Genomic DNA, 72,089 nt, shown 5'->3' with positions numbered 1-72,089 from the left:
CTTATGGATTTTAGATTGAATTCATTCTGCAGATAATACTTTTTTAAATGTTCTGGATATTTTATTTTTTAATGGTTTATCTTTTATCAGAGGTAGATTTGGATTAACTCTATACCAAAGTTTTTGCAAGTCACTATTGACTTTTGTCACGATTGATACAGAGTCAATTTTCTGTCCATTAATTAATTCTTTCTCAATCTTGTAACCGTATTGAATGAGCTGTTTGTAAGTTGGTATCTTCGATTACAGTTAATATATTTTAAAATATTTGTTTAAAAACAATTAGTTTCCGTTTTAGTTTGGTACATAGTTTTTTTATAGAACGCAAATCTCCGCATTTGCTGTATATTTCCAATGTATCTACGTTTAAAAAATTAAAAACGCATGGAATTTTGTTTTATTTACGGACCTTAAGTGACGACATGTTGATTTCCAAGTTTTTCTATTGTATTTCCCAAAAAGATTTAAAGTTTTTTGACTTTTTTTTTGGCATACGAATAATATATCCATAATACATAAATCCCACACTGAGCCAAGTGTTATCATATACATGACAGTGGCCTAATATAGATATATACATATATATATATATATATATTTATATATATATATATATATATATATATATATATATATATATATATATATATATAAATATATATATATATATATATATATATTTATATTTATATATATATATATATATATATATATATATATATATATATATATATATATATATATATATATATATATATATATAACTATTAATATAATTTTAACCAATACAATGAAAAATGTATGTCAAACAAAATTTCAACTTCAAAAAAAAATTTTTATATATTTCTTCAAAGGTTTATAAGAAATTAGTACAAAATATATTTAACACTAGAGGCCTTTCAATGTTTCATCAGTAGTGTTAGTTTAAGTGCTTTTATGTACAAATTTATTTATTTTTTGTTACAAAAGTATTTTTTAATCAATTAATGTATTAGCATTTTAAAGAAGAAATCAAATTATAATGTTAAATCAACTCTTCCAGAACTTAATGAAATAATTTCGAAAATCGAACAAGTTGATCCCATTAAAAATCTATCAGTTGATAATATTTCATCACAAGAAAGAACAGCTCTTAAAGAGCTGAGAGAAATGTAAGACATTGTTATTAAAATAGCTGATAAAGGTAGCAGTTTAATTGTGATGGACTCTACATATTAGAGCGATAAGCTTGTTTATCAAGATCATCTATCATCTTCAATCACGTATGAAAAAACAAACTTAAACTCTGATAAACTAGTTTTCAAAAATCTTTTAAAAATGATTGATAAACATAAATGCTTAACACAAAACGAGATAGACTACATTACAAAATTTGAATGGAAATCAAGCAATTTTTATGTAATTCCCAAAATTCACAAATGTAAAGAAATAATCAAAAAAGTTCAAGAGTCTAATTCTCTAGTTATTGAAATGCAACCACCAATCGATTTAAAGGGTCGACCTATTATTGCAGGAATTGACTCACCTACGTCACATTTAAGCCAATTTCTACACGTAATTCTATCTCCTATTGTACGGAAGCAAAAAACTTATATAAAAGATGATTGGGACTTCTTAAGAAAAATTCCTAGAAAAGTAGAGCTAGATAGTATTATACTAACATGTGACATTGTTAAGCTTTACACTACCTTTACACTACCTAACATGTGACATTGTTAACCTTTACACTACCCCACAACCTTGGTTTAGAAGCATTAAAATTTTGGGTTAAAAAACATAAAAATCTAATACCTGAACGAATTACTACCAATTTCATAATAGAATCAGCATCATTTATTTTAAAAAACAATAATTTTCTCTTTGATAATCAATTATTTCACCAAATCACAGGTACAGCCATGGGTACAGACTTTGCACCAGACTATACATGTCTTTCGATAGGTTTCTTAGAAGAAACAATACTTTTTCCAAAAATTCTACCAAGATTTTTTTCGAATGACGAGGTTCATTCTATTGAACAGTTCTACTTTAGATATGTTGATGATGGTTTTAACATATGGCCTAAACACTTAGATATAAACAAATTTAAATTGTCACTCGCCGAATTAAACAATTCAATTACCTTCACAATTGACTATGGCATTGAATTAGTTGAAAAAGAAAATATTTATAAAATAATTAATTTTTTAGACATTTCTGTTATTCTTCAAAATAACAAATATATCAAAACTGACATATTTTATAAAGAAACAAACACACACGATTATCTTAATTTTAACAGTCATCATCCTTACCACACCAAAAAGAACATCCCTTATAGTCTTGCAAAAAGAATAATTGTATTTACATCAGATTATATCACCGAAAACCTGCGTTTAGCAGAGCTTAAAATATGGTTGAAAGAATGTAATTATCCAGACATTGTTATTGAAAAAGCATTTCATAATGCAAAACTACAAGGACCAGCTCAACAAAAGAAACCTAATGAACTCGTTCCTTTAGTCACTACATTTTACAGCAACCTAAATTGCCAACCTACATTAACTAAAACCAAACTTCTACTCAGTTTATCCGCCAGTGAAAGATTACAAAAAATATTTTCTAACATAAATCCTGTAATAGCTTACAAACAACCACCAAATTTACTGAGACAACTTACTTCCGCTAAATTTAATTCCACAACATCTAATAACAAAAAGATAGGAATTTTCAAATGTAATGATAGTCGTTGCAAAATTTGTTTATTTTACCTATAAGAGGTAAATAATTTTGTAACATCCAACGGTACTATTTGGAACATTAAAAGTCACATTACTTGTAGCAGCAAGAATGTCATTTATTATCTAAAATGTTTGTCTTGTAATGGTCAATCAACGTATACTGGAAAAACAAACAATTTGAGAAATCGCACTAATGGTCATATTTCAAGTTGCAGAACTGGCCATTCAACAGACAGGTTTGACAATCATGTATATGATTGCCAACGTATAAATAAAAAAATAATGGAACCATTTTTCCAGCTTTTTGTATTTCTGGAACTTAAAAGAGATAAAAATTTATTATCTTATGAAAGTCATTTACATAAACAAAAGCATGATACTTTTAACTAACACTTCCTGTTTTAAAAAATATTAGACAATGGTAACTAATAGCAACAATACATTAATTGATTAAAATACTTTTGTAACAAAAAATAAATAAATTTGTACATAACAGCACTTAAACTAACACTAATGATGAAACATTGAAAGGCCTCTAGTGTTAAATATATTTTGTACTAATTTCTTACAAACCTTTAAAGAAATATATAAAAAAAATTTTTTGAAATTGAGGTTTTGTTTGACATACATTTTTTATTGTATATATATATATATATATATATATATATATATATATATATATATATACATATATATATATAAATATTTATATATAAATATGTATATATATATATATATATATATATATATATATATATATATATATAGATATATATATTCTTTGAAAGTCATTTTCTTGTTATACGTTAAAATATGGGTAGAATTCAATAAATACGGCTGCATATAAACGTTTTTTAAATAAACATATATTTTTTAATAAAATATAATTATTTCGATATTTCGCTGATCTATCGTAATCAGCGTCATCAGGTATTGAGAACCACATCACCATTTCTCAACTCCTGTCGAACCCTAGCTTTGCTTATTTCGAGTGACTCTGATTTTCCGAGTTCGATATTGGAGTTGAGAAATGGTGATGTGATTCTCAATCGGGATGACGGTGATAACGTGACAACTAAAACCTGGTGGCCATTTTTTAATAAAATCTGCTGACGTCAGTTATTTGAGAAAATTTTTTGTATTATATTTTGGCTTTTTAGTGTTATCTTTTTAACGGTGTGTTTTTACTATAACGATTTCTTTGTAACTATTTTATTTATTATACCTGATGACGCTGATCACGATAGATCAGCGAAATATAGAAATAATTATATATTATTTAAATATATATATATATATTTAAAAAAAGTTTATACGCAGCCGTATATATTAAATTCTACCCATATTTTAACGTATAACAAGAAAATGACTTTCAAAGACTATAATACTACTTTTCACGGCAAAAAGATTTACGATGATACCAAAAAGCTACAAGATTTAAGGATACGAAATGCGAACTCAAAAAATCAACTCGTTTTTCTTCAAAAATGCTTATCCAATAACATAACTCTAAAATCGTTTAAAATAAAAACTCCAATCCATACTAAAAAAGCAAAAAACATAATGAAGGAATACAGTAAAAAACTACTAATTCATGCTCGTAACGAAGCCAAACACAGATTATATTCAAGTAAGAAATTAATTAATAAATTAAATATATTTTTTCAGACAAAAGTAAGATTACGCGATAATGAGTTAATTAATAGTATAACCAACAAATCAAAAACTTACCATTATATTAGGAAAAAAATGGAAATAAAAGAAAATTATTATAAATTACAAATTACACCGATTATAAAAAATACTTTTGATCCTCCCAATCAAGTTATTAAACCTGCTATACTCAATTTAACTAATGTTACTCTGGATAAATCAACAACTGAGCTACTCAATTTAGGTCCAAATTTTGTACCCCTGCAGAAAAAAATTCCTTATATGGATATTATAACTAATATCGAAACTTGCGCTTTACAACTTGAAAAACTTAAAAAACCAACACAGGCAGAAATCTACGATAAAACTGTTCACAAATTTTAACAAATTCGCTAAAATTAAAATTAAAAGATAATATAACTAAGCAACAACGTCTTTCCATAAACAAATTAAAAAACAATTCTAATATTAAGATATACCCTTTCGATAAAGGCACAGGTTTCGCATTATTTAACCAAAATGATGCATCTCTCAAATTAGAAGAACAAATAAAAAATAGCAAAATTATTGATTATGATCCAACATCCACATTGACTACTAAATTTCAAAGACAATTGTGCAAATTAAGAAAAGAAGGTAAGCACAAGAAAACAAAAGAAGGTAAGACACAAATACATACTTTAAAATGTATCCATCAGATTGTAACCCGCCAAAGATTTACGGAATGATTAAAGCTCACAAACCAGAAAAAGATTACCCAATGCGCCCCATTGTATCAACAATTAACACACCACCTTATGGAACATCTGATTATCTTGTTAAAATTATTCAACCGACTCTGAACAAAAATAAAAGTAGACCTATGAATTCTAATAGTTTTGTAAATGAAGCTAAGCAATGGATAATAGATCCTAACAAAGTTCAAGTTTCATTTGATATAGTCAATTTATATCCATCCATACCCATTGACGAAGCGATTCTGGTTATTATTGATGTATTGAACGCTGACATTGACTTAAAAACTCGAACTAAACTTACTCTTGCAGACATTCACCAATTAATTGAACTTTCATTAAGTATATGCTATTTTATATATGAAAACAATATCCGAGTAATACCTAATTTCTGTCTTATAGGTTTATCTTTAATGGTTGTTATGGCGGAAGCGTTTTTACAAAATATAGACAGAAAGGCCCTTAACATAGCAATTGTTTATTCATCCGAACCAAAAACTTACAAGAGATATGTAGATGATTGTCACGCTCGCTTCGCTTCAATAAAACAACAACAAATGTTCCTGAACATCCTTAATGAACAACCTCCTACCATAAAATACACAGTGGAACTTGAAAACGACCTCAAACAACTCAATTTCCTAAATATTAATATTACAAACACAGGCTCTGGGCCTTATGAATTTCAAATACATCGAAAAGAAGCTATTACAAATGTTCAACTTAAAACTAACTCGAACATTAATCCTAACATTATTATTAGCGTTTTCAAAGGATTTTTATGTCGTGCAAAAAGAATTTGCTCTCAAAAACACCTTCAAAACGAAATTGATTTTCTAATAGACATATTTGTTGAAAATGGCCACGATAAGAACATTCTAAATTATATTACTACAGACTACTTAAAAAACAGTTCAAAAAACAACACATGTCAACCATTTGATACCCAATCCCTTATAAAACTACCTTGGATACCAATTATTGATCTAAAACTTCGTAAAGAATTTCGAAAACAAAACATAAAGGTTATTTTCACATCAACTTCCAATTTAAAAAATATTTTTTGCAACAATAAAACTAAACTACCACTAAACACAAACCCTGGCGTATACCAGCTAAAATGTTCATGAGGTTCGATATACATTGGTGAAACTAAAAAGAAGGTGATATCGAGATCTATTGAACACCAGAAAAACAGCTTAAAAGAAAAATGGTCCAGTTCGGGTGCAACTGAACATTTCAAAACATGCCATGGTAAGTTTGATTGGTTGCACCCCAAAATATCGAACTCGGAAAATCAGAGAGTCACTCGAAATAAGCAAAGCTAGGGTTCAACAGGAGTTGAGAAATGGTGATGTGGTTCTCAGTCGGGATGACGGTGATAACGTGACAACTAAAACCTGGGGGCCATTTTTTAATAAAATCTGCTAACGTCAGTTATTTGAGAAAATTTTTTGTATTATATTTTGGCATTTTAGTGTTATCTTTTTAACGGTTCGTTTTTACTATAACGATTTCTTTGTAACTATTTTATTTATTATACCTGATGACGCTGATCACGATAGATCAGCGAAATATCGAAATAATTATATATTAATAAAAAATATTTATATATTTTAAAAAAGTTTATACGCAGCCGTATTTATTGAATTCTACCCATATACACACAAATATATATATATATATATATATATATATATATATATATATATAAATAGATAGATAGATATAGATGTATAGATATATATAGATATATAGTTAGATAGATATATGTGTGTGTGTATATATATATATATATATATATATATATATATATATATATATATATATATATATATATATATATATATATATTTATATATCTACCAAAGATATATATATATAACTGTAAATATGACTTTTAATTTCATTAAGTACACCAGGTTGACAAAGAAAAACCTCAAGACTGCTTTAGTTAAATATAGTGTCCTGTTGCAATTACAATTCGACAATTACAATTATTCCTTTAGCTGTTTTTTAAAGGCTCATAAAAATGTTTTTTAAAAGCTTATATAATGACCTATTGGGTATGATTTTGGTTATATATAATACCCTTTTTTTTTCAAAGTAATTTGTCTATTTATGCAAACTTTTAATCCTTGAAGAGGTTTTTTAAGGCGCGAGATGTTGTTGCAGTAATTATTACATTCTTCATTTTGGACCATGCTTGTCAAAAATTACTTGGGCCTCATTCTAATTTCTGCTACAATTGATGTAATTAAGTCTGAACATGCATGTGCTTAGTGAACATGTAGTGCTTAGTGGCAGATAACTTTTCAGTTTTGAAGAAAAATAGGCAGAGTCTTCAAAAATACCATTGCTATTGTCAAGTTTAATACCAAGATTTCTCATATTCACTGTGCTAACAGATTCAGTGCCGTGAATACCTGAGAACAAATCACTATAATAAAAGCAGCACGGCGTAATATCTTGGCATTCTAAAGTCGGTTCTAAAAGAACTTCTTTATGTGATTTTTCAAAATGTTTTATAAGACTTGGGAAATAATTATTAATCTCTTATCATAGCTATGTTTATTGTGAAAAACTTTTAAATGACATTTATAAGTATTGCTAGAACCTGAAGTATATTCACAATAAGCACAGTTTATCAAAGTTGAAGTGATATTAAAAACTTCTATAAAACTTCTATGTTAGCCCCTGTTATTTCAGAGGAAATCTCAGAGTTCTTTAATGCTCTTCTCGAAGTATTTCAACCATTGCTATTAACAAAGCCTTCTTTGGGGTGGTCATCAATGAAGATCAATTTTTCTCTGAACTTTGATTTAATAAAATTCTTCTTTAAATTTACAGTAGGCTTCTCTGTCTTAGTTCTGGCTTGAAACTTCTGGATCTCCATTTTATAACCTAAATGTAAGATGAAATCAAAAGATCTTTTTCAACAGTGCAACTTTGAAATACCTAGTTTAAGTGCTTTCTGAACAACAGGCTTTTTTTAAACTAAATCTATATCATTTATCTCTTTGGGTTTAGAACCAAACATATTACAAGACTGAGTTGACTTTGTGTCATTCAATAAATATATTACTTTCCCATCAAACATGGTCATATCAATTGTAAAAATAACATTATTAGTTATTAATGTACCAGCAATATTCAAATCTATTGAGAAGGGTTTTAGCTGTCTCATTTAAGTTTGAAGATCAGTTTTTTCTTCTTTGCACAACTCTGATGTCTCCTTCCATTTATATTCCAGGTGAATAGGTCTACAAAAGTGGTAGATAGAACATTTAAAATTTTTCCAAAAGTCAATGGTTTCAACTTTAAACAGAGGAGGTACAATTGCTGTGCTAAACAAGCTATCTTCTTGCTTTTATTCTTCAGAAAAGTTAAAGCCATCAAATTTTTTTTTATTTTCGCTTGTTTCCCTTAAATCAATCATATATTCTAGTAACTGTATGATTTGGGCATACTTTGTAATGAGCATTTTGCTGACATTTCAGTAAATTGAACACCTTTAGGATATAACATTTCAGCTTCTCTTCTTCAAGGTTATTAAGATTACGATATATTTTTATATTGTGAGAAAGGGCTGAATTTCTCAACATTTGGTATTGTAAATCATTTAAATCAGTTCGCGTTTTAAGAGCAAAAGCCTCCCCTAATTTCATAATTGTTTGTGTAAAGGAATCAACACTTATCACCTGAGCTAAAACAATACATTTAGAAGTTCTTTTCAAAACATGAGCTGAATCTTTTTCTTCTGCTGCTTTAGCACTCTTTGATGCAACAATGGATTGAGTTACATGGTGTTCATTAGCTAAATCTGCAACCTTTGCTCTTTTATTTCTTTCTCAAAGATCTCCTAATATAATATTTATCTTATCTCCCCATGATAAACTCGACAAGTATTTCCGGGAGTACGTCTGAAGTTTTTCCTTTGTCTTCTCTTAAAAAGAGCTTTTTTAAATCTAAAGATAAAAAAACAAATAAATATCTAAACACTCATGACTTTTAAAAAAATAATAACGAACTTTTGTATGGAGGTGGAACATAAGGTTGCTTACAAAATAACCGTATCTTGAATTTTCGTAGTTTTATGGTGATAAATTCAACTTTTTAGACATATATCTCTATAAAATTACACATGAATACGAATGAAATTATTCAAAGCTGATTTTAGATCTAAAAGTAGTTTACTTTAACATTTTAGTCTTTCAAAAACAATAATACTCGATCCAAAGTTTTTGGGAGTAAATCAACTCTAGAGATCACCACTTATGATCCACTTATATATATTATACTTAAGATCCACTTAGATTTTTGGGCAATTGCAAGTTTTTCTTAACACACAGGTTTTAAAAAAGTCGCAAAAGTGCTCCTGTTACCCAAACCTCTCGGTAAAATTTCATCATTCGAATAAAAAAAATAGTAATTTGACACTCAGAACTAGTTAGTGAAATATAACGATTGTCTATTAATCAAACTTTTCAAAAAATTTTATTGAAAATAAAATTATTGAAAAGATTTTTAAAATTATTTTATTAAACCAATACCACTTTGCTTGTAAAAATTCCGTTGTTTATATAATTTTATCAACTTTTAAACTTAAAAAATATCAAACTTTAAAAAAAAAATCAAAATTTTACGTGTAATGTCACGAATAGTGATTTTGGCGATTACCGATAATTCAGAAAGGCGCTTAGCCGAAGCACTAAATATTTGGCTGCCGAATATTTGACGACATCAAGTTATTTTGAGGGTTCCGACCTGTTTTATTGAAGTGCGTATATTAACTAAGCTGTGAGCTTTTTCTAACTTTTGTGACTAGGCTGTACCGCAGCACGCATTATTTGTTGAGTTTTACATCCAATTTTTTTAACTATAGTAACGTATAAAAATCATACTCTTCAAGCCATTCAGAAAAAATATAAAAATAACTGGCTCAGATATATCTTGCATTTTAGAGGTAAAAGAATTAATCTATAGATAGATATATCACAAAGATCTCCAAACTTATTTAAAATGATATCTTCACTAGAACCTTAACTTAAAGCATAGTTTAACTTTAATGGGAATGTCAGTTATCTTGACATGCTCAAAATAGGTGCTCAAATTACCTTAATCTACCCTATTTGAGCATCATCTCAAAAAAAAAGTGAGTTCTTGAAATGTGCGCCTAAATTTTTAAGTGAAAGAAGAAACAACGGAGGTTAATCAAAAAAATAATTTCAACGGCTTAGCAGATGTAGCAGCACCCATGGCCTACTATATTCACGGTCGTATATCTTTGAGGGGGAAATTAAGAGGCCGATTTTTACAAAAGATATGGCTGCGCAGAATATTATATTTTTAAAAAGCAACTCAAATCTTAATTTTTTAACTTAAAGTTCTTCAATGTAAAAGTGGCAGTTAGTTTTTAATTAATATACTTTTTAAGATAAATCGGATATGAAAGATTTAAAGACATTTGTGTAATGTTTGTTGAAGAATTGTCACAGAAATTATTTAAATCAGTATACATTTATATCTATGTATATTATAATTATGTTCTGTATATCTTAAAGCTTTGAAAAAAATGTCAAGAAGTAGTTCAAAGAAATTAAATAATACGTAAACTGTATTAAACTATATAAACAAATCTCTGCAACTGACATATTAGCAATTTTGATTTCATTTTTTTATTTTTGCCTCTTTTTAAATGTTTTCAAGTTATTATTGGAAACCAAATCCTTAGATAATTTTTGTTTGTTATTAAAAAATACATTAACAAGAATTTGTTAAAAACGTGATTCCCCAACTTTCATGATTTTCATAAACAAATTTGTTCTTTAGTGGATATTTATGTAACAGATATGTTGATGATTTAATGACTGGAATTGATAGAGATAAAATTTTGATTTTGAATTGATAGATTTTGAATTGATAGAGATAAAATTGATAGAAATTAAATCCAAAATAGCAAATACACTACAAACAAATTCTGCAAGCTGTTTGGATGGAACAAATAGTCCACCACGTGATAAGAGATAAATAAGAATTATTTTCAAGATCATTGTCTCCAGCTTTCAAACATGCTTTGCAGTTTTTGCAATTTTTTTGCAAAATAGCTTGCTATAGTTATTGCCACTTCTTGACTATTATAATTAAGGGAACTCTCCATAATTTCTTCACTTTGGTTTTCAAACAGTTCATCAAGTATTGTCAAGGAAGGATGAACATCTGGTAATACATTTTCTTCCCAAAAGTTTAATTGCTCCTAAATTAAAGAACGGCATGACAAAATTTTTTCTGAATTTAAATCTTCTTTAAAACTTACCAGAAATCTTCCCCATCTCATTTGCCTGTATTGTGAGAAATTTTTTTAATTGGATTACTTTGTAAACAAGCTGTTATCACGTACTCATATCCATTATTCAGGAACTCCTCAAGATATTTACAAATGATGATGCAGTTTGAGTTTTGAGGGTAAATCCAGGTGAGAGAGACCAATGATTGATCCAATCAGCCAGAGCTTGATATAATATTATTTCATTGTCTCCTAATACAATAGAATTGCCAATAATATTTGGTAAAAGCCGTTGTTTAGAATTAGAAATTGTCCACCAAGTGTTAAAAATAGTTAAAAAATTTGAAACATTTTCGATTTGGATAATATCTTTTTAAACCTGCAATTGTAGTTTCATGTATAATTGCTAATGCAAGAGGCACACTCTGTTTATTATTTCCAGGACATAATGCCTCATATGTAAGCTTCGGAGCTTTTCTAAATTCACCTTTCAGGCCATTTAATAAATAAATTTAAGGTTTTTGACTAAATCACACTATCATAAAACAACTATGTTTTCTTTCCATGATTCTGTGGGTGACTAATAAAATTTTTTGATTCAGATTTGAAGATTGTAACTAATGATGAGAATGCATTAACAATAGTGGAATGATTGTCTGTCACTATACCACGCACAATGAACCAACTATTAGATTTTTAAGGTTGTTGGCTATTTTTTGTGATAGCAAATTTCCAGAGAATGTGACTTCTGTAATTGCTTGAACAATAAAAAGGTATAGATTTTTTAGTCCTAGTATTATAAATGCAATAATTCCTTTGAACCAGTTACCTTCTTTGCCAGCACCAAACACACTCTCCTCCTTGATATTGTGCTCCTTTTTTTTGTAAATACATTTCATCTATTATCATAATGCAATCAGGAGATATTTTTCCTTTTTCACGTAGAAGTTTTAAAGCCTTTAGAGAATCAATACCTTCTTGTTGAACTTTATTTAATAAAGATATTGATGGTTAAGGAAACTTTTTAAGTAGTAGTTTGTATGCCTGTAAAGATGTATATCGTAAAAGTAATGCATATCTAATCATCTCTGCTGGTATGGTGGCCTGCCTTTTGGCTGATAAAGCTCTCTATCTTTAATTTCATGTAAAATAGTGTCATGATTTTCTAATGTGTAGCGTCTCATATCAGAAGGAAAATTTTATAGCATAGTAATTTTATTAAGTTTTGCATAATGCCCTTTAACAAACCAACTTGGTAATGAAAGTGGTGTTCCTTTGTATTGCAAACGTACATTTAGGTAACTGTTATTGATTCAAATATAGTTGGAAAATATGTCTGTTCATTAAATACTATATTATAAAATACAACATCTTTTTTAAATCGTTTAAATTGAAACCCTGGTGGTGCTACTGCTTCATTCAAATTATGTACATTTTTAATTGTATCATTTTTCTTAAATATTTCTAAGTTTTTAAAACTGGTAAAGATGATTTTTTTGCAAAAGTTCACAAGAATGCTTAGAAGGAACAGGTTTTAAGATCCAATTTAGGGTGCATTATCACCTCTAATTATATATTTATTTTCAAAATGAAATTCACATAAAACAGAATGTTTTTTTGCAGTCCAATCGCAACGATTAGCAAATCGTAGGCCGGTTTTGAAAGTTTTAGACATTTTGTGTCTAAAACTTTCAAAACCGACCTCTTAATTTCCCCTCAAAAATGTAAGATATACGGCAGTTAATATAGTAGGCCGTGCAGTACCCTATGCATGTTCTATGCAAGTGTGTATCTAATGCTGCATTCTAAAATGTATATGTATATATATATACATATATCGACTGTATAGAGCACAAACGTAGTATGTCCAAAAACCAAAATATGGAGAAAAATGGATTTCAATTTTCAAAACCATTAGTAAAATATAGCAAAGTATTATGTGTTTTGTGTTATATCTAATGATGGATATCACTTGTGGACATATTACAAATGTCCTCCTCAAGCTTATGTTACTGCCAATAAGAATATAGTAAAACATTGATTTCATAAAAATGTGGACATACTACGTTTGTGCTCTATACAGTCGATATGAATCTATATATTCATGTGTATCAGGTCGGATTCAGCATTTTTTGGTATTTGAGATACCTAATTTCCGGACATGGAACAACCTCCAAATATTTATATGTTTATAATTACGTTAAGTAAGGATGCTTTGCAAAAAACAGCGATGATTTTTTTTAACAAACATCATTATAAAGTTCAATAAAAAGTGTTTATAATCTCAGATATTTGTATGTATACTAAATCGCTCAAAAAAGTTAATACATCATTCATATTTACATAAAGTAAAAGTTAAAAATTCTGTTACCATGTCCTTGCTAGACAGTGGGTTAAAATAATAAATAATGGTTTATAAAATAAAAAGCTGGCAATTAACCCATGCATTTAAAAATACATCAAGTCCGTTGCACCACAGAAATACTAGGGATATGCTCGTGGTTGTCGTTAAAATAAAATATATATTACAAATTTAGTAAGATTATGTAGTTGCAGGAGAACTCGCAGAAGACTAGGAGAAGTCTTATGATCGACCTTTAAAATATAGTGAAAACTAAATATTTAAAAAGTGGATTTTATAAAACACACATAATTATTTTGAGGTCTACTACTTTTTTAGTTGGTAAGAATTTAATTTTCAGTCTGTTAGAAAAACTCTGAGTATTTCTTTTAATTCAGGATCAGATTTTTTAACTTCATATTCAAGGAGTTTTGATAATCTAGCTTACAAGTTGATTTATTTTTTGCTATTAGTTTGTTGAATAAATAGGGGCCACGATATGAAATAGAGAATTGAAAGAGTTTAGTTTTTTTGAAAAAAATTATTTAAAAAAGATATGGTACCTGACCTAATTTAAATTTTAGCATGAATAATAAATTTTGTTGTACGTTAATTTGATAAAAGTTAAGCACCTTCATTTCTTTATAAAAGGATTCAGTGCATGTAAATTTGTCTTTGTAAACGTGTTTTTGACGTTGGTATGATAATTTTTATATGGTTATATGCGTACTCGCCCAAGCTATATTAGCGTATGTTAGGTAAGTTATGTGTATAAAAAAAAAGTATATAAGTTTCAAACTACTTTGCAACAGCATGGGCCTTGCTTTATAAAGTAGACCTATACTTTTTGATATTTTAGTATTTAATGCATTTATCTGAGCTTTGCAAGATATATTTTCATCAATTGCAACTCCTAAAAATTTAGTTCCTGAGTTCTTTCAATGTTATATTTTCTATTTTATAGGGTTATAGTTGTTAATAATGTATTTCTTAGTTGTTTTGAGTGAAATAAGCTGTATTTTGTTTTTTCAGTGTTTTGTGACAACTTATTACCTCTTATCCAATTTTTTAAGTTCTTTGTTTACATTTTTATACAGTTTATGGATGCTTTTTGAAGACTGAAACAAATTTGTATCGTCTGCAAACATAAATTCAAGTTTATTTGAATTTGCCTAAAATAAAATAATTCTCCTGATTTTCTTTCAACTTTTTTAAATAGATTTTTATATTGCTTAAACTTAGATAAGTTATCTTCGCATCAATGTTTTAGGTATTTTATGTATAGTTTTTGTTTTTGTTTTGATCATATTATCATTCCTCTGGTAATCCATGGTCAAGTATTTTGCTTTTATTTCTTTAATATTTTTTAGAAAATGCTTTTTATAGAGTGTTAGGAAATTCTCTATGAATTTATTGTAAGCAGAGTTTGTGTGACCGAGGTGACATTCATTATATACTTTTGACCAATTTACAACAGCTAGCCAGTCTTTAAATTTTAGGATACAAACATTATAAATGCTTCCTTTGAATTTTTTTATTTTTTAGTTGTTGTTGTTTTTTGCGTGTTGGGATAATGAGAAAATAGTTTAGTGCTCAAATATATCAATTTTAATTATTCCTTCTTTTAAAGATGTGACTTGAATTGAGTTTGACAATGTATTGTCAATAGCTGTAACTGAGGTAGAAGTTACCCGGGTGGGCTTGTTTATAATTAGAAACATGTAATGTTGAATCATATCTTCAAAAAATATTATGTTTTGTTATACACATTTAAGTAACTAATTTTCAAAAAAAAAATTTTAAGAGTTAAACAAGCTATTTACAAAAAAAAGTTCCCAGATTTTTATGGTCCCAATAACCGGATAATTGAGGTCAAAGTTTTGCTGTACGAAGAAACCATCCTATATTTTTAAGCAACACGGTTTTTATTAAAAAATTAAAAATGACTTTCTTTTTCTTAATTACGCCCAAATAATTATTAATTTTAATTTCAAATTTAGTTAGTGTATTATTTAGTAAACTACAAATAATACCTTAAAATTTGGATGCTTTTTGATGTAGGTAACCTAGGTTTTAGAACTTTTTATTTTTGATCTGTTTCCTTAGGAGACTTGTCATTTCTCATTTTTATGCAATGTTTTAAAGGAGGACTGTAATTAAAATAGAAATATTATTATTAACCAAATTTCCTATATATATATATATATATATATATATATATATATATATATATATATATATATATATATATATATATATACATATATATATATATATATATATATATATATATATATATATATATATATATATATATATATATATATATATATATATATATATATATATATATATATATATATATATATATATATATATATATATATATATACTCCTCAAGGCTCCTTGGTGCTTTCTAGGCAATCTCTTTATCAAGCCAACTCCAAAGATTTTCAATGCAATTTAGATCTGGGCTATTTGGTGGCCAAGTTAGACGCTCAATATTTTTACTTTTGAACCATTCAGAGACAATTTTAGCCCTGTGACATGGTGCATTGCTAAAAAATGAACGGAATGCTTTGCTCAAGTGCATCAATTGACGGTAACAAGTTGTTATTAAAAATATCGACATAATAAGTAGAGTTGAGTCGACCATTAAATAATTTGAACATACCGAGACCATAATATGTCATGCAGCACCATATTCCAACCGACCCGCTACCTTGTTTTGTTCTTTGAACGATACAATCGTGATTATATTTTTCTGAAGGCTGCCTACGAATCATAATTCGGTTTTTTCGGTTGTCAACCTCGATATTCATCTCATCACTGAACATTACTGTCCTCCATTTTTGTTTAGACCATTCTTTGACGCTTTGGCAAAATTCTTTTCGCTTTTTTATATGTCGTTTGGTAAGTCGCGGTTTTAGAACAGCTTTTTTCCAAAAGACTATTTTATTATCTATAGAATAAAAATTAATTAAATTTATTTGGAAAATAATTTTTTTTTTATTTAGTGGTTCTTAACTTTTTCACAATACTGTGTTATTTACTTGAGGGGACATTTTTTTGAAGAGCAATATATGTTCAAACAACTATATAAACAACATTAATCAAAGAATTTCAAGTTTCATCATGGTAACTTTCTTTTATAATGGAAAAAGCATGCAAAATTGATCAATTCACATTAGAAGAAGCTACCACGTGGTTAAAAAAATCTGCAACTGCCTACTTCAGGCACAGAGGATGTACTTCTAAATCGAATTAAAAGTTTTAATAGATATCCGAATTTGCCGAAGAAAAATAAGAGAAGTGCTGATAGAAATTTCAAATTTGTGTGCAGTTTAGGTTCTTCGATAAATCCACCGAATTCTGCGAAGTGGGAAATACAATACTCTAAAATGCCATTTGTTGACCAAAAGGTATTTAAAAAATATTTGTTGCATAAAAACGAGGGAAGCATTGGCCAACAAGAAAAAGCTGCGCGTATGCTTCAAAGCAGAAAAATAGTAAACATTAAAGGTTTTCAAGCTGACTTAAGTAATACTTTTGTAAAAGCGATGGTAAAAAAATTCTATGAACAAAATGCCAGACCTGTAGTTATTTTGTTCGTTAATGGTGTGCCATTTAAATCACATTGTCCTTGTCCAGTTGGTTCAAGTGGTTTATGTTGCCACGTATTATGTTTACTTTTATTTTTACAACAGTACACGTCCACAAAAGAAAAAATACTCGAGCTTACTTGTACACAAACATTTCAAAAATGGCACAAAAGAATTGCAAAAGGTTCTATTCCTATGATGCCTCTTAAAGATATTAAAGTAAAATCAGCAGAAAAACATGATAAAAAAAACATGGCATAATTGCATGCTTTGCTATTGACCCAGACACTTCTTATTTTAAACGTGATGTTTCTAACATATCTAATATACTAAAGGAAAAGCTTGAAAAAGAGAAACCTGTTACTGAACATTTTTATTTAGTTCTTACTAAATATGATAGTGGTAGAAAATCTTGTTTAGAAGAGCATTTAACTTTTATCGTTGAAAAAAAAAATTAACACAATAATAACAAATTTCAACCATTCTTCTACTTTTAATACACAAATTAGTATTGCAAGCTCTAAGGAAACTCTGGCACAAGATATTTTACCTATTGAAGTAATAAAGTTCACTTATGCTGAAAAAGATAATAATAAACAGTATATTAGGAATACTAGAAAGAAAAAATTAAAAATAAACCCAAAAGCAAAGGTTTATATAGATATAAGATTTTAAAAATCACCAAAACCACAGGGAGCCCATTATATAGATGTTGCACAAAATACTAAAGAATGGGATCAATTACGTAGATTTAAAATAACTGAAACTCGATTACCTTCTTTACTTGGACTTCAGGGGAAAAACAAATTTATCGAATGCTTGAGTACTGTAAAAACTGGTAAAAGCAAAGATAACAAACTTTTGGCCATTAAAAATATAAAAAGTGGAGTAGAGTTTGAAAAAACTGCTATATCTTATTTTGAAAAAGTTTCCCAACCAAAAACAATTAAATTTGGTTTCTTTGCACACCCTACAAAAATATGCTATGGAGTAATTCCAGATGCTCTTGCTGCTGGTGGCTTGCTTTTAAAGGTTAAAACAAGGGCAGAAAACTGTGATGGACCCCTTCAATCATTAGATCGATTCCCACATTACTATATACAATGCCAATTGCAAATGCTTTGTGCTAATGCTGAGTTTTCTATTTTATTAACTTATCATCCAGAGTCTGAGAGTGGAATTTTTTTTAATTGAAATAAATAATCTTTTAATTAATATATTATTAGACATTTGTGACACTATTTTATTTGATTCAAAAATGTTTAAATGGAACTATCATGAAAACAAAGAAGTTTATTTGCTCGGAGAAACATTGCTCACCAAAGAACTAAACTTTGAAAACCGAAAGCCAGTTCGAAATTTTGTCATGATACAAAATCAGTTGTTTTATTAAATTTTGAGAACAATGCTGACTTTACAAATTAAACATATTGTATATTTACATGTAACTATGTATCTTTTTGAAATATTTTTTTATTAATTATATAAGTTATTTTTTGGTCCAATAGGAGGTAATGTCATATTTGTAATATGGCACAACATTTACCTAGTTGAATCCAGAAAATCCATTTGATTTAAAGGCCAGACATTGTTTAAAATTTTTCTCTCCCGATATAACGCTCAACCTAGATTTAGAAGAGCATAGTTCTGTTATCACAAATCCTTTGTCTGACATCACTTCGTGATCTCGTATAAGTGATAGTATATCTGATTTTTCTGTAATTTCAGTCTGAAATAGACCCTGCATAAAAGTCACTGAAAAAAAAGGCCTATTCCATTAGGAGCTATTCCAATAAGGACTTTCCTTGTAGGAGTGTTTTTGTAGTGAGAAAACATTAAACTTCTCAAATCAAGATTAGAAGCATGCTGAAATTTGAATTCAGTGGCATCTATAACAATGTCAGTTAATCCATTGCCAGTTTTTACAAATACATCTGGCATTTTCTTTAGAAGAAAACTACCATCAACTAAATCTATTTCGCTAAAAAGTGTAGCCCAAAATATTACCCAACCAGTGAAAATTCTATGAACAGTATAAGACTTTTCAGGCAAAAATGACAAATTTTAAATCTAATCCATGACGACATACAGTCAGAACTCTAAAGAACTGTGTTTCATTATTAACAGCTTTTTCACCTGTATTTGGACAGTTTGGGTATGGTATAAGATGTAAATACGGTTGGACACATTCAAAAAGCATATCAAAATTTTCTTTCGATACCCCACTTAAGTATTGAAATGTTTGTTTTCTTGATTTAATATTCTCATAGGTAAATTGTTTTGCTCTCCGATTACCTATGCTACCATAGAGATGCATAATTTCAATTTTTAACTCTTGAATTTTTACACTTTGCTTAAGTATATTATTTGAAAATTTGGTTAAGCAAATATCTTTTTCTTTTATAACAGTTTGCAATTATTCAATTTTTGCAATAATTCAATTTTTTATTGTTTGTTTAGAATAAACGACGAAAGTTCGTCTTTTTTTAAAACTATTTATATTTTGAGCTATTGATAAAACAGATTTAAATCTTTTTGAAGCATTTTTAAATATTAACAATTTCTTTGCTTTGTGTGTTGTCGAAATTGCGTTAGTATAGCTTTTTTTCGAAATTAAATCTTTTTTTAAGCTTTTCCAACTGATCTGGAGGAACATAATGTCCGGTAAATGCTCTATGTTATTTCTAATGTTCCTACCTAATGGACAGAACATATATGTCCTTTTTTCCAATTTATTCCAGAATTTTTAAAAAGCTTCATGTAAAGTTTCTGAATATTTTCATCTCTCAGCAATCGATATGCTTTTATAGGATTTTCCTCATTATCTTTAGATCTAAAGTTGTTAAAACAAAAAAACGAGCTGCAATACGAGCTGCAATACCACTTCATAATTCAAATCATGAACAAATATTGCGCTTTAAAAAAAATGTCCCCTAAAGTTAATATTAGTTATCAGGTCTGACGCGGTTTGAAAAAGGTTAATAAAGAATTGGATAAACCTATTTTTAAAGAAGCAGTGTCAACGCGTCCGGCGACTGAACGAATATCTTCTGCACTATTTGTCCGGCAATGTATCACGTTACTAAACGGAGATATAGCGACGGATATATTCGTCCGGCGAGCGTACCACGTGACCAACCGGACAAACTGTGATAGGGATATACGTCCAGTGAGTATTTACGTTAGGTTACTTGACAGCTATTCTTCTGGCAGGTATAACACTGTCGGGCAGATGCTGATATTAACCTAAATAAAAAACCTTTATTAAAAAAAAAAAAACACCTCAAATCTGAAATTGATTTGCCTTTTTTTCTTATTTATTGATTGCGTATAGATTCATTACACAACATAGCTTAAAGTTTAATTGAATAATTTCAGGGAAATTTTGTCTTTGTCACAAAGTTATTTAATCTATTAAAATGTATTAATCATACATTACAATAGACGCTGTCTACAAATTTAATAACGATATGTCCTTTAGTAAACTACATTTAATTTAAAATAGCTCTGGAACAATGTCTCATACAAAAGGTAAGTCTTGCCTATAAAATTGTATGTAACTAAAGTCCTTGGACTATGATCAAACATTAGTGTTGGCCTTACCTTTACAGCCTCAGGCGAAATTTTAAAACAAGTACCATATATAGATAAAAATGATAGCCGATAAAGACTTAATTTGGTTCAGTTACTTAAATTTTCAGTACTTGGCTACGGAAAATTTATAACAAAATGCAAACAGACTACCAATAACAGGGTGGCCAGCGGTCCTTGAAATCCTTGAAATCCTGGAAAAGTCCTGGAATTTTATAGGTCCTGGAAAAGTCCTGGAAAAACACCTCTTTTAACAAAAAATCCTGGAAATCCTAGAATTTTTTTTTATAGAGTTATATATTCCGTTTATTATGAAAACAAGAAAATGGAATATTATATATTCCGTTTGCTTGTTTTCATCTTTTACAAAATTTTTAGTTAGATTATGTATTTCCTGGAATGATCAAAATATTTTATTTAATTTTACTATATGTATTATTAATTCTACTAATTATTTAGAAAGTAAAATATACAAATAATATATATATAAAAGGTAATATAAAATATAACTAACATAATGCCTAAGTCAAAGAACTACAAATAGTATATATATATATATATATATATATATATATATATATATATATATATATATATATATATATATATATATATATATATATATATATATATAGTGGCGGCCGGTGACAATAAACTTTGGTGGGGCCAGCAAATATTAACCAAAAAATATCCCAACAATTCGCTGTCGGCTTAACTGATACTTAGGTGTTTGTTAGGAATTTTTTGGTCGCTAGCGTTTTTTGATTGGTTGAGAGAGTTAAGCGCTAGCATACTCCCAAAATAAAGCATAAGTATTTAATGGCATTGAATCTTTTAAACCTACGTAAAAAGCAGCAAAAACTGACTGAAAACTGCCCTGATAGTGGTGCGTTATGATTTGAACAGATTTTGATATTTCTTCTTGAGATTTTTTTTTTATTTTAACTTTATGGTAAAAACTTTTAGTTAGTTTGAAGTAAGTCATAAATATAAAAAATTACGAATAACACTATAATTTTCATAAAGGTATAATATATTTTGAAATAAAGAATGATGTAAAAAACAACGACTTAAGCGTATTATTTATACAAGTATTCTGCTCTTCTCTGTTTCATAAAAGAAAACAATTCGATTACTTTTTGGTTAAACTGATCAATATCCTGTAATTAACCTTTATGTATTGATAGTAAAGCTAATGCACTCAACCGATCTTGACCTGTGGAATTTCTCAAAAGTGTCTTAACTCTTTTTAAAGTACTAAAACACCGTTCAGCATCGGCTGTAGACAAAGGTGTGACTATGACAATCTCTATCAACTTTGATACTTTAGAAAATGTTTCAATCAGGTTATTTTCATGCATAAATTAATGGTGCCGATATCACTAAAAACAGCAATTTCATATAAAACGGTTCGGACATCAACTTAACTTCACTCAGCATTGGATAGTTTGTTAGAAGCATCTTTAGCATCTTCTATTAGTAGTTCGATTGATGTGTTTCGTTTCAATCGGTTTTCATACATTTCTTCGCAATCGTTAAGAATCGATCCAGAAACATTATCAGTGATGCTATTTCGCACAAAATTTATAGATAACTCAAATTTTTCAAAAGCCTCCTTGATTGTAATAGTGTTGCTGTTACTTGATTGCAATATACTGTAAAGTACATCAACATGTTTTAAAATTGAATAAAAAAACGTTGAACTCTAAATCTTCCAAACATTTTTTGAACCCAACAGATTGCCACACGCTTGTATCATCTCATCCTTCATCGTTTATAATTTTATTAAACATTCCCCAATCTTTGTTTTGTTTTCTTTTATGCAAGTAACTATTTTTGAACGAAAATTCCATCGTGTTTCGCAAACTCTTGGTATCTGTTTAAAAGTAATTTCGCGAATTAAATCATTTCGTTTTGGCGAGGATGTAAAGAACACGCCAAATCCACTTAAAGTAGAAAAAAATGTTCTTACTCGCTTATTCGACGAACAAACTTTTTTCAAAACTAAATTCAATTGGTGTGCATAGCAGTGAACATAATGGGCATATGGGTAAACTTCTTTTATTAGACTTTGGACTCCATTCCTTGATCCGCTCATAACTGCTGCACCATCATAAGCCTGTGCAATTAATTTTTCCTTCAGACCAAAACAATTTAATTCTTCCTTTAATACATTTGTAAGACCCATAGCAGTTCTATCCTGAACATCAATAAATGCTATAAATCTTTCAACTGGTTGATAACCTTTTAAATAACGCAAAATAATGACGAACTGAGAACGACAAGATACATCAGTTGTTTCATCTGCTTGCAAGGAAACAAATCTTGCTTTATCTATCTCACGTTTGATTTCTTCTATGTATACTTTATACATACATTCTAGAATGCCATTTTGGTTTGTTTTCGAAGTATTTTTTGTTATTTTTGAATCTTTAAGATGATTGCTAAACACACTATCCAATGTAGCTGTGTATGAAACCATATCTAAAAATACCCCTCGATTATTTGAGTCAATAGTTTCGTCATGTCCTCTTAAGGGCAATTCGTGTACACCACAAAATTTTATACAATCTATAACCCTCGATAATGTAAGTCTGTTTTTGTTAACTAATTCATTTTGTTTTTTTATGCTAAGACTGTATCCAGCATCAATTGTCGATAAAATGTTTGTCTTTCCGAGTATTTGAAACTGCAACGAATTACTTATATGCGTTTTACTGGATTGGTGTTTTTGTATTCGCTCAGAAAGATGTTTCATATCTTTACAGTCATTTTCTGCCCACAAGCTCTCGCCACCAAACAACACACAATAAAAACAAAACAACGAATTTTTTTCATCACTAACACTTAACGATGATTTTTTTTCAAACCATGATACACAAAATGTTCGAGTTTTTTTACCATCAACTTGAGTTATACGAACACCTTTTGGTTGGTATGCCCCAAGATTTTTGATTTCTAGATTTTCTTGAAAGCCCAATGACGAGAGACGTTTTGCCAATAAACTATCAATTTTGTTCATGTTAAATTATCTTATTAATGAACCTAAATTATTGTAATAAGATAACTTTAAACTATATTGTAACTAGAATATGACTTTGGCATGATTCAAAATTTTATCAACAGTAGTTTAGTCAAGAAGGACTCTTAATCTTAATTAATAATCGATAAAATAATAAAGAATGTGACATTACATATACATTTGACTCTCTGATGACGAAGGGTCAACAAAAACAATAAAGATACTTTTACAACATAAAAATTTTTTAAAGAATCTTATCATATTACAACACATATTTTAGTTAATTAAATCCATAATTCTTAAATACAACATTTAGAATGTCAGTCATAAATAATAGTAAACTTCTTAAGATTATTTACATTGTCTTTACATGCTTTAACAATTTTATGTAATTAAAGATAAAAACTTAATATCTGTTTGTAAGCATACATAAATATTTATATAGTTTTTGTTCTTTGGCTTTAGCTTTATTCCCCCCCCCCCCCCCAAAAAAAAAAAAAAACATTTCAATAATATACTCTGATTTTTTTATTTCGATGACAATGGTAAATATCCAATATTTTTAAATAATCTAATCTTTGTATATTTTTTTAATTAGTGCCTTTTTGGAAGTAGCAATTATTGAAGCTGTATTATGAAATGTAACAGTACCACCAGTGGCAGAGTTTTTGTGATTGAAAAAAATTGTTCTTTATATCTTCTGTTGTTTGTACCTTTGTCATATCGAACTAATAATAATATTAACTAATTTTAATCTTTACTTGAAAATCCAGTCTTTAAAACTTGTGTTTAATGCTTATTATCATGGTTGATATGGCTCTGGTTCAGCGTAAATCCAATTGACAACTTAAAAGATAGAATGACTAAACTGCCACCAAACAATGTAAACAATTTTCAATGGCTGATTCATTATGCCACAGAATATGATACATAAGCTATTTGGAAAAAGTACACTTTAGCAATCCCTCATTGAGAAAAGAAGAATAATTTCAAAGGTGCAGTAGCTCTTATTATATTTGTAGAATTGACTAAACTTTCTTGTGTTACAACATATAAACTTGCCAAACAATACACAAATTAAGATCATCATTAATATGGCTGAGCCACAATTTTTTTCTCTGTAAGAAAAAAAAAAAGCTTTAAAATTTTTAAAAATAAGTAAAACAACATATGTCTAAAAAATGTTGTTTACTAACAAGTATTATTAAATGTACAAGATTGTTGATTATAAAAGAAATGCAGGAATTTTCTATGATATTTTAAAATCAATTTTCTATACTATAAAATTTCCAAACTAATAACTTTTATTTTTCCTGTTTATAATTATAGAATAAAATGACTTATCCTAGAAAATCTAGTTTCTGAAAAATATTGAAAACTAATTTCTTTTACCTAGCTGTATCTCTTTAAATGTTTATGTCAGACCAACATTTATACCAGTAATTTCTGTTACATTGTTTTAAATACCATATTTTTGCCATGTTCTTATTCCTGTTAATTTATACTCCTAATAACTACTTAGTAAATTTTATATTTACATATCCAGTTTAAGAAACTAATACTAACACTGTTAATATTGCAATATAAACACTGTTAATATTCATAGTGAAATTCCAATATTAATAAATGTATAGTGTTTACATTATTTTTACAAACAAATGTTTACATTTAATGTTATAAAGTTTCCTAATATTACTGTACCTTATTGAGTCAACAAAACTTCTAAACTAAATTCTTCACTCTTAAAATCGAGAATTAAAAATGGTGTATAAAGTTTTTAAAATTCGTGATGTTTTTTATGGTTCTTTTTTTTTCGGGCCAGTTCAATGAGGCCCTGCGGAGCGTTTTTTCGTCCCATCTGAAAGCACAATAAATTCTGCGCGCGCATTAAAAATAATATTACTACAAACAAAATAAATAGGGCCAGTAAAAATCGGCCCATCCGTTATTGGCAATGAATTAAAACAACGCTACAATACTTTGAATTAATTGCAAATAAACGTATTACTTTAAAAATTAAAATAGTTTAAAATTAGAACTAACTTAGAAATATTTATTATTGTAAAACTTGTCTGCAAATAGTTTAGGCTGATAATTGCATATTTGCATATATAAAAATACATATTAACATTATCAAATATTTTATCTTAAATAAGTATAGGTGGGGCCGGGCCCCTATGGCCCCAATTGACGAGCCGCCACTGTATATATATATATATATATATATATATATATATATATATATATATATATATATATATATATATATATATATATATATATATATATATATATAAACTAACATATAATATAACTAACATAATGCCTAATGCCTATAACATAATAACATAAAGTCAAAGAACTGTCGTTTCCAAACAGAATGGCTATACAATAAAAAGTATTCTTCTTGGGTAAAATTTTGTTCTTCAAATTCAAAGAAAGCAAGATGTAATTGGTGTCGAACAGATATTAATATTTCTAACATGGGAGTATCTGCCTTGGATTCTCATGCAATTGTTAAGAGGCATAAAGAGCATGCAAGGACACATAATGCAGCTGATATATTCTTTACAGGTAGTTTTTATTTATTTGATTTGATTTTATACTTTTTATTTTTAAAAATGTTTTTGAACTTTGGAATGCTTGGAGCAAATTGATTAGCTCTGCACTTTAGCGGATATTAATTTTTTTTTTATTTACACATTTTATTCCTAGATTTTACTACAGAAATATCTGGCTATAAAGTAGCTTTTGTTAACTTACAAGAACATTTTCCCAATTCAAACAAGGTTTTAAATGACAAAATGCCACAACCTACTATAGAGGATCTTCAATCTCCAGCTCTGGTTACCAAGGCAGAAATAATATGGACCTTAAATGTTATAATGTCACATTTTTCTTTAAGATCATGCTTAAATTTAAATGAAATATTCAAATCTATGTTCTCTGGTAGTACAATAGCATCAAAGTTTGCATTAAGCAAAACAAAATGTGGCTACCTCATAAATTTTGGTTTAGCACCATACTATCGAGTGCAACTTATATCTGAAGTCAAAGCATCACCCATCTTTGTTTTGTCATATGATAAGAGTATGAATGTAATCTTTAAAAATGAACAAATGGACTGTGGAGTTAGATACTGGGATTCAAATTCTGGTGTTGTAAAAGCTAGATATAGTGATTCTAAATTCCTCAGACATCCTAATTCACAGAATTTATTTGACAAATTTATTGAAGCAACAGAGATGTTTGATCTTGGAAAACTAATTCAAGTATCAATGGATGGTCCTAATATTAATTGGGAGGTTCTAAAAATATTAGATGAACATAGACAGGAAAAACGATATTCTGATATAGTTAATATAAGCAGTTGCAGTTTGCACATTGTTTATGGTGTCCTACAGACAGCAATAAATTCCCAAAAGTGGGAGTTAGAAAAAATTTATATTTTCTAACTATTTATTTATTTTCTAAATATTTCGTGCAATGTATAATCTTTTCAAAGAGTCACCAGCTAAAATAGACGAATATATTAGAGTTTGCGAAACTGATCTGCTTGCTTTGCTGTAAGTATTCATATTTGAACACAAAAAAATATTATAATAAATTATCTTTTATATTTATATATAAGTTAAGAGCATTTCACCATTTATATTTTTGGATATTATTGTTTCTCAGTTTCTGTGCAATTTGCTGGGTAGAAGATAAAGGTGTGGCTTCTAGAGGCATTATTGTATGGCCAAACATGGTTAAAGTTATAAAGTATTGGGAATCACTATGCAAAAGCAGACGTCCTAAAAATAAGAGCTATGAATTTCCAGTAGATCATCATCTTCACAATTTTGTACCTATGCGAATGCAGTTTTTCAAAGATCTTGCTAAAAAATTTAAAGGATTTCTAGTTCTATTTCAAACAGACAGACCTATGGTTGCATTTTTATCTAACAGTTTAGAAAGCATGTTGCGAAGTTTGATGAAAATGATTCTCAAACCAAACATTTTAAATGAAGCTGCAACTGCATATAGTTTAATTAAGATTGAAGTAGGTAAATCAAACAACCACCTAAATGTAAACAAAATTGAATTCGGAACACCACTAAAACAGATGCTAAGTTCTCTTTGTTGTAAGCCAGAAGAGAAAATAGAGTTTATAATGGAATGTAAGCAGATTATCATAATGTTATTTCAAAAATTACAAGAAAGATGCCCATTGAAATATTCTTTAGTGAGGAATGCTTCATCTTTGTCTCCAAATGAAATGGTTCAAAACAAGGAAATATCCGCTGTTAAATTCAAGGCTCTAGCTGAGAGATTAAGTGCATTAAAATGGCTTTCAACCGATGATGCAAAACAACAATATGATGAATTTGTTAGTGCAGAAAGTGTTCAATTTAATGAAAAGTTTGAGTCTTTTAACAAGTTAACTGATTCTGTTGATAAATTTCTTGCTGTCTATTTACACAAAACTCTGAAGTATTCAGCATTGTGGAAAGTCTGTGCAATCATTTTTGTGTTATCTCATGGCCAATCTGGGATAAAACGAGGTGTCAACAAACAGTTGTTGGTCAAAAATCTGCAAGAGAGATCTCTTATTTCTCAAAAATAGTTTATGATCACATCAGTTCTCATGACATTGTTATTCATCAGTATGAGTTCCCCAGCAATCTTTTAAAAAGTTCTAAGCTAGCATACAATCGCTACAAAGCAGTATTGAAAAAAAAAAATTTCAGTTAAAGTTAGATGAAGTAAGCAGGAAAATGCCAATTGATTGATGGAGATATTTTAGTTATTAAAAAACAGAAAGAAAGTGTTAAAAAGTGCATTGAAGTTCTCAAATCTGATGCTGACAAGTTAAGCATTGACGCAGAAGTAAAGAGAGACTTCACTGTCCTTGCAAAAGCAAATTCTTTTAGAAACACAATTTTAGAAAAAGAACAAACAATTAAAGACCTTGATCTTTCATTAAAAAAACTGGAGCAATCTAAAAAAGAGATAAAATAAAAAAGTTGATATATATATATATATATATATGTATATATATATATATATATATATATATATATATATATATATATATATATATATATATATATATATATATATATATATATATATATATATATATATATATATATATACAGAATTTTCAAAACATTAAAAATACAAATATAAAAACGTAAGCAAATTTTCTAATAAATTCTCAACTCATATTTTAATGAATTCTACACTAATAATCTAATCTTAAATAAATAATATTCTTAAACAATATTCTAATTCTAATCTTATTCGAATTGCAATTAGTTATATGATTATAATCATTTTTACAACTGTTACATTTATTTTGTTTATTATTGTAATCGATATTTTATAAAACCTCAAGAAAATAAAATGTTAAAACACAAGAAGAATTATTAGATAATCATGTCAAATACAACAAAATTATTAATAGCAACTACAAACTGAACATTACTAAACATTCTGACATTACCATTCAAGTATCTCATTTTCGGAAACATTTTCTAGCTGGCCTTGACAAATACTATGAAACCAATCTTTACAGTTGTTACACAGTACTATATCCCTAAATCTATTAATATCAGTTTTCTATTATAATCATTTTTTCATATTTAAAATCAATCATAATAAATTTTAATTCAATAACTATTTTTAATAGTTAGTTGTTAATGAGAGAGTTATTTTTAAAAAAACATTAAACCATACACGAGACTTAAATGACTGATTAAATAGACTTTAGATTAATTACCAACTGGCTTACCTTTTTTTGTCAAATTTGCCTAAAGGCATTCATAACTGCCTACAAAAACTATGTAAAGAAAACACTTTTTTTTGCAAAACTTTACTGATTTTGCAGTCTTAGGAAAATCATTTAAATGATTTTCTGTAATGCTTTGAAGTAAATACTTTCTCATCATATATGAATCAAATGCAACAAAAGAAGGATTTGAGCTAGTGCAAGCAATGTACTGCGCAAAAGCTAATGCAAATAAACCACAATCGACACCATTTATTTGCTGCTGCACTGGCAAAACACGTACTGTTAAAATATCTTTGAAACAGTTCACAATTAGACAAATTTGTCTGACAACATGCTTTTTTATATTTCCATGAAACATACTATCTAAAACACAAACCTCATCTTTAGCGCATTCAAAAGTGCTGATTGTCAGCAAGTGTAAAGCACCATCATGCAAAACTTGTATAAATGATTCATTAATACCTTTAAATAAGTAATTTTGTTCTAGAACTGGATCTTGTAACCCACAAATATTTCTAATCATTTTTGAACTGTGTGAATCACATTGTCTGATAACATCTGTTTGGCTGAAATATCTTGCAAATCAGCTGCAGAAAGCTTAGATGTTAACAAGGTGTCACAATTTTGTGTACAAAATTGATCCTCATTGTTAGATGAAAGTTCAGCTGGATAGATAATGCTAGATAAAAGATGAAACTTAAAAAACTTTAAAAATACAAAAATGAAACACCAAATTATGCATGTAACACTTGCAAATAAACATTTAGTTTCAAAATAGGAAACTTGTTGAAAAACAAATATCTAATTGCACATCATTGAACAGTTTTTTACATAAAACTTGATTACCTTTGATTGGATATTAAGTTCATAAACTTATTATTTAAACAGCTTTTGCAAAACCAAGCTTTGCTCTTAGGATCAGCCTTTAAACCGACACATTTTCTGTCAAACCAACTTAGACAATGATCACAACATATCACAAACGTGTCACAGAGTTCGTTGTCACAAGCTTGGCATAGCCAAAGGTTTCTTTGCTTGTGACAACGAACTTGGTCATATCTGACTAGTAAGCTTGAAATTATTTCAAGCTTACTAGTCAGATATGACCAAGAAACCGAAGAAAAATACTTTCTTACTCTTTTTATTTCATCTGGCTCATATGTCACTTTTGTGACATATGAGCCAGTTTTGTTTTTTTGCAATGTAAATCTGATAGGATTATTTATTCTATCATTATATATTTTTCATTAATACTTGTATCCTTATCTGTCGGGGACATTTTTAAAAATGACAACAACTTAAAAGTGGCTTCTCTCTTCCTTTTAAGTAATCCAATAACTGTTGTTTCAGATCCTTTTGGTTCCCCACGCCTGGGTATATGTGACGGCATCTTAATTAGGTTGGGATTTGGCAGAAAAAAAATCAATTCTAAAAAAATGAACAATTATAAATTTTAATAACGTAATGAGGAAAAATACTCACCTAGAATAGACTCATCAAGTGATAGTGAGTTAGCTGCAGTGTTGTAATTCAATAACGGAGTTTGTAAATGTAAATGAGGAAGCACATTCATTTTTGACTCATTGAATTATAGGCTGATTTTTTTGCTTTGACTCGCAGATGGAGATTGTGTATGAGGTTGAACCAAAAAATTGGAGATCAACTCATGATTAGAAACTATTGGATTTTGAAAGTCATCAGCTTCACCGATATCTAACACCATATTATTTACTTCTTTATTTAGAAAAACCTGTAAAGAATTTTCAAGTTCTAACAATTTTGATAGCAAAATACCAAATTGCTTTCCCTGTGCTTCACTAACCCACTGCATTCTTATGCTATGCCAATTTACATTAAAATAGTCTATGATAGGCTCTAATTTAAGAGGCTTAAGATCATCATAATGCATATCATAGGAAACCTCATTATCAGAGTGAACTAATTGTTGCAGAATTTCTAAACAAGAAGTCTCTGCTCTGCCTTTATACCCATTTTTTCAACAGTTATTTCCCTGCGAAATGTGTGCAAGGTCTGAAAAAGACATAATTGAAGAAAAGCATTTGGAGTTTTGTCATTAATCACATCTCTCTCAACCATATCTTTGTCTGTCACAACAACTTGAACACCCACTGGTATCGTTATATCTTTTAAATATGTTTGTTAACTTTTCTATGATTACTCTCTCCTCATTAGCAACAATCCAGAGTGCAACAATTACTCCTTCACCATTTCCATCAACACACATTAAAACATAGTGGCATACGCAAGTTGTTAAGCTTGTATGTTGCATCAAGGAGAAGCAGTTCAGGATAATATGCAAATAACTTCATCATCTTGTTTTCCTGATAATACAATGCTTGAAGTTGATTGTCATTATTAATAACAACCTCTGTCACAGAATCCTTCTGTTTAAGCATTTCACTTAACAGAGTTGTCAAATTGTTATCATCCTGATTTTTAAAAGCTTGATTTATATTTTAAATATCCTAAAGTGTAATAACTTTCCCAGTAGATTTCATCATATGTTGCTGTATCAACTTTTTGTTAGCTTTTACAGCAAGCATATGAGTCATATCTTTTTTTTTATCTACATCCAATTGACGCTGATGTGGGAGATGCATAAATGACTCCAACAAATTTATTTAAAACTATTTTGTAATACATTATATCACTATTTTATAAAATTATTACAAGTAAATTACCTCTGTGATACAATGAGAGTGTTCTTCAATCATTTTAACAACTTGAAGTTTCTTCCCATCATCACTCATTTGAAAGTTAATGCATGCTTTGCAATTTTGTCGGAATGTTCTGGAAAAGTAAATAGTTTTTTTATTTGTTTTGTTTTTATCTAAGAATGTACCGAATCCAATATTTTGCCAAAGCTGAAGCTATATTTACCAATAGTACCAAGGCTGTATACACTGATGATATATATAAGACACATATTCTGAAGCACAAACCATTTTAGAATCCCAAAGAAATGTTATAGGCTTTTAGGCTGTAGATAAGCCCTTTGGTCAGGCTTTTTTTATTAAAATAAAATTAGTTGCAAAAAAAAGTAAATGCAAGAAGCATTTACTTTAAGTAGTTGTAAAATTCATTTATGTTTTTAACAACTTTAAACTTTTTTCCCACCCATTTAACCTTCACTTTTTATTTCAACTTTTTTCGACAACTTCACTTTTTATTAACTTTGATTGTTTTTTATTGGTTAATTTCCAAAAATGCTAAAGAATCAATATATATATATATATATATATATATATATTATATATATATATATATATATATATATATTAATTTAACTTTTAACTACTGAAACTGACTAACTCTTTAACTTTGACTACTGAAACTAACTCTCTAAATGATGATAACCAATACCTATATCTTTTCACTCTACTTGCCTAAATCACCTTAATCTTTCCTGATGCATCCTATCAGATACACTTACCATTATCATCCTATCAGATACACTTACTATTTCCAATATTTTTTTAGATCATCACTTCTTTTCTTATTATTTAGACTCACACCATAAATTTGATCATTAACTTTGTTTGTTCCAGATACTATACAACATTAACCCTCACGACCAGTGTTTCACTATTACTGATCTTAATACTCTGGATTCATGTAGTACATAACTTTCTTTTACTCTGTAATAATGCACCTCATACTGTAAGAAACATAGATAGTTTTGTAGATTTAGCCCATACTGATGTCATAGAAACCATTTCTCCACCGGCTGATCAAATTTCATCTTTAAGATTAAAAAAACTTTCAAACACACTTTATCTTTCCTTCACTATTTTTTTTCAATTTATTTTCTAACTTTCACGTTATGTTAAAATCCATTATAATATGATGACCACATTGATAGTAATACTAGGAGCACATTGTGTTCTTAATATAAGGAAACGAAAAAGCATTCTTTAACACTCTTTCTACACACTTCATATGGTCACTCTTCAGTATTTTTTACTTGCTCATTCTTCACTTTACAATACATAAATTTCTCTTATTTATCTAATCTAAAACCCTTAGCTCTCATTCTATCTTTGCAATCCCAATACTAGTTTGCCTCTGAAATCAAACATAAATCATTTATGAAAAAATTTCATAATATTTTAAAGAAAAAATTTTAATTTAAGCAATTTATGTTTATATAATTGAGTATAAAACAAACTTTAACCAATAACGAGCTTTACTGTAAATAATTTATTAAATTTAAGTAAACTTAGGTAATATTAATAATAAAATTATCACTGATAAAATTGTAATTTAATACATAAAAGTAGATATAAAATTAATTAAGTTAAGTTAGTACAACTTAACTTATTTAACTTTATATAAACTATATTAGGTTGTATATAGAAAAGTTTTATCGCTTTTAGTTGTAATATAATCAATTGACTTACCTTGATAATCTTGATTCCTTTTTAGACATCTGTCTATTTTTTTATTATTACCTTCTAAAACTCTATAGCTGGAATTTTATATTTCCTAGTTCATGTTGCATAAGGTTAACATATTTTTCTGTTACTCGCCATATGAGAAGTATACAACCCAACACTGTTATGGGGTAGGTAGATGCAACAGGGCCAATAACTTTTTCATACAAATAAAAATGACAAGTACAAACTTTTTAACAAAAAATATTGTTTATCTCTTTATTTTCTCTTTAATTTTAACATAATTTTGATTTTTACATAATGACCAATCTTCTTACATAATAACCAATCTTAACCGTATTAGAATAACATATAGAAAGTTTATATTTATTAAAAATGAGTTTCCGTGCGTCGTCACATCTTTGCGGGCGCATACTTGCGTCACAACATGCGGACGCATACTTGTAAATAAAAATATAAACGCAAGAACTTTAATATGTTTCTTGTATTTCTTTTATACCCTAAAATCAATACTTTTACCCTAAAATCATTAAAAATATTGAAAGAATAATATTTTAAACTATTTACAAATTTTGCAAATAAATTTTGATAATAAAAGTTTTTATTGTTATTAAAAACTTTTCTTTACAAAATTTTTAAAACAGATGTTCTTCTACAAATTTTAAACTCAAAAATTGCTCTTGCTTTTGCGATTTTTCTACTCTTTTTAAATATATTTTGTTTTTGAAAGTCAATAATAACACTTAATTTGTCAAAATTGTTAACAATATCACGTAGTTCGAGATAACCCTGAAAAAAAGTTCATTAGTTTATCTGTTAGATTTTGGTATGAAGTATATTTATTATGGTCTAGTCTGGCATTATTTTCTCAATAATTTCATTAAATTTCTCGATCAATTTATTTCAGTATTGCATTAACTGAAAGTTAAAAGTTTCCACTTCTATCTTATAAGTATCATGCTGACAAAATTTAGAAGCAGACTCGTCATTTGGTGGATTTATGTCAATTTTTATATTATCGTTATAGTTACCGAGATCAATATCATTTGATTGGCTAGATGGCAGTATTGGTTTTTTGAAAGATCGTTTTTTACATAAAGCTTTATAGCAATCTTTTCTCTTCCTTTTATTAATCAAACTAGAAATCGGAGCAGCTCCAAGGTGATACTAATTTTTTCACATTCCCAACCATGGCCTACTTAAATACACGGCCTTCTAATCTGCTTAAATAGGAAAAAAATAGAAGGCCAGTTAAAAAAACGCATATTTTGTCGGATGGACAAACTTTCTCAAAATATTTAAGTATTGCGTTTTAAATTTTAAGTTAGTCAATCTGACACTGGATAAAATTTTTGAGTTGGCTTAATTGAAATATCTACTAAACTTCACTAAACTTTGTATACTTAATCGAGGGTTCTTTTTAGTAATAAAAATAGTAATGCTATGTTTATAGAAAACAACACACCACAGTTAACCTTCATAATTATATATTACTAAAATGATTTTAGAAAGGCATGGGTTAGATTTGTCAGTATAAATTTTAGGATATTTATGGACTGTAACGGATCATAACTAAAAATCCGGAATGAGAAAAAATGTCAATTTTGATGAAATAATTTATTTATAACATTTTTATATGGTTGATATGAAATTGATGACAACAAAAAATATACAATAAAATTAATGGTTTTCCACAAAGGGTCCTTTATCCGCTACTCTGCGCAACTTTGTTTTAATGTTCGTGCAAGCTATTTTTACACCAGTTGTGTCCATTTCTTTCAAGGATTTTTTAATTTTACACTTGAGTTGTAAAATATTTCGAGCTTTCCGACCACCCTTGTACGTTATAGAACTTAGTTCTCCAAAAAAATCTTCAATTAGTCTACATTGAGGAAAATTGGTGGGGTTAACATTCTTCGGTACAAAAGGAATATTTTCGCTTTGGAGGAACTCAGTAACACTTTTCGCATAATGTGACGATACTTTATTGGGTCAAGGTATGTATTTATCACCTGAATGATATTTATTAATAAATGGGATTAAAATTTTAGTTAAGCATTGGTTTTTGTAAACTTCTTGGTTGACAGCTGGACTACTTTCCTTGAAAAATGGCTCTGAAATTCCTCTGTCGGAGACAACAATATATAACATTACTTTCTTCTCAAATTTGCTTCGCATTTTGAATTTAACATCAGGTAATGTAATAGAAGAGTCGTCTGTGTAATAAATTTTGTTACCAGGCATTTGGGGCTTACTTAAAGTAAAATAACTTTGGGGCTTACTTAAAGTAAAATAACCAAAATGTCTCACAAGATAACGACAATCTTTTTTTACTTTAGTAATTTGACTTTCGGTGTAGGATGGCGAGTTCTGCTTTTTCCTTGGTTTAACTTGAAGCTTTTTGTGTGCCCTACTGATATACTGCTGGGAACACTCAAGTATTCTAGCAGCATTGCGCTGGCTAATGCTACCTTTGTTGTTAAATCGAGTTTTTAACTTCTTCAAATTTTTCTTGGTCATTATTGTGGGCTTTCGTCCGGATCCTTGCTTTCTTTCAACAGTACAACGTTTTAAAATATCGTAAATTGTACTTTTCGATATACCTTCTTTCAAAATATGTTCTACAGTAAACATTTTGCCAACACTTTTATGGCGTTCATAAAAATGTATAACACGTTCTTGAAGAAGCTTCTCTTTAGACGACATTTTATGACAACTAAATTGACAACTGTCAAACAAAAACTATGTAAAATTATTACTTGAATCATACACTACTTGATTATGTAACGAAGTGGCAAAGTTAAACAACTGAATATGACTTGCGCACAAGTTCTTTTTGTCCTGATTTTTAGTCGTCACGCGTTACAAGAAATAAGAATACACAAATTCTCAAAAATAAGCATTAAAAGTATAAAAAAAAAATTATACACAACTGGTCTTAAAGTGTAAAACAAAATATTTTTATTTTTTCTCTATCTTTTTATAAAGACAACAATGGAATCACTGACTCTCTCTCTGATGTTATTAAAATGAATATTTGAAATAACAGCGTGTATTTTGAAATAACAGCGTGTAATTTCTTTTTCTTAATTTTGGTGATTTAAACATAAAAATGGTTAGTAAGCTTCTCTACTGCCATGTACTAACTTTGCTGATTTACGGTGTTGCATTTGAGACTGATAAATAACATCAAATACATGGTCTAGCAAAGCAAAACTGTATATTCTAAAGGCGGTAATGATTGAGTTGTTAGCCCAGCTCTAGACAATTTATTTAGATAATTATAATCATTCGTTTCCTGTTGACAATTTTGAGTGCAAAGCAATTTGAAACTTACTTTAAACATCTTAATCAGTGGCAATTAAACCAGCAATAAAACTGTCAACTTCACAAAAATTTTCTAACAAAATTACACAATCTAAATCTCTTTCTCTGATCTGATTCATCAAGGATCTAGCATGTTGTGTACTTTCAACAGCGTTAATATCATTTTTAAAAATTTGAATTCCTCCCTTTATTAAACTTTTTATTTGGATTATCTTCTTAATGTAAAAAACGTCTTTCAAATTATGCTTTCCCATTCATGTTTGCTGTCTGGTTTATGCAATCTTTGTGTTTGAGATATACTTTATAAACCTCATAAGATAAACGATGATTTAATTCATGATGAAACTGAAGAGGAAGCAGATTATGAAGAAACAATAGAGGAGTGTGATGAATTAAGCACTGAGACAAATCTAGTTTCTGATATTGGTGCTATTGTTGCTAAAATTCGTAAAATTTTTAAAGTCTTCAGAAAGTCCCTAGCTTAGTCCCTAGTTAGTAGCTTTGTTAAAATACTACGAAAATTTTATCAAGTTTGCAATGAAGTTAAAGTAGCAATGATCCATCTGGAACAAGAACTTGATGTTTCCAATAAAAAATTGGGGAAGATTAAAAAAATATGCGCTGTTCTTGCTCCTATTGAGATAACTGTAGAATATTTATGCAAGGAAGATGCTGATCTTTTGCTTGCTAAAAAAGTTACTGAATTTGTTGCTAAGATGTTGAAAGATAAAGGGACATCAATAAGCTTTGCTCTCCTAGAAAAATTTGAAGTCCGAATTCAAGAGGGAAGAAACTCCGATCTTGTACAGTTAATACAACATTAAAAATCTCCGGACACTTTGGAAGAGCAAAAGGATCAGTTTGGTCTAAAAATAAAAAAACGTAATATAATATCTCTGGCTACTTCACTTTTAAACAGACTTAATCCACAGAAAGCAGAAGAAGAGCTACCAGTTGATTTTGAAGTTACTGATGGTACACCTGATCAAACATTAAAAACTGATGAAAAAAAATATTTTTCAGATGAATTTGCTTTATTTATTCAACAAACAGAACATAAAGACTATCAACGAAGATAAGATTAGATCTTAGATTTTCAAAAAAGGGATGATTTTATTTGAAGCTCGTGCAAGGCCTTAAAATCTTGAAAAATTTAACACTTTATTAACTATTAAATCAAAATCAGTGGAGCAGAACGAGCTTTTCAGCCATGGGATTTTTGCCATGAAAATAAGAAATAGATTGATAGATGATACCCTTGCTGCATTAATTTTAATGCGTCAGTTTTGCAAAAAACTTGAAAAAAAGAAAAATCTTTAAAGATAAAAGTTATGAAACTTCTTCATTTTACCCTTTTAAAAACTTGTTGTTTTTTTAATCAAAATTGACTAAATTTACGCCTCATAGGTTATTTAATAGCTGCTGTAACATCTAATTAAAATAAAATTATCCGGGTAATACCCGTATTACTCGGGTAAATTTAAAATTACCCATTACCCAGTTAAATATTTTTTGCCAGATAATGGAAACACTGCATAGGTGTAAATATAGCGATGCTGTCGCGCTTCCTATCCTAGTAAAAAAGTATGCAAGTTGCCCAATTTTTTCTAATTTAAATATTGTAGCCCCGCAAAAATAGTAGTATTAGTAATATTTTTATCTCTATTTATTATTAACTATGTTATGCCTAAGCTATTGTTTGTATTATAAAATAAATGATAATTCCTTGGTTTTGCCCAATAGTAAAATAATTTAATTATTACCTTAAGGAGCATTTACCTTAAGGGGCAACTACCCTCTAAATTTTTCAAAAATTAAAAAAAAACTTTTGTTGTTTAATCCTAAGCTAAAAAAATGGTCATAGCAACGGAGGGAGTGCTTTTTTTTTGTTCTTTTTCAGAACTTCTGTTTCAAATACAGATTAAGATTTATATCCTATTTGCTACCTAATATTCTGTTTCTTATTATAGGTAGACATAGCCAATTAATATTGCTTCTAAAATACGATTATATCAACTTATCAAAGGTTATTTATACAACAACATAAGCAAAAATATAAAAAAACTAATGTAATTGCATTTGAAACGATATAAATATTATTTTTGGTATAAGTCAGTTATTTAAATTTGTGAAAAACTTAAAATGAAGCCTTTACTTTAGCTGGTTACAGACTTATAAACAAGAAGTTAATAAAGATATCATCATAATAAAAGTTTTATTATGATGAATAAAAAGTTTTATTATGACGAATAAAAGAATTTATTATGAAGAATAAAAGTTTTATTATGACGAATAAAAGTTTTAAGGTTAAAAGTAGTTTTTTATGATTTCAACACTTATCAAAAAGCGATAAATCAAAAAAATATTCAGGAAATACTATGAACTTAGTAGCTTTTACAGTAATTTTTCAAAAATTCATACTCTTTTTAAGTTTCATTTTTAAAATATCACTTTTTTATGAATTTATTTTTTGTTTTGCGTTTTCCAAGGTTTTGAATTTCATGCACGCCGTATAAAAAATCTCAAAAAGCTATAAATGCTTTCATGATGAAATTTCCAAGGATTGTTTATTGTATTAATATTTATGATATGAGTGGAGTAGAATTTCTACTCAAACTTTAGATTTTGAATTATTGAGTTTTTAGTATTTTGTTTTACGCTTTTTTTTATTATTCAATTTGTTTTTACTTTTTAAAATAAAAACTAAACTTGTTAAAAATTCGGCTTCACTCATATCACAGTTTTACATAATTAGAACAGTTTTGCAAAGTTACACTATCACTCCTTTACTCATTCTTTCTTATCTTTTTTTCAGCGTAAACCCAGTTTATTTGGTATATTTAGCTATTTTCATTGGTACCATATATATTATACTATTGCAACGACTAAAATTAAAAATGCTGCTCAAGTAGCTGTTAAACAGTGCTTTGAACACGTTACCTGTCGTTCTTGTACACGTTACCTGTCGTTCCTGTACACGTTACCTGTCGCTTACCTAAAAGTATTCCAAATCGTGCTCGACAACAGAGCATAAAATATGGAGAAAAAAAATCTTTAGTTTAACTAAAAACAATGGCAAAATATAGTAAAACATAAGAATGCATGGAGTACAAAAGATACATCCTAGCACGTAAAAACTTTCGTAAAGCGGTAAAGGCAGCCCAAAACAAAAAGGTCCATGAAAAAAAATATTGAAAATCTAAGAACTACAAAATTTCAGAATTTCTGTGAAAACATTCGTAAACTGAAAACCAAAGCAAGTATTCGGTTATTCTCAATTAATAAATTGCAAAACATAAAAGATTTCGTTATTGAATTCAGACAACATTTTCAAACTCTACTCAATAGGCCACCAAAACCCTATTCAAAATCCACCTCTAAATAGCAAGCCTAATTCATTAGTTATTACAACAGCTGATATTATAAATAGAACCTCACTACCAAATAGTAATAAGCCACCAGATAGATATGGGATAAGTGCTGAACATCTTAAAACTCTTATAACAACAATCTCTTTTTGTGGCTCTGTAAATTATACAACAGTTTTCTAACGAATGGGAAGGTCCCAAAAGATCTATCAACTTCAATAATTATTCCACTTTTTAAGTCATAAAAAATCTCTAAGTTATGCAAATAGTTACCATGGAATAAGTATTTTACATACCTTCACTAAAGTTCTAGAATATCTAGTCTTACTTATATGTCATAGTATAACAGTTAGTCAATCCCACTAGTTTAAGATTACAAAAAAAAACAGCTCTTCTCTCCATGCAGAGTTTCTATTGAGTGATACTATACAACACTATAAAAATAATAACACACCTCTATATATGTGCAGTTTAAATGCCAATAAAGTTTTTGATACTTGAAACTGGAATCTGTTACTTAAGAAGCTCCTTTTCCAAAAAAAAAACATGCATTGTCCGTAGTAAACACAATTTCATCGCTTTATCTATTCGGTAATGCAAACATATTATATCAAGGACTTACCTCAAATCAATTTAGTCTCTGAAAAGGAGTGCGGTAAGGTTCTATTCTATCACCTCATCTATATAACATTTTTACTGAAAACATTCTAAATAAAATAGTTTTAGAATGGAAAATAGGATCAACAATAAATTCTATATATACAGGTATCATTGCATACGCATCTGATGTAATCTTGCTAAGCCCTACAATTTATGGTTTTTAAGAACTGATTGACCAATTTCAATTTTATGGAGAGGCTAATTTTATCAAATTAAACACTTTCAAAAAAACATAACTTCAAATTTCTGGAAAAGGTCTTATTTCAAACTACGTTATTAAAATTAACGGAATTTTAATCTTTAAAAAAATCTAAACATCTAGGTTTCCAATGAAGTAATGATACAAATAAGAACACTTTAAATAACAAACTTAAATAAGCGTAAAACTCAGTTTCAAATGGTTTCTATAGCTCTAATCGAAAGTAGAATTCGTGATTTTAATCGTACTAATTCTCGCAGAGTATTTTTTTTTTTTAAAACATCAACAGTTAACTGATAATACTTGATGGATTAAATACTTATATGTTTTATAAAAGATTTTAATATTCAATGTTTTGTACCAAATTTGAATTTGTCCCCTCGTTCTTCAATAATTACCTCTATTATATTACCTGGATCTCCACGTCCACGATCAAAGTGGCTAATGCTAGGAAGTACATTATCGCCTTTTTTCAAAGAATCTAACTTTTTATTCAGTCTTTCAATCACTTTCTTTGCCTGAATACAATTAAAAAACCAATTCTCTATATTTATTGGGTGGATAGAAGCTGTTTGTTCTTCCCTTTCCAACAAGAATTTATATCTTTTTCAAAAAATTCTTGAGGAACCAATAAAGGTAATTCATTCTAGGTTTCTGACTAAACACAACACTATATCAATCCATTTCAATAGTTTCGTTGTAAATAGTATGCATTCCCAATTGAACAATGCGTAATCTAAAACTCCATATAGTTGTTTTACTGTCTCTCATCCATGAAATTGATATCTTTTTTTAAATTTAACTTGCTTCGCTTAACTGAACCTTGTTTTTTGGATATCGCGCTCTGCCATTCACTTGTAGTAAATTTTCCACAACAACAACCCTAATTCTTAAATAACTTAACTTGTAAATTTTCGTCATTTTAAAAAGTTTTTCAAAAGTATGTCATTTTGGGTCTCAAATAAAGCAAAATTATATATAAATTTCAAAAATATGAATCATTTTATAATTAAAATATCATTTTAGATTTTAGTGAACAGAAAATGACGTTTTTACCTAAATACAAAAAGTAGGGAGATTTTTTGATAAGTTTTTTTATCGATGTTTTTTTATAAAATGATTATTATTTTTGAAAATTGTAGAAGAGTTCGCTATGTTTTAGACCCAATACGATATACACATAACAATACGATATACACATAACAATAAGGCGGTATACACATAACAATAGGACATACTTTTTTTAATATTCTTTTTTATAACTTTAGGGACCTATTCCATGTTCGAGGGTCGGTAGCAACCCCTAAAAATATTTTTTATTTAAAAAAATTTTAAAGCAGTATTATTTTATTATCCAGTATATATATATATATATATATATATATATATATATATATATATATATATATATATATATATATATATATATATATATATATATATATATATATATACATATATTGTTGGCGTGTAATATTTTTCGTATTTGTTTGTGTATTTTGTAGGCAAGAATATTAAATTTCATATACACTTCATTTGCATTAATTTAATTGTTTTATTTACTGATGCATGACATTGTTGCACGACCATTGTCGTTTTTGTCGATTTTTTAGGTTGTTATTTTAAGCTTTAATTTCTTTTAAAGTGAAAACTTTTTATATTTTGTTAATTACATTTTGAAATTTTTTAAATAGTTTAATTTATTTACTTTTCTGACTTTATTTTTTAATTATTTATAAGTTATTATTTTAAGAAAGCAAAAAACCAGATTTTTTATTAAGTTTATGGTAAACATTTTTATTTTACTTAAAAGAGTTGTTTTTAAACCAAAATTTTAAACCAAAATAAACGCACAAAAAAACGCCACTCGTGTCCTAAAAATAAAACAACTTGTTTTCACTTTCATTTGCTTACTCTGAATTATTGATGCGGAAATAAAACGCAGAATGCCGCAAACGCAATTTTATCAATCAATATCTTATGGCAGAGTAGTATCAATATTCTCTCATGAATTTTGCAGAACATAAAAATATCCTGATTTTTCTAAGTTTTCGGATATTTAACTTCTTAAGCTCTCTAACGGATTTATTCAATACTAAAGAACTTCTAGTTTTAAAAGTCTATTCATATTGGTATCTTAAAATTAGTAATGATATAATTTCCTTGCTAAATTCTTTTTTTTTTTTTAAGAAATGTTACGATTGCAAGAAAGTTTTCTAGACACTTATTTATAAATTATATGTTGTGTTTATTATTTATTTAGATCGTATTAAAGTATTACGGCAATGCTCGTGTGTTCAATTTGCACATAATGACATTTAGGGAAGTATATCAACTGACTTTGCTGGTTTTCTTTGTAACAAACGCTTTCGCCTGTCCGTAAGTTGCCTTTTTTAAATTTATTTTTAATAGCCCATAAGTAATGATTTTGCCAGGCGTAGTATACCTTTTTTTTTTATTAACTATTTAATACCAAACATTTTTTTATACCAAACTTATTTAATATCAAATGTTTCACTTGTCCTTAAATTGTTTTTTTACGTATTATTTAACAAAGCCTCTATTAATTTTTTTTTTTTTTTTTGTCTTTTCAAATTTTTATTAGAGACTCGGCAATTCCTTACGAAGATATAGCAGATGCTCTGCAAACTTCAAAAGCAGTTTATGATGACAAGCTTAGCATCAATTCACTTGTCCCTTACACTTCCTTTCATATCAAAAAAGTTTATCTGGTAATTAAAATTATTGAATTAATTACCGCAAAGCGGGGTTCTTATTGTAAAAGTACAACTTTTGTAATCAAATAAAATGTTGCCTTAAAGATTTTCTCCCGTATAACCGTTACTTTAGAATAATTCTTTTTGATTGCCTTGATATAGGAACTTTAGCATTAATTAAATTGAGCACTTTAACTGTAGCATTAATTAAGTGGAACACTTTAACTGTAGCATTAATTAAATAGAGCACTTTAACTGTCTTATAGGAAGTGTAAGTTGCATACAAGCGTTAGCTGCATTAAATTTTTTAACGTTTTTTCAATGCTTAATTAACAATTAACAGTTTTTTCTAAAAGTTAAAAAAGAGTTATCTCTAAATCATTAATTATATTATGTTAGTTCTTTTTATGTAACTATTATTATAAGTTCATGCAAAGAATTCACATCGCATATTGACAATCCAACTTTTTTTCCTGTTTAAAGTAATGTTTTAGTAAATAAAACTAAAAAAAAATCTATTAAAAAATTAATACTAGTAACTTCTTAAGTTTATTTGTATATTTTTTTGTTTTTATTTTTTTAAGTTAAAGTTTTTTTTAGTTAAACATTTATATTTTATTTTGGATCAAATTTTTTTTCAACTTGAAAATTTCCTTCGTCAAGTCGACAGTTTAATTTTTTATACATATTCATTCATAAATTTTCATTTGTTTAATAAGTTAAGAAAATATTGATTGCATTAATCAAATCAGTTACTAGTAAGATCAAATACTCCTTCTAGAAGTTGCTTACTTCTTCTAGCAGTTAATTAAATTTTTCTTAAAGAATTAAACTAATAAAACATATTTAAACTCTTTTTCGGATTCAAGAAGCATTTTATAGTTCTAGAATCCCCCGCTTTACGGTAAGTAGTTTTAAGAATATTTTTCATGTGATGCTGATTGATTAGTGTTTCTATGATTCTTTTTTAATACATAGTTTGTGAAATTATCTATTAAAAAATATTCATATTCATAGAAAAGATCTATAGGCGCCCATAGAATGTTTTTTTCTGTCTGTGATCATCCAAGAATGGGACAAATTCCAAACGCTTACGTGTTCATAGTTGTCATATAAAAATGTTTAGCAAAAATAAATGCTAAAGGAAAAAATCCTGCGGACGCCTATGGAGGGTGATTTTAAGATGATATTTGATGTTTTTAATGCTTAGTTTTAACTTGCTTAACTATATTTCAGACATAACATGAACCCTAATAATTTCTAGGCATAACTTAAAACAAAAGTAAACTTTTTAGTTTGATAATAATGAACTTGATGAGCCGTGTATTGATGGTAGCCTAAAAGTAATTATTGCTGAAAGGGCATTCACCACTATAGTTGCAATGAAGGGCCCAAATGGGTAAGTGAGTCTTTTTTAAATTATGATTTTTTATTTAGTCGCTTTTTTTCTAATTTATTAATAAATTATTGCTACTGTTAATCAGGGACAGTTTTAAGGGCGGAAACTGGTATGACCCAACCCACCCCAAAGAAAATGATTTTCAACTTATAGTCGGTTTTTTACCTCCCTCATTTTTTTCAAAAATCGCTTCCGCTCTTAAAATTAGTAAAAATCGTCTCCACTGTTTAAATCAATATATAACATCAATATTCCACAATCAATAAATAGTATCGACTAAAAATATATCTCTAAAGTTTACCGTAACATTGGGTTACTCTAATCCACTTTATTGCGATTTTTGGTTTAACGATCAACTTTGCTCTATTCAAAAAATTTAAATCTTTTTTTTTATCAAATTATGAGTAAAGATACCAACCTTTAATTCAAATTAATTGATTTATGAAATAGATTAAAAACAGAGGTCCAATGTCACATTGGTGTTTTTTTATGCGGTGTATACTTGTTGTGTTGTTTTGTTTCATTGACTTACAAACTACTTAAGTAAATACCTCCATAATATTAAAACAAATACCTAAAATTTACTTGAGGAAATACCTCCATATTGTTAAAACAAATGTTCTTTGATCTAAAATTTTTTAAAGTTTTTTTGTATTAATTCAATAAAAATTGAATTAATATAAGAACTTTGTATATTTTAATAATTATTTTTTTTTGTTCTTTAATAATAAAAAAATAACTAAATTGGTAGGTAGGCAACTACTCTATACAAATATTTAATGTTTAAAAATAATTGTTTCAATCAGATTTGAAGGCACGTAGCTTATACTTATATTCACTGTTAGTTGTTGCACTAGAGATATCTCATTTAACTTTTTTTTGTTTCTGGGGCACTTTTAGAACAGTTTTGACTGGCATAACATCTAATTCTTCTGAGTCAGGACAGAACCCTTTTCCTGTTAGAATATTTAATTTCTTTTTGCGCTTTTATTTTGAAGGTCCAAGGTCTGCAGGATTGTCATTCAAATGACTGATAAGGGCTTTAGAAATAAGACTTAAATCAACTGATAATAGATCCTGATGTGGCAAGCAATTAATAAGAGGTTCTTTATCGCCATGAAAAATTCCACACTTAGCAAATCCTGATATCAAATTTTCACTTAAAGTGTTTTTTATTAGTTTCAGCACTTTTTTTATGGAAAGTTTCCTTTTGGAAGTGTTGTGGTTTTTTTACCTGCAGATGATTTTTTCCACAAATTTTAAAACGGTTTCCCACTTACTTAGTGGCTTAAAATAGACATCAACTAAAGGCTGTGTCAAATGTGATAAGTTAGGTGGTAGACACACAAATACTATGTTGTTTATATGACACAGTTTTAACTTTCTGGCTAATGAGAGATGACAAGTTATCCCCTAAAAGAACAGTTTTTTCAGTATAAGAAGCAGGTGAGCAGTAAACCACTCCTAAAATGTGATACTATCTAACCACCATGTTCTGTGCGATTGTACCTAGTTCATGGGGATCGTTTTCAGTCCACGTTGACCACAGAATTTCTGATTTTTAGATATCGTAAAGTGGTAATGTAAATCCAGTAGCGTTGACGTAAGACATGGCTGAAATATTGGAATTTAATTAATTTATTACTCTGTCATGGTATTTACACATATCTACGACACATAATTTACATCATCTACGACATATAATTTGCAGCCTCTACGACATATAATTTTTTTGCGTCCTGGGTCATCACTTAGGTTAGTTTCATCATAATTATATATATTTTTTGCACATTTTTAACAACTTGGTGAGATTTTCAATATACTCGCTTTAGGTTTTTTCGTTAATAGCAGCCCGATAGCGTTTTATATTAGCTGTTAAACACAAAGTGAGCAAAGGATGTCTTTTTAAAAACATTTAACTCCATTCAATTCCTAAAAAATTATTTCTAAACTGTGAAATATTTTTGTTTTGGGAAGAGAGGTAATCCTTCACAATAAACCACAATCCACAATGAATCCAAACTCAGACACTGCCAAGGTGTGAGTAACATAGGCTGATTCTTCCAAAGCAGTAAATGTTTTTCAATATCCCGGGTTTTGATTGTGTTTTAGCTTTTGTTTATTTTTTATGGTAATTCTACATATGTTAAAATGTTTAGATACTACTCTCTGGCTCATTTGACCTTAGTTAATAGCGGAAAGGCACTGTTGGAACTTTTTTTGAGAATAATCTACATGCTTTCTGGAGTCCATTCTCCTAGTATACATACTCGGTAACACGACACAATTGCTTAAGTACGTTAACTACAGTTAACGAACTTTAGCAATTGTGTCGTGTGTTGACTAACATATTTTTTTTTTTACAGTTTTAATGTCTTTATCACCATCTGGAAAACCATTGAGGATAATACTTGCATTTAATGGGTAAATACTTACATTTAATGGGTAAATACTTACGTTTAATGGGGATAATACTTACATTTAACGGGTAAATAATTTTTAAAAGCAGCAACTAAGTTAATGCTTACCTTTTGATCTGACGAATTTTTATATATAAATATAATGTTTATAATTAAATAAAGTTAATAAAAAAGGAGGTTGTTTTTTTTTTAACATTTTCAGTGCTTTTTTTGAACAAGAGGTTTGTGATTGATCAAGTATTTTCCTCCGATATCTTTAAAGATGTCCACAAAGTGCAATATTAGGACATTGCAATAAATGGTTAGAATTTGCAGTTAAGAAATAATATAGTATTTTCTTCACAACTAAGTTCTTTAGTTAAAATTTTAATAAAAATAATGCTTAGATTATAACTAATTAGAATGATAGTTCCTAAAATTTGACAAAAAAGTCATTTCACAAACCAGTCAGAAAAGCAAATTGAATAAAGACTTTGATTAAGTTGTATATTAGGTGGTCCGCTTTAAGTTCTTGTTGTCAGTATATGGTTAGCTTTATAAACATAACCAGAGATCACTTGACCAAAGTCACTAAACATGGTTGACTAAACATAACATGCTGTACTGATAAATTTTCCATATTTGTAGAAACTATGGATTTTTCATGTGTTTTTAGATTTATTTTTTTATTATACAAAGCTGCAACTTACAACCAGTGAATGTCTGATAATTTTTTTAAGTGGTAAACCATTATTGTAGCTACCAAAGCATTTGAAATTTTGCACTCAGGATAATTTATATACCGCCTCGTATCAAATATTTTGTTACACACGTTAAATTAAAAAATTGCTATAAAACGGTAAAAATGTATTTAAAGATGATTAACAAAACTTTCAACATATTTAACTCAACACAATATTGAATATAATTATATTCATTATTACACATATACTATGATATATTATATATATATATATATATATATATATATATATATATATATATATATATATATATATATATATATATATATATATATATATATATATATATATATATATATATAATACGTACCGTACCGTGGTTGGTACATTTTTTCAAATATATAAATATATATATATATATATATATATATATATATATATATATATATATATATATATATATATATATATATATATATATGTATACATATATAAACACACATACACACATATTTACAGCTAGAAATAATTGGAATAATAACAACCAATAAACAAAGTAAAACTTTAAATAATCAAAATATAAACTATTTTTGATACTTCGATATTTAAGTTTTGAACAGTATAATATAAATTTTTGTCAAAGTTACAGTTTAAAAAAAAAAAAGATTTGTATTCCAAGTCACCACGCCATTCACGGTAACCCGTTTATGGTTAACGGTAACCATTGCAAATTTGAAAAAAGAACTTGCGTACTCTTTAATGTAGCAAATACATTACAAAATTAAAAAAATGAAAACTATTTTTAAATGAAATATCTAATTTAAAAATATCCTGATCAGTATTTCATGCTTAAAAAAAGAATAATTAGTTTATTTAAATTTTTTCCGGAATTTTTTTTTTTTGCTCATGTTATTTTACTTTTCAAGGCCAACTTCTGTGAAACCGGAGTTGTTTAAGTATCTTCAGATATTTAAAGGAACAGAAGTTATTTTTGCCGGAAATCACACTTCGATTAACATTTGCTTTTGGAAATCATTTAAAATTATGCTCCCTAGTATACGAAATCAATTGCAAGATCAAGCAAGGAAGTATATTATAACTGGTCATTCAACCGGTGGAGCTATAGCATCTATATTAGCGCTTTATATGAAAGTTCAGGTTTTACATGTTTAATCTAGTTATTTTATTATATTTACTTGTTTTTTATTGTTGCTTATTTATTTACTTTTCTTTTTATGATTCCAACAAACACATTAACACAGTCTAAAAGCTTTTTAGACGTGATTTTGTAGTAAATAAACGCTTAACATGACGTCATGAAACTTAACGTTAAATTTGTCTTTGTCGCCAGTATTATAACCAAGAATTCAAAACTTTTTCTTTTGCATTCCCAACCGCTTTATAAACGAAGATTTTTTGTATTTGTTAACCACGGGCGAGTTTTTTTAAGGGTAGTTTTTTCCCTTTTTTAATTGCGATAAAACAATTTTTACCTTTGTATAGTGTTAGTTATACTTAAATATTAAAACTATTTTAATTACTAACTTTGAATTTAACAAAAGTCCATTTGCCCTACTTATCTTTTTCCTTTGACTCTTATTTACTAAAACCTTACATTTAAAATTTCTCATTACTAAAACCTGTTAACCTATTAATTAAGTTTATTATAATTTTGCAGGAAGGAAGAATGTGGGAGAATTCAGGAACGTGCTTAATAACGTTTGGTCAACCTCGAGTTGGAGATGAGTTGTTTGCAAAGCTGCATGATTCAGTGATTGATCCATTCCGAAAACTTCGTTTTATTAATGATAAAGATCCAATACCTCATGTTCCTATATGGAAGACGGCTGTTCATCATTCAAGGTATTTCCTATCAAAAATGTCAAACGTTTGACATTTTTTATTTATTCTTATAACCGTCCAATTCATTTCTATTCTATTCAGTTCATTTCTAACCGTCCAATTCATTTAATCTAATTCCAACCAGGTTTAATTTAAAAACTAAAATACCGATATTGCTAAAATGATTACGGATTACTTTTAAAAATAAAAAAGAAATCACAGATGCCGTTACCACTTTTTAGAATTGTGATTAGACCGTGGACATCGTCATACATTGTAGAGTTTGTTAGGTTGTGTGAATTTAGGTTCGATATGTCACTGAAATCACAAAATTCTTTTTACTAAAATATTTACGTTACTAGGAGCCCATAAGGCTTTTGCCCCATATTACCCAGGGGCAAAATAAATAAAAATTTTACCAATAAAATTTAACTTCAAAATTTTATACATATATTTAAAATTCTGATGTTGGAACTCGTTTTTCGACGATACTGTTAACGCAGAAACAGTCAATGCATTCAAGAATTGGCTGGACAATTTCCAGCATAGTTACATGTTTCCAGCAATTTCCAGCAATTACATGCTACAGTGGCTTATCTATCTGGTTGACTAAACATAACATGCTGTACTGATAAATTTTCCATATTTGTAGAAACTATGGATTTTTCATGTGTTTTTAGATTTATTTTTTTATTATACAAAGCTGCAACTTACAACCAGTGAATGTCTGATAATTTTTTTAAGTGGTAAACCATTATTGTAGCTACCGTGGACATCGTCATACATTGTAGAGTTTGTTAGGTTGTGTGAATTTAGGTTCGATATGTCACTGAAATCACAAAATTCTTTTTACTAAAATATTTACGTTACTAGGAGCCCATAAGGCTTTTGCCCCATATTACCCAGGGGCAAAATAAATAAAAATTTTACCAATAAAATTTAACTTCAAAATTTTATACATATATTTAAAATTCTGATGTTGGAACTCGTTTTTCGACGATACTGTTAACGCAGAAACAGTCAATGCATTCAAGAATTGGCTGGACAATTTCCAGCATAGTTACATGTTTCCAGCAATTTCCAGCAATTACATGCTACAGTGGCTTATCTACGGATGGGCAACTGTTTAAGACAGTAAGCTAACATTCCAACTTATTATTACTAACTATTTATATATATAGGGTGATGGCACCACCTACCGCAACTTTAAGAAAACTTTTAACTTTAAAACTTCTTAACTCCAAAACCATAACAGATTTTTATTTAGGGTTTTCGAATTAATATTTTATACTCAATTATTAACTAAATTATATAATTCGAATTTGAGTAAAGTTATTTTTTTCATGTTATTTTTAATTTTTTGTAAGATCTAGTACGTTTCTTCACCTACCGTGATAAAGCACCACCTAAAAAAATCGTATATTTTAATTTTACTTTTATATATTTAAATCAAGAAACAAATACATAAATTTAATACGATTACAAAACAAAGAAGACATTGGTTATAAAATTATCCACCAAAGCTTTATTCTGAAATTAAACTTTTTTCTTTTTAAATTTTTTTTTTAAATTTTTTTTTTTTTTTTGTCTTTTATTTTTATTTTCTTTTGTTACAACTTGTTTTCTTTTAGATTTTTCTTGTTTTTCTTTTTCTTTCAATTCTTTTTTTCAGCAGCTTTATTTTTACGTTCAATTTTTTTGATATCTTCTTCTTCCTTTGCATTTTCTCTAGTTATTTGAATCTCTAACCATTTGGATAAAGTTACAACGCTAGGTAATCGTTAAACTTGTTTCAGCCTTTTTTACGCGATTGGTTGTTTTGGCCATAAAAGAAAGTCGTGTAATGGGTTTACATTTTTTATTATTTGTTTATTTGAATCTGGTGGTTCTGCTGCTGATTTACTTTTACCAGATTCATCAATTATTACGCTTTTTCCAAATTCGCTAACATTACTAGATACGATTTCATTTTGCGTACTGCTAATATCTAAATACGATTCTTTATCGATTTCATTGTTCAATACATTATTATTGGCTTCTATTAAATTTATGGTTTGTTTGAGCTATCGTTAAATTTAAGTTTTTTCCAAAAATTAAATGATTCTCTGAAGTCAGTTTTACCTCCCCATTTTTTATTTCCAGTTTTTTCAAACTGTAACAATACTTCAGGTGCAACGTTGTTTCCAAATAAGTTCACACGCTATTATGGCTTGAAAGATACGTTTCATTATTATCAATTGTGGAATTCATTTTTACATGTTGAACTACTTTTTTATAATCAACATTGCTCGCATTAAATATTCCTGTCGACCTAAATCCTTAAATAATATTTTTTTTCATACTTGGATCCATAACAAAATTAGTCAACAACATTGGTACATTTTCTTTGCAAATTTAAATTGCCGACAAATGTTCTGCCTTTTTTTTTTCATTGGTCCGAAAACTGACACATTTAATGGTTGTAAGATGTGTGCAGCATTAGGAAACAACGAAATCAAATGAGTTCTTTCCGAAGAGCAATACATACTGAGCTCTTTAGACAGATGCGAGCGATGTCCATCCATGAACATTTATATAGGTAATTGTGTATTAATAGATTTCAAATATGGTACTAACACATTTGTGAAGTACTCATAAATGCATTCGGCGGTCATCCAGCCGCTGTCACTCACCAAACAACCAGTTCATTCTCTATTTCTTCTCCAAGATATGATTTAAAGCCAGAGTTTTGCCGTTTGGGTTGGCTTTTACCAGATAATTTGTCGCGTAAGGTACTTTCAGGAGCATTAAACTTTTTGCGGACACAAAATTTTTTCACCTTGATTTAAAGCTCTAAGTGCTGCATGCAGTTGTTCTTCTGAATACAAAAGCTTTTTTCGAATATTTTTTTCTTTTTTGAACCTTGCATCTTTCTAATCGAATTCATTTCACATAATAAATAAAGTATAAAAAACATATCAAATAAATACTCCCTAGGGTTAAATTACCTTAAATTGGTAATTGAGTTGAACTGAAATAGTTTTTAAGAGAGAAAACTTCACAAAATAGAGCACATCCGAAAAAATATTTTTATAAACGGTAAGTGGTAACGGTAAGTGGTAACGGTAAAACGGTAAGTGGTAACGGTAAAACGGTAAGTGGTAACGGTAACGGTAAAAAAATATTTTTATAAACGGTAACTATTATAATTTTCGTTCTCACCTATCGTGTAAAAGATTAAACAATGTTATACAAAAAAAACTACTATTTTTTGATAAAATTTAAAATATTCAATGTTTTTAAAACTATTTTAAACTTTTATCAAAAAAATTATATAAGTTTTGAGCCGTAAAAAAACTAGACAAACTTTTTTTCACTTTTAAAGATTTTCTTAAGAAAGCAATAAAAAATCATTTGCGGGTAAAATTAACATCTCAAATCTTTATAAAATACATCTTTTTTATAAATTATTTATTAGTAAAATAAGTTAGTTTTGTATAAAACAATACAAAAAAATTAAATTAAAAACAACATAAAAAATTTACTAATTTTTTCAAAAACCACGGTAGGTGCTTCTTCACGGTAGGGGGTGCCATGACCCTATATATATATATATATATTATATATATATATATATATATATATATATATATATATATATATATATATATATATATATATATATATATATATATATATATATATATATATATATATATATATATATATATATATATATATATATATATATACATATATATACATATATATACATATATATACATATATATATATATACATATATATATATATATATATATATATATATATATATATATATATATATATATATATATATATATATATATATATATATATATATGTATATATATATATATATATATATATATATATATATATATATATATATATATATATATATATATATATATATATATATATATATATATATATATATGTATATATATACATACATATATATATAACGGGTGGGGCGTAAAGAATGAGACAATTTTCATTTCAATTTTTAAGTAGATACTAAAAAAGTTATTTGTTCCCTTTATATATTGATTTAATAAAACAAATAAAACTCTTTAGTATTAAAAATGTTTATTTAAAATTAAGCCACCTTGATTTTGTTCAACAGCAAAAACTCGAGACCTGAAATTATTAATCGAATCTTGGATATTTTTCAAGGGTATTTCTTTAACAACTTCTTTTATTTTTTTAACAAATTCAATCTTGTTACTAACAGATTTCGATTTCAAACCTGGATGAAGGCCAGTGCCTTCGTTAGCAGCTTGTCTTGATTCAGCATAAATTCTGTTGTTTTGACGATTATATTGCCCATCTTGATTAAATATCTTCTCATCAAGTTAAAAACAGATTGCTTCTCAAGTTATTTCAGAAAGTATATGATGAAGGATCAAAAAGAGTTAAATATACTACAGTTGCAAAACTTTTACAAATATCACTGGCATCATAAAAAAATCAACCTAGAAAGATCAAGTTGATTAATTTATTAAAAGAATTCAATTAAGATTTTTCTTTGTCCAACAACAAACTGAGCTAGCTAAAGAACTAAGATAAAACAATTTTTTAAAGTAAACTATTTATTACTCATTTTAAGCAATATTCCTGATTTTAATTTTAGACAAACTTTATTTTAAATAGAATATTAATTAAAGAAAAAACTTGCATACAAGCAAACCTAAAAAACTCGTTTCTGAAAGACGTAAGAATATTTCTGAGGTAACAACATTTCTTACGTAACAATATTTCTGACGTTACAATATTTCTGACGTAACAATATTTCTATTTTCATAAATTGTTTTAAGATAAAGTAAAACACTCAATTGTAGCTAACTATAAACTTTGTCAAATATTGTGTGGTTTATCCTCCAAGTGCTATGGCTATATATAAGACAGGCGCAAAGAAAAGGTGGGATGGGGGAGGGGTGATTCCTTCTCAAAGCGGGACCTTTTTCTACCTTCAGTCGGCATATTAGAATTATTTTTAAAAATAAAATTAAGTCAGTAAATGGGACATAGACTATCCTTATTTTTAATAATTTTTAATTTCAAATTTTTTATTTTTAAAAGCTCGTAAAACTCGTAAAGCCCATCCCGACTTGACACCTACTCGCATCGGCCTTGGCTAAAAAATCTTGCCTTATATGCAAATGGAAAAGAGTGGAACTTTTTAAAGAGAAGAAGCTTAGATCTTTTGGTTTTTTAGGCTATCAATACAAAAGATATTCTCAAACACGTTTAAACCTTATGCTGAAGATTTTTGGAATTTTATTAATCATCCATTAATACTTGCAGAAAAAAGCAATTACTTAGTGATAGATTTCCTATTTTTAGCAGATTTGCACTTAATGAGGAGGAAGGGAAGCTGTTAATCAAAGAAGGAAATGCGGTGGTGATAATAAAGTTGCTAAAATTTTATTAACTCTCAATATTTGGAAAAAGCTCCTGAACAATGCTGTTTCAATGAGAATGTCTCCCAGAAAATACTAAAAAATTAATAAACGTACATGCATTCATATCTAAATATCTTAAAACCATTGGAAGAGGGACTTTTAGGTAGGAATTTTAAACAAGTTGGTTAAGTCTTGTTTTGGATAAAAAAAAACTACATTATGACTTTTAAACACATATTACAAACTTTGAGTATCACTACAGAACTATTACTCTAAACAAGCTGTTGAAGCAAGTTATTACTGATTTCATAATAAATCTTGGAACAGATTTCAAGTTTTAAAAATAACAGCTCTTTTTCTGAACATTTAAATAAAACTGTAATCATTTTTAACAGAAAAACCCTTGTAAATATTGCAAATACTCCCGAGAATATGTTTATATAAAAGTTGACTTAATTATAACTTTTTTATGTTAATTTCACAAAAATATATTAAACTTGTTCATAAACACTATCTCTACTGTGAGATACTGTTTATTAATAAATTTATAAACAATGACATTCCATATCATTATTTATAAAGATATTCCATGTCGTGAACATTAAATAATGTTATACATTAACTAATTTTCATGAAATGGGCTTGCATTTTACAAATGATATATTTATGGTAGTTATATTCAAGTGATATATCCAGTACTATGACCCCCTCGTTTCGAGTTTAGGCCTTAAATGACTAAAACTTTTAATTATTAAAAATTATTTTTTATAAACTTGTGTAGAATATAATAATAATACGTAAAAATATTTTCCATGTATTTTGGGCTAAAATTCCCGAACCTAAATAAGTGCTGTTTTTAGAGTCACAGTGGGACTTTAAAAAAGTAAACATTTTTGTAAACGGAATTTTTTTTGATTTCAGTGACATATCAAATCTAAATCTACTCATAGTAACGAATCCAACGGTATATCACAATGTCCAGGGTCAAATCAGAGAACTAAAAAGTGGTTAAGGGCATCTGTGCAATTTACATGTGTGGAAGCACATAGCGCAATAAACACAATTTGCAATAAACGCAATAAACACAAACTTTGTTTGTCTTTTTACTTTACTATTAGCAGTTTAAATTTAAAGTGTAAATTTTTAATTTTTTATGTTTAAAATTTAAAAGTTTAATTTAGAGAAATTTGGATGGCGTATGAGCCCATGACAAATAAAAGTTACTGGAAGGTTTGCGGAAACATGGATCCATTAAAATGTAGCAATATGTGGGTTCTGCACACCTCGCCAGAAAATCACGCAATTAAAAGTTACGAAAATTTTATAATGAACCCTCCGTCGGTATTTTTGGATAAATTTTCTACGCGCTACAAACGCTGGCTTGATGCCTTACAAAACTCTTGTGTTGTCAACTATAAAATTGAAAAAATTGAGCACAAAGGAATACTTGACATTAATATATGGAAGAAGCAAAGAACTGTATAAATTGAAATTCTACTAAAATTAATGATTAACCTGATCAATGCTATGAAAGTTTGAACGCGCAATGTACAGCAAATTAATCCAGCCATTTTTAAAAATATTTTTAATTGCAGTCTTTTTGTACAGAAATGTCTTTTTTATTTAGCTTTAATTTTTGGTCGAATTTATTTTTATTAAAGTTGTTTAATCTAAAAATTCGATTTTTCTTTACAAAAACATTTTCTTTGCAAACAGCTTCTTTTTTTTCTTTTTATAAAAAGTGTCTTGAAATTTTAGTCCATTAGAGAATAATTTCTTCTATAGAATGAAATTTGTTTAAAACACTTAGCTCTGTTGAACAGAAAATTAATGCTTCTTTAAAAATATGTTTTGAATGTTTTTAAACTTTTTCAAATATTTTTTTAGAAACTAATATTTTTTTATTCTATCGATAATATGTGGCAATGTACTGGTCTACTAAACAATGGTTGACAACAATTCTTCTCGTGCTACGTTTCTATGTTGATACTAAAGTATGTTCGTAAGTACAGTTAGGCCATTTTATGTTAATGTTACACAATCAAAATAAAGCAAAATATTAAATGCAAAAATATATTTTTACAACAACAACAAATTTTTTTTAGAAATCTTCTTACTTTTGATGATGTTCACAATGCCCTTCAAGCATCGAAGATTGTATATGACAAGAGCGTTGCATTAAAGTTGCCTATACCCTATACGAAGTTTAAGATAAAGCAGTTGTACCAGGTTAAAGATTGTTTACCGTGCTAAAGTGTGAAAACGGCAATAATTTATGTGGTTATCATTATTTTATTTTTTTATATGTTTTTTCACAAATGATCTTATAAATTTATAAGGTATTTTAAATAAAATTGGGGCCTCAATAAGTAATATATTTTCAAAAATATAAATAGGTCATAAGCTTATTACGTCATATGAAAGTTTTTTATGTTGATTACAAATATATTTATAAATTTTCAACTAACAACCGTAAATTAAAATTAAAAACGTTTAGATTGATAGTGACGATGATTCTATAGAAGATGGGTTAAAGGTTTTGGTCGCAGAAAAAGATGATGAGTTTACAACGCTTGTTGCTATTAAAGGACCTAACGGGTATGCATAACTTTAAACACGTAAACTTTATCAGCTTTTTTTTATGTGTACGGTAGATCAGGGTAATATGAGCACCTTGGTAATATGAGCACACTTAAAGAATTTTAAATGTAAGAAGTGAAGTTGAAATTGCTTTGTATTTTTTGAATCAACTTTATGTGGTGATAACAGGAATCAGTACAGTTAGCGTAAATTTATATGCAGTAATTAGCGGCTATCATCTAATTAAAACGCTATTAAATTTTTTGCGTTGTTAAAATGATATCATCACGCATGAATAAATCTGTGGCGCTAAAATTTGGTGCTAAAATAATAAAATTAATTTTTTCATAAAGAAAAATATATAAGCTAAAAATCCAATCTTGTTTGAAAAACAAAGCATAGAAACATTTAGTTTTGACTTTATTTAAAGATGTCATTTTTGTGTAATATGAGCATGCTCGAGTTACCCAGTGTTTTTCATTAAAATTACCAAGTTTAAAGTCCTAAAATAGATTAGATTAGATTAAAATTTATTAGAACAGTTATACATGTTCTAAAGGACACGCAGGTCCATAAAATATGAGGGACTCTGACAACGTGCCGTATAATCACACAACACATATGCGAGATATTTTACAAAACATACATTTATATTACAGTTATATAAAAGACAACAGTTATAAAACAAAATCTAGTTAGCCGGAACAGTATTTTTCAAAGTCGATAGAATTAATTTTAATTTTGAAGCTCTTGATATTTTTGGCGTTTACGACGTCAGATGGCAAGTTATTTCACGTATTAACAACCCTGAGTGAGAAAGAATATTTACGGACATCGAGTTTACATTTTAGTTTGCGTAATTTGATATTATGTCCTCGAGTGTAAATATAGTTGTTAATTAAAAAGAAACTTGATTTATTTAAGCAAATTAAATTGTTCAGAATTTTGTAACATGTAATCATATCTTGCTTAAGGCGACGAATTTCTAGCAGCTCCAAATCAAGAATTCTAAGTCTATCAAAATATGAAAAGTTATTTAGGTTAGTAGTTCTCTTGGTAAAACGTCTTTGTACTCTTTCCACTATTTTGTTCATTTCAGTGCGGTATGGCGACCAAACCGCAGAGCAATATTCTAAGATCGGTCTTATATTGGTAGTGTAGGCCTTTACGATAACACGTGGATTTCGACTTTTCAAACACTTAAGGATTAGATATCCTCGAATGTTTGATGCGCGGGCGATATTTTAAATATGACTATTGTAATTTAAGTAAGAATCCATGGCCACACCAAGATCTTTTGGGTTTGTAGACCAGGTTAAATTATGATCTCCTAATTGATAGTTGTAGTTTATATCTTTACAAAATAAAGTAGGCGCTATTCTATGAGTAAAGCACTTATTATTGGCTACTTTTAACTGCTATTTTTTTGACCAGAGATAAACTTTATAAATGGCAACAGCAATTTTGTGACTGTAATTGGCATCCTTAAATAAACTATATAGCTTGATATCGTCAGCATATAACGTTAGAGAGCAATTAAGATCTTTTACTATAGAGGGTAGATCATTAATATATAACAAGAATAACGTTGGACCCAAAACGCTACCCTGTGGAACTCCACTAAGGATGCTGGTCGGATTGGATAGTGAATTTCCAACCAGAACTCTTTGATATCTGTTGGAAAGAAATGCAGATATCCAATGAAGCAGCTTATCTATTATGCCGCACATTGCAAGTATTTTCAAAAGTTTTGATGAGGTACAGAGTCAAATGCTTTTTGAAAATCAATATACACCACGTCAGTAATTAAATTGCTGTCTAAAGCTTTATTCCAGTCATTAGTTGACTCTACAAGATTTGTGCACGTAGAATTTTTAGATAAAAAGCCGTGTTGATTAGGTGTTATTAGATTATTCATATTAAGATAATCAGCGATACATGAACTAACAAGACTTTCCATTATTCGACAGCTAGTACATGTGAAGGATATAGGTCTATAATTGTTAGCATCTGAAGTAGAACCTTTTTTAAAAATAGGCGAAACCGAAGCCACTGTTTTAGTAACGAGCTTGACGTAAAACTTGATTCGAATATATATGAGAGCGGAATACATATTATATGTGCTAACTGTTTTAAAAGTATATTTGGTATACCGTCAGGTCAAAATGATGTGCTAGGTTTTAGATTTCTGAGTTTTTGATGAACTATCTTTGCTGAAAAATTTACGCAATCCACCTTAATATGCTCATTAACAAAAGTATTTATTTTAGGCAAATTTCCGTCATCTACCGTAAAAACACTTCCAAAGTGTTTGTTAAACACTTCCGCGATTTCAACATTGCTTGTAGTAAAGTTGCTATTGGTTTTTAGAGGATATATTTTTTGGGGTTGTTTAGATTTTTATTTACGTAACTAAAAAACGTATTTAAAATATTTTCTTCGACCAGTTTTAGTTCCACATTTTTATGGTGTTTGGATATGGCTTTTTTACATTTTGATGCATACAGTTCTAATTGTCAGGTTGGTATTTTTTTACCTAATTTTTTTTTTTTTTTTTTTTTTTGAGCTAGTTTAAAGTGCTTAAATTACCAAGTGGTCTGGGTAATATGAGCACTTTTCCTACTTTTTTAAAACCTCTGTGTTTTTTTTTAGAAAAAATTTCAGGTGCCCAAATACCTAAGTGGATCATGAGTAGGAATCTTTAAAAGTTGTTTATTTGCTAATAAAATTTGGATCCAACATAATTGTCTTTGAAATTATTTCAATTTTCGCTTAAGGTGCTCATATTACCCTAATCTACCCAATATCATAAAGTATTCTTTATGTAATATCCTTTATGTAATAATACAGGCAAAGAGTACCATATTCTGCTGAACGTTAATATAAGTATCTCACATAATAATGACATACTACAATACACAAAATTGATCAGTTGGATATTGTATGGTATTTTCCAAAGTGTAAACCTTTACAAAGTATTTTTTTTTTAACATAACTATAAACATATAAATCTTTGTTTTATGCGTGAAAGTTCATTAAAAATGTTTGTTTTCTTGAACATATCATATCATCATTTAATTCCAAAGCATTAAAAAGTGTATTTTCTCGTCAGTCAATCAATCAGTGGTAAAAAATTTCAGCATTTCCATCAAATGAATCAGTTACATTTTTATAAGGATCTATGCTGTAATGACTTCTTCTTGAAATACCAATATTTATACTTGATTTTAAATTTTTTAATTCAGTTTATAGCAGCGTACCATTTATCTGAAGCAAGCTTAACTGCAATATGGATTAAATAATTTTAAAACCTAATAGGATAGAGAATAATCTTTGCTTTCTTTTATTCTTCACTGAAATGTTTATCAGTAATCTTGTCCTTGTATTTAGCGTTGAGGTGACGAGTGATATAAATTGTCCTTGTAATGTATATTGTTTCTTGCAAAACAAACATATAAAAATTCTTTCTTCCTTTTAGTTTGGATAAATTAAGTTACGTAGCCTAATATTTGAACTAAATTTGAGGTCTGTCTCCAATAAATTGTAACTTAATAGCAGCTAAAATCGCATTGAATTCATTCAAAAAGTCTGCGCCATAAAATGTCATTTAAAAAATATTTGATGCACTCTCAGACCAGTCACCCCATAAATTTCAAGTTACTTTATGAAATCTATAGAGGACAGCCCGCGTTTCCAGACTACTTAAATTTTATGACTATAGTTAAACACAACAATTTATGTTAAAATCAACAAAAAGAAACTTTTCACAACAGAACATAGAGCGAAGGCTTAATATTTTTCCCAGGTTATTATTTTTCTCAGGTTCTACTGAGTGCAGTTTTTAACAAAATGTTGCTATATGACATAAGCATGGGTTACACAGGACCGGCACGAGTAGGTGTCACGACTGACTAGTCGACATTTGCCGACTCACTGTCTAATTTTGACGACTAATTTGTCTAAAGGATCTACATTTGCTGACTAAATGAACGAAAAAATCATTGATGTGGAGGTGATAACAATTATAATAGTTAATTATTATATTTTTGACAATTATAATAGTTAATTATTATATTTTTCTTACATATAAAGTTAAATGTACTAAAAAAATCTTTTTTTTATTATTGTCAATATAAAAAAAATCTTTTCAACTTTAACTCAGATAAAACTGATCATTAAAAAAATAATAATAAAATGATAAATAAAATAGGAAATTCCCACAAATTCAAACATTTACAAAAATAAAATATAATGGCACAATATCTCATGTGAAAATTTGAGCACTCTTGGCGCAGTGATTAGTGTTCTGAATTAAAACCTTGAGATCCATGGTTCGATGCCGATAAGCGACATTTGTAAGGAAGGAGGCCTGTACTTCCTAGTCAAATGCTCTTGGTGCTTTGTGAAAGAACTGTACGACTTCTTAGTGCACAAGAAAAATATATTTCTATGAAATAAATCAACAACTATAACAAAAATTAAAGTTAAAACCTATATACAACAGTATATGTGCTAACTGCACAAAGTCATCAAAATCAACAAAAAAAAGAGTTGAGTTTATTGATTTTTTGATATACTAATAAGTTTTAGTTGCAAGTGCGAAAGACATCATAGTAGCAAGTACTAAAGACATAAGGATATATGTCCATTTTATGTAAACCTCGTTTTAATTCAGCCAAAGTGCAGTTTAAGACAAAGTGTTTTTTTTTTAATTCAAAATATAAGAAACAAAGTTCCAAATAAACAAAACATTAATGTAGCAACACTGCACAAAAGTACTGACTTCACAGAAGAATGAAAAAAAAACATAACCAGCAGTTTTGAAATATTATTATTCAATTGAGTTCATAAACTTTTTAAAAATCAAAGTTATTTTAGGAGTTTATAAATTTCGATTAGTTTTGTTTTGTTTCGTCGTTTTAAATTTAAGGTTAGGCTCAGAAAAATTAGCTTTATCAAAGTACATTCGAAAGTAAAAACTCAGTTTTACTTTTATTTTAGCTACAGTAGTTTTTAGATTTGTGTTGCAGATAAGATTATCTTGGCATAATTAATTTCTTCGCCCTGTCTACGTTAGTTTTTTGCGAAAAGTTAAATTTATTTCAAGAAAGTATAATGGTTATGAAAATATATAGCAACACTAAAAAATTGATTGTTTTTCATTTCTTGTCATAAAATTTGTTGCTTGCATTTTTAAACTCTGCTTCTCTTTTTTATGGTTACATTATTTATGCAACAACCTGTATACTGTGGTTGCAATTCGTTTAGACCAGATGCATTAAAGTATAATGTTTATCAAAAGCTTCAACGATTTGATGGGGTTAAAGTGAAATTCAAAAACAATGAAACCTCTGTCAATGCCTTATTTTGGAAAGCCTTTGAGATGATTAAGAATAATATTGCACCAAAAATGCAAGATCAGTCGCGAAAATACATTTTGACTGGTCATTCTATTGGTGGGGCCATTGCTTCAATTCTTGCCCTGTACCTCAAAAGTAATGTAAGTATTTGTATAGTATAAAAATACAAACTATAATATTTTTGCTTTTTATTCAACAATTCTATTTTGTGTAAATAATGTTATTTTGTTTTAGTAATTTTGTTTACTTTTATTTTTTGACCTTTTTAAAAACCAAAAACCAACAAATTATTTAAAAAAAGGGGGAAAAATCTTTGATTTTAATAAAAATTTAAAAAAGTAGATTTTTTTAATTTGATTTTTTAATTTAATCAAATTTGAGTGTACATTCGTCGACTTACTATCTAAAGAAAGGCACCGTGGAGTGCAAATGCATCACCAAAGGGTTTTGGCTGGGACAGGCATTCATTTCATTTAAAATTACTTCTCAAAGTTTATTTTATAAAGAGGGACGTTATTTTTTTTTTTTTTGTTTTATTCTTTTTATTACATTTTAAATGAGCATTTCATTGCAATATTTAAAATACAAATATATAATAATAAAAAGTATATATATATATATATATATATATATATATATATATATATATATATATATATATATATATATATATATATATACATATATATATATATATATATATATATATATATATATATATATATATATATATATACATATATATATATAATGGTCGTTGTTAAATAATAAAAGAACGCGGGAACTCGTAGAAGACCATTCGGTCTTTTCGTCAAGTAACGCTTAGAAATGATCGTGTTAAAATTTATAAGATATTTACAAGATAAAAAATAAGTTAACGAAGTAAGACACTTAAAATATTCCGTTACAAATACAAGATACATTATTACATATTACAATTGTTAATGATACATAATTTTATTAAAATATTTTTTTAGTGATCTTCCTTTTTACCCTCTATTTAACCTATTTATCCTCAGTAAAAATTTTTTTAACTATTTTAGACCATAAGAATGGTCCGCGATGATCAATACAGAGTTTAAAAAGATTTGTTTGAAAAATGGGCTGCTTAATAAAGTTATCATTGCGTAAAATGTATTTATTTTTATCTTTTGATGAATACAAATTATGGAAAGAAATAGGGGATGAATTGGTTTTACATTTAAGCATAAAACAAAGATTATTTAAAATTTTAAGCTAATATATATTAAAAACTTTCAGTTCAAATAATAGAGGTTTGGGATGAGTATAACGGTCTTTAAAGTATATAAGACGTGCTACATGCTTCTGCTGACAAAAAAGAGGTTTAAGTTTATTTTTCTTTGTACTATATAAGCAATATTTGTATATTTTATGTGATAATGAATAAATGAGTGATGTAATTGTACTATATAAATGAATAAATGAGTGATATAATTTAGATTAAATATTGCTTTTAAAAACATAACTAATAATAATGTATTATTAGTTTTTATTATTTTTGATTAAAAAAAAGTTTATTTGAAGTTTTGTCTCTTGCATGCAAAATATAATTAGTTTAAAATGACTTTTCAGTTTGTCTAATCGCATGCGCGTGCAAATAAACTATAAAAAGTTGATCATAAGTTTTTAGTAAGTCTATTCGAATAACCTAACCTATAAACTAACGAATAAACTAACCCAATAAAAAATGATTGCCATCTAAATTTCGAACAATTCCTAATATTTATCTTTATTTCAATCAATTCTTAAGGATTTTATTCAAATGACCATCTTATAGAGTTAAGTTCCATAGGAGTTGAAAATATCTACGTAGCTACATATCAGTGTCTAGTATTTAAAATTTATTTTGGTTTTTACCTTATCAATTTGCAATTGATTTAACGTAGATTTAGATTTTTAGTATCACATTTATCTGCAATCCTTTTTGCATTGAATGATTGCAAAATGTTTGTTTTCTTTTTCCAATTTTTAAAAAAAAATTCATTTTAGCATTTATTTTACTTTTATAAAAATGGTATGTATTTTATCTTTTTAACTTGATTATAAAATAATGTTATGAGAATGTACACAATAATATTATAAGATAGTATCTTGCACAAATCATTTATTATATAGGCATAAGATTTATTTGATGTAATCATACTAATGAATGGCGAAAAAATAACACCAACAACATTAACGACGACAAAAAATAATTTAATATGCTCTAAACATTTGGTACTTATTTAAGTGTTTCATGTTACCTAATATTTAGCTCATTCCATGAAATTTAGTTTTTAATAAGCATTAACATTCTAACGAGTGTTACCTTAAACTTAAACCTAAAAAAAGAAAAAAATGAAACTTTCAGCAATATTATGCAGTAGTGATGCTATTTAAAGTTAATTTTTTTATTTGTAGGAAGGGCGGATGTGGGAGAATCCAGAAAGTTGTTTGATTACTTTTGGGCAACCTCGAGTCGGCGATATTCGTTACGCAATATTGCACGATAAACTTATAGATCCATTTAGAAAGTTTAGATTTGTTAACGATTTAGATCCTGCTCCGCACATTCCTTTTTGGCCTGAAGCTGTGCACCACTCAAGGTTAAAAAACAACCTCTTCATTTAACTTTGAATGTCAAAAAAATTAATATCTTTTTATTTTAGACAATATTTATAATTTTCCGAGCAATTTCGATTCGACCGACATAAACAAACTTTTTTTTTTTTAGAGAAATATGGATGACATCTGCAATCATGAGCAAAGAGAAATACTGGAAAATATGCGGAGTGATGGAGCCACTACGAGGAAGCAACATGTGGGTACAAAACCCTCAAGTTAACGACCACGATATCAGAGCATACAGAGACTTTATTGTTCACCCTCCATCTGTTTACCTAGATACATTTTACGGACGCCACACAAAATGGATAGATGCTCTAGAAAACTCATGTTCAGGAAACACGACAAAAAACTTGTCAAATGATGACCTTATACCTCAATCCTTTTGATTTCGGAACCATTTTGTACGCTTTTAATTTTTTAAATGAATAAAGCATTTGTTAAAAAACCTTTTTTCACTAACTATAAATATTGTTTGATATAATAAATTTTCAAATATAAATGAATTTTAAAAATAAACATAAATACAGTTATAATGCAACTTTTATACTTCTGATTTTTTTTACAATTTTCTTTATGAAGTTAAATGGTTTTAAAAATATATAATCAGTAGTAATATGCAAAAAATTGTTTTTCTTTGTTTAATTTAATTTGATTTTAATTCACTTAAAAGACTCATAAACTCTTTTACCCAATAAACTGATAACAGTCTTTACACTTATTTAAAGGTATTTAGTTTCAAATAACATGAAAAATCATGTTCAGGAAACACGACAATAAATTGCACAAATGAAGACTTTATACCTCAATCGCTTTGATTTCGGAACCATTTTGTACGCTTTTAATATTTTAAATGAACAAATTATTTGTTATAAATACACTTAAAACAATTAGTTTTATAAATATATCTTGATAAAATATGAAAAACTCAAGTACCCTCTGCCCCCTTGTACGCATTTATATGGTTTTAACAATTCCCCCCCCCCCTCCTCTGTGCGTACGCATAATTTAACACCCGTTCCTCTCCATCTTCTTCAACGCATAAATTTTTAAAAAAGCTTAAAGCAAAGAAAACTTTTATATCTTTATAACAAGATATAATATTGATTATTTAAAGTCGTGGTTTTCAATGCTTTTGTTTAAAAACAATATCAACTATTTAGTTAGTTATAAATATCAGATTTAACTGTATATAAAATTTAAAAAAGTTATAAAATGTTAAGTTTAAATAATTTTATATTATTGGTATTTGTATAGTTATTATAAATAAAAGTTATCACAATGAAATTTGTTTTAATAAATCAGTTGAATAGATAAAACAAATAAAATTACGCTAACACTTGGGTAGTATTGCATAATGTGACCAACATTAATCAAGATCGCGCAAGTATTGCACTAATATTGTTTGCTACTAGGGGCTGATGATTGTTGGTAACCTGGTGCTGATGGTTAAAGATCAACTTTTGAGTAAAAATTCCAGCTACTTTAATGTATTTATATTAAAGTGCAATTATATATTTAAATGGTCGCGATTTTAAGTTGAAATAAATTTTTTTGACTAAAAATAAAGATCAAACTTTATTTTTAGTCGAAAATTGAGATCAATGTGATATTTTTTTGATATCATTAGTTTCAAATGGTTTGTTATCAAGTAATAATATGATCTCAGGGTAAGGTAGCAACCCCAATTTGATTTTTTTAATTGTGGTCGTGACATCGGCATGATTTCATAACGATATCATTCCTCGATATCAAACCTAAAAAACTATTGATACCACAATTACTTCACATTGATTTCAATCTTTGGCTGCAAAATCCAAATATTTTAATATCACGTTAATCTCATGTTTTGGCTGTAGTAGCGTAGTGAAGGGCCTATAGGGCCCGCAGCCGCGGGAGGTCCCAGAGATATTATTCTTAATTATTATTATTATTATTGGGAGGTCCCACAGTTATTAGAGGCCCAAGGCAAGTTTTTCAATTTTTTTTTTAAAAGTTGTCATTCTTAAAAATAATATGGTTGTTTATAAACATTTGCAATTTTTGTTACTATTATATAGCTAAGAAATACAAACTCTTTGCTTGGCTATTTTTTTTAGCTTAAAAATAATCTTGACGAATACTTTAAATAATTGTGAGCTTTTTATTTATTTATATCTAAAAAATTAAAACAAACTGTATTAACTCATAAATACACAATTTAGTTAAGTGGCAGGTATGATGTCCTAATTTTATTAGGACATGATTATTGATCAATTTAATTAGGACAATAAAATTATTTTATTAGAACAGGATCAAACCATATGTTGAACTTATTATTTACCTACAGTAGTAATTCTATTTTAAAATTGTTTCCTAATTCTATATTAGGTAATTGATACTAAAGGCCGCTTTAGTATCAATTAAGGAATTTTAGTTTCAAAACCGTTTCTCGAAAGTGAAGTTTAAAATCATTTCACGAAAGTTACAGCAAAGGTAATTACGATTCAATATCAAACTTTATTGCATCAATTAACTGGAACTTTTTATTTCTCCATAAAACCGCGGATCAAATGTTTAAATTTATTAATTTCTAACAACTGTACTGTTTGCAAATATTTTATCCCCAAGTTTAATAAAACAAAAAAAAGTATTATCCTTGAGAAAAACCCCTATCATGTATATCAAATGAAAATGTATCCTATAAAGAATTTAACCAAGCTTTGACTGAACTAAAGCAAAATAAGTCATGCGGATATGAAGATATTACTAGCAATGTAGCAATGCACATCATTAAACGTATTAGAAAACCCTTATTTCATCTAAAATTAACTTCGTTTGAACACAGTACTTTTCCTGATTTGTTAGAAGTTACTAAAGTCAATCCTGTTTATAAAAATGGAGATTATAATAATCTAACAATCGTCCGATTTCCCTCCCACCAGTGTTCTCTAAAGTTTATGAAAAAGTAATCTACAATCGAATTTTTAATTACTTGAAGTTAAACAAACTTTTATATGAAAATCAATTTACTTTTCAAAAAAGTTGTTCAACAGAGCATGCTATTATTGAATTTACTAATAAAATATTTCAATTTTTTGATAAAGGAGATCATGTACTGGGAGTATTTAAAGACCTTTCAAAGGCATTTGATACAGTTGATCACAACTTCTTACTATCAAAGTTAAAACATTATGGGATCAAAGGAATAATGCATAAATGGGTAAAAAACACTCTGAGTAACAGAAAGTAGCTTTTAATAAACAAAGAGTCAAGTGTTCTTGATATTGAGTGTGGGGTCTCTCAAGGCTTAGGTCTCTCAGTCCTAGGACCGTTATTGTTTTTAATTTACATCAATTATATGCATAATGCATCATCTATAGGATCTTCACTAATAAATGCTGATGACACAACTTTGTTTTATAATCATAGTAATTTAAAATCGATGTTCGGTACAATGAATACTGAACTTGAAAACTTTAATTAATGGTTTAGAGCAAATAAACTATCCTTAAACTGCGAAAAAACTAACTACATCTTATGTCATAAAACAGGTCAATCAATGTCTCTAGCGTTAAAAATTCCAGAGTTGCTCATTAACAACATAACAATAAAACGGGAAAAATAAGCAAAGTTTCTTGGTGTTCAAATTGATAAAAAATTATCATGGAGAAATCATATTGGACGCATTGAATCAAAAACATCATCTGCAATAGGTATTTTATAAAAATGTTGCCCGTTTCTTGATTTCTGTTCAAGAAAAAAACTTGGCTTGCAAAACCATGCGTGTAAAGCAATTCATTATCTAAGTAGAATGGACAATCATTCTATTGCGATGATAAATATGAAAGTCTTAAACTTGGGAAAACTTTTGGGAAAATTTATACTAAATTCTTATTTTTATGTTCAAATATAAAAATAATATGCAACCAAATTCTTTTTTAGACTTATTTTCGTCATCATTTTCTCAAAGTTATAATCTGCGATCAAATAGCTTCCACAACCATTATATTAAAAAAAGCTAAAACCCAGGGTTCTGAATTTTCAATTATGCTACAAGGCCCTAAAACGTGGAAAACTTGAAAAATCAAAAAGACTTAAATGGAATATAGTCGTTTAAACGGCAAGCAAAGCTGAACATTCCTGGTTTGTTAAGTTGATTGCAATAAATAAAAAAAATATAAAAAGTAAAAAAATAAAATAAATAAAAATATAGTAATAGTAGAAATAGTAATTACAAAGCTAATTACAAAAAAGTTTACTTAAATTAACTTTTTACATAGACATAGATATACCCAAATGGTGCTGTTTAAGGAAATCTGCGAAAAGATTTTTTTTTTACCTTTATACCCAAAAATGCTGAATCTTCTTTGATTTCATTTTTTTAGGTATTAAAGTTTAGAAAAATAAATATATATAATAGTTATTATACCAAAATTTATATTAAAGTTTGCAATATTATATTAATCTATCAATATTATATTAATGTATTTTTATCAATCTGATTCGTAATAATTTTGTATATATAATTTCTTTTTTCCACGATTGTAAATGTATATTTATATGGTATACCTGGAGAAGAAAAAAAAATTGTTAAAAAAAAAAAAAATGCAGTGTCTATTTGCGTTTCTTATTAAGAAACTGATAAAACTTTGGTTGAGTCTATTCAACGCAAAGCAATAAAATGAACTTCCAGCTTAAGACGTCTTTAATACTGCGAAAGTCTAAGAAGATAAAATCTACCATAATTGACTTAGTGCTTTCGTTGGTGTTGCAATAAGCTTAAGACTAAGAGAAATTTTCCGCACATTTTTCCCGCATTTTACACATTGAAAATTTCCGCATTTTTTGCAGTTTATCCGTGTCCACAATAACGTAATATGATATAAATTGCTAATTTAAAAATATAACAGCAGCACTTATTTTATATTTGACATTACCCATTAGCGTAAAAGATCCTTAAGCAGATTAAAACCTATTAACGGACAAAAATGGCGCAAATTATTTGTTGTGCACTAGACCTAATAGCTACTGAAGCAGAATTAATTGCTCAATTAAATTTAAAAGGTGTTATAGACCAATTTCCAGCTAAAAAGACAAGAAAAAAACTTTAACTAGATTTTCTACTTACAAGACCTGCGTAGCGTAACATACTGGTTTCTATTTAGTTAAATCAAAATTTTATTTAAAAATAAGGTTTTTGTTTTCATGAAAAGTAAAGAAAGGAGGAGGGGGGCAGAGAAGTAATTTAGGTGCCTGGATTAAAATTTTGCGTGGAGGTCTATTTTTTGTCGCTACGCTACTGGTTGGCTGAGTATATTAAAAGTGAAGTTACGGTACTCTCAGAAGAAAAGAAAATTTATA

At 28.0% G+C, this 72,089-nt stretch overlaps 4 protein-coding genes across 6 annotated transcripts; 3 read left to right on the top strand and 1 right to left on the bottom strand.

Moving 5' to 3' along the window:
- The first annotated feature begins 5,058 nt into the window (after positions 1-5,058).
- LOC136074653 (uncharacterized) lies at positions 5,059-6,237 on the top strand. The gene has a single exon (XM_065786992.1). The coding sequence runs from the start codon at positions 5,059-5,061 to the stop codon at positions 6,235-6,237; it is 1,179 nt and encodes a 392-aa protein (XP_065643064.1).
- A 16,464-nt stretch (positions 6,238-22,701) lies between these two features.
- LOC136074652 (zinc finger MYM-type protein 1-like) lies at positions 22,702-23,949 on the bottom strand. Its single transcript, XM_065786991.1, has one exon. It carries the CDS (start codon positions 23,947-23,949, stop codon positions 22,702-22,704), a length of 1,248 nt encoding a protein of 415 aa, XP_065643063.1.
- A 19,717-nt stretch (positions 23,950-43,666) lies between these two features.
- On the top strand, positions 43,667-57,700 carry LOC101241114 (uncharacterized). Of its 2 annotated transcripts, none has more exons than XM_065789005.1 (7): positions 43,667-43,826; positions 43,958-44,073; positions 44,300-44,426; positions 45,707-45,810; positions 49,840-50,071; positions 50,592-50,776; positions 57,363-57,700. In XM_065789005.1, exons 2-7 carry the CDS (start codon positions 44,006-44,008, stop codon positions 57,664-57,666), a joined length of 1,020 nt encoding a protein of 339 aa, XP_065645077.1. In that variant the 5' UTR covers positions 43,667-43,826; positions 43,958-44,005; the 3' UTR covers positions 57,667-57,700. The 2 variants fall into 2 exon arrangements, with proteins under 2 accessions (XP_065645077.1, XP_065645076.1); XM_065789004.1 differs by having other exon boundaries at positions 43,667-43,840.
- Positions 57,701-58,035: 335 nt separating this feature from the next.
- On the top strand, positions 58,036-67,373 carry LOC101240820 (uncharacterized). 2 transcript variants are annotated; one of them, XM_065789003.1, is made up of 6 exons: positions 58,036-58,175; positions 58,287-58,410; positions 58,679-58,779; positions 64,030-64,261; positions 66,543-66,727; positions 66,856-67,279. In XM_065789003.1, the coding sequence occupies exons 1-6, from the start codon at positions 58,162-58,164 to the stop codon at positions 67,133-67,135; spliced, it is 936 nt and encodes a 311-aa protein (XP_065645075.1). In that variant the 5' UTR covers positions 58,036-58,161; the 3' UTR covers positions 67,136-67,279. The 2 variants fall into 2 exon arrangements, with proteins under 2 accessions (XP_065645075.1, XP_065645074.1); XM_065789002.1 differs by having other exon boundaries at positions 58,039-58,183; positions 66,856-67,373.
- The last annotated feature ends 4,716 nt before the right edge of the window (positions 67,374-72,089 follow it).

This window comes from Hydra vulgaris, chromosome 01 (assembly GCF_038396675.1).
Source record: "Hydra vulgaris chromosome 01, alternate assembly HydraT2T_AEP".
Taxonomy (NCBI): Eukaryota; Metazoa; Cnidaria; class Hydrozoa; order Anthoathecata; family Hydridae; genus Hydra; species Hydra vulgaris.
The sequence above is the reverse complement of the archived record's forward strand: the minus strand, read 5'-3'. Positions and strand labels throughout refer to the sequence as shown.

What these genes read in the sequence shown, in the direction of transcription:
- LOC136074653 (XM_065786992.1), top strand. Translation starts at nt 5,059, where the DNA reads ATGTATCCATCAGATTGTAACCCGCCAAAGATTTACGGAATGATTAAA.
- LOC136074652 (XM_065786991.1), bottom strand. Translation starts at nt 23,949, where the DNA reads ATGAACAAAATTGATAGTTTATTGGCAAAACGTCTCTCGTCATTGGGC.
- LOC101241114 (XM_065789005.1), top strand. Translation starts at nt 44,006, where the DNA reads ATGACATTTAGGGAAGTATATCAACTGACTTTGCTGGTTTTCTTTGTA. An exon ending in ATATCAAAAAAGTTTATCTG is followed by an intron (nt 44,427 to 45,706) that starts GTAATTAAAATT and finishes TAAACTTTTTAG; the next exon opens with TTTGATAATAATGAACTTGA. An exon ending in GCAATGAAGGGCCCAAATGG is followed by an intron (nt 45,811 to 49,839) that starts GTAAGTGAGTCT and finishes TTACTTTTCAAG; the next exon opens with GCCAACTTCTGTGAAACCGG.
- LOC101240820 (XM_065789002.1), top strand. Translation starts at nt 58,107, where the DNA reads ATGTACTGGTCTACTAAACAATGGTTGACAACAATTCTTCTCGTGCTA. An exon ending in GTTGATACTAAAGTATGTTC is followed by an intron (nt 58,184 to 58,286) that starts GTAAGTACAGTT and finishes AATTTTTTTTAG; the next exon opens with AAATCTTCTTACTTTTGATG. An exon ending in AGATAAAGCAGTTGTACCAG is followed by an intron (nt 58,411 to 58,678) that starts GTTAAAGATTGT and finishes AAAAACGTTTAG; the next exon opens with ATTGATAGTGACGATGATTC.